We start from the raw sequence: 71,630 nt of genomic DNA on the forward strand, positions 1-71,630 counted from the left end.
TCAAGATCCAGCTTGATCAGAGATCCTCTTAATAAATTCCAACATGTTAGCTGATCTACCAGCTTCAGTAGCTCAGTCCATGCCAAAGCTTCTGTCCTGCTGGTCCATTCTTCATGACCTTCACCCTGGGCTCGACCATTATGTAACTGGGAAGAGACGTTATCTCCGTTTTCCATAGTTGGTGTATCTCTCTGCATTGACTGGTTTTTGTTTGTTTGTTTGTTTTTTTGGATAGTGTAGACTATTGATACAGCTATTGATACAGCTCTCGGATGGATGCTATCTGTTCTTGCATGTGGCTGGAGATGTGGCAGGAGGTGGTTTGGGCAGGAGCCAATCAAGCCCATGGCCAATGTCAAAGAGGCAGCTGAAGAGAGTTCTAAGAAGAGCCCTGCTGTGCTGTTATCTTGAGGCCAGCATCAGCAGAAAGCTGTGACCCTCAAACTCTGGGGCAACAGGGAGGGTTCTGGAAGGCCTCCCTTAAGAGCTGTAGTGGTTGGAGAAGGTCCTTGAAGGAATGCTGTTGTCAGCACAGGAAGGAAATGCCTCTGGCAGCAGGAAAAACAAGCAGAGAAACCAAGTAACTCAGCATTGCTTTGTTTTCCTGCCTGTGCTCATTGTTGACTAATGGCTGAGCACAACCAGAACCTTGCCTTCCAGGGATCTGGCTGATGTTCTCCACTGGAGTGACTCTGGGGCCCAGGGAGGGATGAAGGGCAGATAGAGTGTGTGGGGCGTTAGAACATAGCAACAGGGGGAGCTACAATTTTGAAAGCAAGAACAGAGAGAAAAGAAAAGAAAAGAAAGGAAAGGAAAAAAGGAAAGGAAAGAAAAGAAAAAAGGAAAGAAAAGGAAAGGAAAGGAAAGGAAAGGAAAGGAAAGGAAAGGAAAGAAAAGAAAAGAAAAGAAAAGAAAAGAAAAGAAAAGAAGGAAAGAAAGAAACTCCCTTGTTCCACAGTGCTTCTAGAACAGCAGGGTGGCTAGCTTAGAATTCTAGGTTGGCAACTCTTTCTCTCAGAATCTTGAAGGCACCATTTCATGGTCTCCTGGCTTCCCCTGCTGTTGTTGAGAACTCTGTGCCATTCTCCTTCCTGTTCCTTCTACATGTGACTGGTTTTTCCTTTCTGGAAACTTCTGATCTCCTCCCCAACCCTCCGATGTTTTGCTTTTTACAGTTTATATGCTGTGGTGTGAGGTGATTTCCTTTCATTACACTTCAGTGTCTCTCCCAGGAAGCCTTGGTCAGGTGTGTTTACCCAATCCCTTATAAGACCCTGAAAATGCAGGAGCTATTGATACAGCTCTCGGATGGATGCTATCTGTTCTTGCATGTGGCTGGAGATCATGCTAGCACAATCACCCTGGCATGGTGGTAGCAGTGAGTTGCTGAGCTATAGTCAATACACAGCTGGTCCAGCCTCCTCTCCCAGGACCCATATCACTGAATAGTTATAGGGCAGAGAAAGGAAGACAAAGAGGCTTGATAGAGCTGGGGGCACAAGTTGTCCTAAGGAAAATGGCAGACTTGCATAGCATGAAATCCTGGCATTGGAACTGGGTTTCCACATCAACAGGGAAAGGATCAAAGGCCAGCCAACAGGCTCACAGGAAAGACTTCATGAGACTGCCTCCAAACAGGTTTGGAGTCCAGAGTACAATGTGTAAACAGATGAGGAGAAGCCATTCTCTGTCTGGAAGGAAAGGGTGACTGCTGATCTTCTGGAATCTCAAGTAGTGTGGACATCAGGACATAGCGCCACTAAGTAAAGCACCGACTCTGTCCTTGTGGGCACTTCCAGCAGTGGCAAGCAGAGGCACTTCTGAGAGTCAGGTTGTGGAAGTGGACATGTGGGAATTCTAGCAGGAGAGAAGGGACAGGCAAGCAAGGCTGGCTCACAGCTGGCTGCTTCTGTACAGCCAAGTTCTCAAGGCTGACAGTGAAGTCACAGCACATTGTCACATCTAAAAAAAAAAAGCAAGAGTTAGCTGAATAGGCTCTGAGATCCACAGTGAATTTCTGAGATTCACTGGAGATCCACAGTTCATTTACTGTGACAGCTAACGAAGAGATGACAGGAAAATAGAAAATTAGTCCAGCTCGCTTAATGACAAAGCCATTTAATTGGTATTACCCTAAATTGGTACCCTGACTAACCAGTGGGTTGGAAACTATTTTAGTTCAATGTATGACTCAAGAGATTTTATCTCCTAGCTAGAAGATGCTGGGATGAAAAGCTCCACGTGGCAGCAGTCCAAACATGTTCCCCACAGCACTACTGGAGTCACGGTCTGGGCATTTTGCTGCAGAACTCACTCTAGCATGGCAGCTCAGGAAAAAACTCATTTCTGAGCCAGGCGGTGCAAGGTACTCTGCTAAAAAAATAAACAAGAAAGGGAACAGATAAGTAAATATGCCTCAAGTATTATGAATTTTTTCTTTATTGCTCTTTTGTTTGTTTGTTTGCTTGCTTGCTTTAAAACAGGATCTCTTATAACCTAGGATAGCCTAATGTCCACTATGTAGCTGAGGCTAGCTTTAAACTCCTGTGCTACCTGCCTCCATCTACCAAGTGCTGGGGTCACCTATGTGCCACCATATCTGGCTTTGATGAATCCTTTTTATGTAGGATCAGCTAAGTTACAATTTGGTGAGAAAACAACTTAATAACTTAAAGCAAGACCTTTTGTTGTTGTTGTTGTTGTTACTCATTACTTCTGATCTTTTTCTGATGAGTGTCGAGCTCTTGCTAAATTCAGGCTTTGGTTACGAAGCCTAACCTGGAACCTCTAGGGCTGCCCTTGCAGGGACCAGCAGCAAGGGCATGATCTCTACAGTCGGTGCTTCAGTCTGTCTTGACTGTCCTTTGTGGATAGTGTGTTCCAGTCAAAACAGCAAATTAAGGCTTCAGACATAAAGCGACATGTTTCTGCTTGGCCCATTGACTATGTCTGACTACAAACAGATCAGGAAATAAACCCTATCATGGACTGATAAGGACAAAAGCCAGACATATTTAACAACAAGTGTTGATTGTCTACCACTTGTTATGTGCTGAGCGTTGTTCTAAATGCGTTGCAGGTATCAGCCCTGAGAAGCTTTGCATCAATCCCAGGAAACAGGTAGTTAGCACCATTATCATTCCTACTGCATACATGAAATACCAAGGCAAGAAGTTAAGCAACCTGCCAAAGCCACACAAACAGAATTCACATTTTGGATCTCAGCCCAGGTGATCTGACCTCATGGTATGTGTGCCTCGTCTCCATACTGTGCAGTCAGTCTCAAGCCAAGTAGAAGAAAATGAGAAGCTATCAAAGGTGTTTTCAATGGGTGAGCATGGTTAAGTGAGATCCTCGTACAAGAGGAGTCAGGTGGAGCAAAGCCACCTGTGAATGACTCCAGCGTCAGAAAATTGGATGCCCTTTTCCTGGACTCCAAAGGGCACCTGAACTGGTATGTGCAGACCCACATATAGACACACATACACATAGTTAAAAATGAAAACTAAATCTTAAGGCCAGCATGTTGCAAAGCCTCTAATCCTAGCACTCAGGAGGCAGAGGCAAGCAGAACTTTGTGAGGTCAAGGCCAACCTGGACTACCTAGTGAATTCAGGCCATCCAGGGCTATATAGGGAGGCCCTGTCTCAATAAAATCAAATAAAAATTTAAAAACAACTAAGAGAATATCAAATCTGATGGACCTGTCTTAGGAAAATACTATATGAACTTGGACATTTATGAAAGTGAGTTCTTTGAGACTTCACTAGAATAAAAAGGTTTTGAACAGGAATAAATTATTCTGATTAATAATGTAACAAATATTTTAAATTTCCCTTTACAATGTATAAATATTATATATTACGATATATAATAAATATATAATATAAACATTTTGAGGGGAGTCTGGTCTTGGGAGAAAGTAGAGATGAACAAGAGTGCTGTCTTAGAGGTAAATAAACACTTTGCCTTGCTGGCCTCCCTGGTCTATTACTCTAGCCTTCAGAAGAATCCCTTAAGAGCACAAATCAGGAAGTAGCCCTCTCTTCCCCTTTAGCACATCCTGTTTTCTGTCAGCCTCTTGTAAGAATTTGATGAGTGAAGGGGGGGTGGGGGGGAATGCATACACAGGAAGATGGCTGCGGGTTCAAGACAGCTACCAGACACTATTTGTAACAAGAGAGGCTTTGGAAAATAATATCTAATAACCATTTTTAAGTAGCTGCTTATTCCATGTTACCCTATAACTGGCTCTCCCCCAAACAACCTGAGAGATGGCTCAGCAGGTAAGAGAGTTTGGTAATCTCTCATAGGACCCTGGTTTCTTCCCCAACACCCACATCACGCATCATCCATCAGCTCTTAACATTGAAACTGCAGCTTTAGGTACTGCAATGCCCTCTTCTGGCCTCCTTGGGCACCTACACACACACACACACACACACACACACACACACTTCTGGCCTCCTTGGCCACCTACACACACACACACACACACACACACACTTCTGGCCTCCTTGGCCACCTACACACACACACTTCTGGCCTCCTTGGGCACCTACACACACACACACATACGCACGCACTCACACACGCACGCATGCACGCACACGCAAGTAAAGGAGGCTAGGTATGGTGGCACATACCTTTAATCCCAGCACTTTGGAGGCAGTTCTCTGTGAGTTCGAGGCTATCCTGATCTACAATATAAAGTTCCAGGCCACCAAGGGCTACTTAGGAAGAACCTGTTCAAAAATATTTTTTTTTTAAAGGAAAGAAAAGTTCTGCCTAGACACTAGTCAGAACAATGCTCAATACAGGCAGTAGTCACAGAGAAGCCTAATGTATATCAGCAGCAGGAGGCATTCCAAGTTAGAAGTGATCATGAGGGAGGGTGTAATGTCTCTTTAACTCGGGTCAGAGGGTGAGTCCTTTTGTCTCTTGAAGGAAAGACTAACCTGAAGGCGTCTGGGATAGCCACAACCCTTGTATTATATAAGGATAATAAATACGCATCTCATAAAGGTTGCTGTGAAGAGCATACTGTGATAATTGATAGAAAGCGCTTAAAGCAGTACCTGGCACACAGTATGAGCTCAGTAAATGTTGGTCGTTCCCCTCACTTTATTCTCTTCACTCTCCTCCCTTTCCACCGGGCTTCATTCATTCTTTTCCAAGGACATGCAGGGGGCGTGTCCTCCCTCCCGCCGCTTCCACCTAAGCCCCGCCCCCGGCTCTTCCCGGATTGGCTCCTAGGAGGCGGAGCCAAGGGAAGAGCCCAGTGCGGCGCGGTGGGCGGGGCGCATGCGCGGGTTGGGCTGGGTGGAGGAGGAGAGGAAGAGCTGCCGGAAGTAGGCGGTGGAGGTGGCGGCTGAGCTGGTCGCAGCTGCCAGGGAAACCGAGGCGGGAAGCGCAGCGGGCAGACCCTCAACACTCGGGGTCAAGTGTGCGTCCCGCACGCCTGAAGCCGGGAGCTCGCTCCACCTAGGCCACTTCTGGGGTCCCGCAGCCTCCGCGAGTCCCTGCCTTGCCCGAAGCCCGCCAGGGGGCGCCGCGTTGAGGGGCTGCGGGGCGGGGGGGGCTGTGGGCTCTGACCCCCGGGTTGCTCAGGGCCGGGCGAGAAGACCGCCTGGGCGGGGACCCCGAGGCCTCAGCCCCGGACAGAGGCAGGGGTTCTTGGGGGGTGCAGGGGGCGCGTCGCCCTCTGCCCCCGCCGGCACCCTGGCCATGACAGGCAAGTCGGTGAAGGACGTGGATCGGTACCAGGCGGTCCTGGCCAACCTGCTGCTGGAGGAAGATAACAAGTTCTGTGCTGACTGCCAGTCCAAAGGTAACGCATCCGGGGCGCCGGCGTGGGGCCAGCTGCGGGGCGGCGGCGTGGCGATGAGCTGCGATGGCCTGAGTGGGGAGGGGGTTCTGGAGCTCAGGGCGAGTCCTCTTCGTATGACCACGCGAGCCACCCTCGCTCATGAGCCTGCTGGGTTTCCTCGGGCTTGGGGCTTGGGGTTTGGTGTGGGCGAGTGTGTGTGTGTGTGTGTGTGTGTGTGTGAGCGTCAGCGAAGTGGGGATGATATAGTGGGGGGTGGGTTGCCCGGTATATTCAGGTGAGACTGTCTATGTTGCAGACTCTGAATGGCTTCTGGGCTCGCTGTCATGCAGAGCTGGCAGCCTTTGACTTGGCAAAGCTGTGGGTGAGCTGCAGTGTGGTGGGGGTGGCGGTGGGGGTGGCGAGGAGGAAGGTGAGATGACGAAGAGAAAAACTGTCGAAATGATATTTAAAGGTGGCATTCCTTGCTGTCTGCTATGTCGTTAGCGGCTCTTGTCATTTTACCACCTTGTTGAGCTCAGACAGAGTGCCTAGATGGCTTTCTTCACCTAGGTCGTGTGCACTGAGAAGCAGCTACCTTATGCAGTGACACAGTGCAGATTTCTAGATAGTCTAGCCTGGGCTGTGGAGGCCTCATGCGTGTGTGGTGAGCGAAACTAGCAGACCTGTAGTGCAGGACCCGTTCAAGCAGGGAGAAAAGGAAGCAAGGAATTCCCCCAATTCGTTATTTCCCTGGTGATTACACCTTTAGAGAGGAAATAGAAATTGGCCACAACCACTTAGCCTTTGTTTTCTGTGTCTGTAAAGGTTCATGCTGTGTTACAATTAAAGGTCAATATGGTAGAAAATTTACTAGTGAATTCTGTACAGCTTTGTAGGTAGGAGCAGCTATAATTGGGAGGGGTATTCACTTTAGTTCATTTCCTGAATTTGCCATGTAGCATATGGGTATAAAGTAGTATAAAGCATTCAGATGTGTGTGTGTATTAATGTTGAGAAAAGCAATAGATACTTAGCCCATACTTCATGTGATTATGGTTTATTTTAGAGTAAGGTTATGTAAGGAGGGTGCAAGAATGATGATGCATTGATTTAGACTCCTAGTTATAAATTTTAGTGACCTCTATCAGTAGGCAAATGCAGTGAACTGTCAGCAAAGCAGGTCCCCAGACTTCTCTCTCGAATTTTTGTGTTAACAGGAGTTCAATTTTTGTTGAGGAGTCTAAATTTCTTGTAGCTTGATTCTTGTTAGATCTACTGGAAGGTTTGGTTTACAGTGTAGGAGCACCTTTGGTCTACTCAAATCTTCTGATGTCCTCATTGACAATTTTAAGTCGCAGCAAGGCATCCACTGAGCAGACGCCATTGTTGATGATTTTTAGAACCGCCCCCTCCCCTGTACTCATGTTGTTCGTATGCTTACTCATCCCAGTAACATATACCATGGGGAAGAGACACGTTAATTTACCAGGTCTTCCTCCAAATCTCCCATTGCTCTTTATTAATAGCCTTACTGGATATAATCAGACATAGAACTTCGTTAATTCCTGATGAGAACTAGTAACTGGGGCCTGCGATAGGGCTCAGTGAATAAAGGTGCTTGCCACTAAGACTGACAACCTGAGTTTGATCCCCAGGACTCACAGGGTAAGAGGAGAGAACCAGCTCCCATAAATTGTCTCCAGACCTCCACGTGGACTCTAGTACATACATGTACAATCTCCACAAAGTTAATAATAAAGATGTAAAAAACAGACGACATCAACAACAAAGCCTAGTAGCTGTCTGCCACTGATACTAAAACCTTGGATCCTGATGTTCTGAAGTAAGAAATTCTCTTCAACGTGTTTGCCACTATTAAAAAAGAGATGCCCATGTGTCCATTATCTTTCAGTTCTGTCAAACAGGATTTTGCAGAGGCCTGTTTATCTAGCTGCGGAATGCTCAGCCCTGTCTGCCGGTTAACCGCTCCTTCATTCTCTTCCTCTTTTCCACTTTCAGGTTTTGTGATGAAGGCTTAGGCAGTTCTCAGAGGGTAGGAAAGAGTGACATTTGCTTTAGTAGATCATGACCTGCTCAGCCCTGATAAAAAGGACCAGCAGTTGGTGGAAGAGTTAGAAGACTGTTCACTGAAATAAGATTTGAGTTTGAGTTTACTTTTTCTGTTTTCCTCTTGTCCTTTTCAGAAAATTGAGAGCTCACCAGAAGAGGTCTGGAGAGTGTTCATCGATTAGTATTTAGTGTATGGATGTTGCCTGGACTACAGACCTCTAAGTGTATACTTTTGTAATGTTCCAAAATAGCTCTTTGGCAATGAATTCTCTTTTTTAAAATTTAATATTATGTTTTAATTTATTTATTTGTGTGTGTGTGTCAGAGAAAAACTTCCACCATGTGGGGAATGAACTCAAATGGTCAGGCCTGCTGGCAAGCATCTTTCCTTACTCACCGAGCCATCTTGTCACCCGATGTTTCTATTTATTTATTTTCAGGAAAAATTACGTTTCCTAAACATTTTATTTTTATTTTAAATCATATGTATATGTGAGTGCAGTGTCCATGAATGCCAGGAGAGGGTGTTGATCCCTTGGAACTGGACTCACAGGTGGTTAGGATTCACCTGGGGTGGGTGCTGGGAACTGAACTCAGGCCTTTTATGAACACTATGAACACTATGAACTCTGATCCACAGAGTGACTTTTGTAGCCCCCTGACTCTTCTTTTGAACATCATGTTTAGGAGCAATACTTGTTAGTTGATCCTTAAAATAATGTCATTAAGCACTGGGATAGAGACTAAGCAGGCTCCTTTCTCTTTATTCAGTAGAAGGCCTGTTGAACCAGGCTTCCGAATGCCCTGGACTGCTTTGACACTGCTTTGTTTAAAAAAAAAAAAAGATGCCAACGCTCAGTGGTTGTGGTGCATGTCATTAGTCCCAACTTGAGAGGGGAAGGCAGGGGGATCTCTGTGAATTGGAGGCCAGTTGGTCTCTAAAGTGAGTTCCAGGACAGCTAAGGCTGTTACATAGAGAAATCCCGTGTCAAAGACAAACAAAAAACAAAAAAGTCACAATTTAAACCATCTGAGGTGGCTACCCCTGTAATCCCAGCACTCAGGAGCTGGAGGCAAGGAAGGAAGATAAAGAAGTCAAGTTTGAGGCTAGTCTGGGCTATGTGAGACCCTGCCTCAAACAGTTCCCTTTCCCAAATGCTATGACTATTATTCTTAGCACAAAGTGCGGTTTCCTTGTCATGACAGCTTGCAAAGTAATACCTACATGGACTGATCTCAGCAATGATAAAGTTAGAGGGTGTACCAATGTTGATAAATGATTGATAAATGAGGAAAAACTAGTGTAAGAGCCAGGTATGTCTCTGGTAACTGGCTGCTTGAGACCTGGCTCCATCATACTTCCATTGTACTTGGGGTCACAGTAGCCCAAGGCTGGGTGGGCCTTTAGCTCTGCAGTTCCAGATGTTTATGAATGTGTTGGCATTAACCCATTCAGAGACTGGTGTTGGAGGGTCCACCTTTCTGATGACCTGTGTACTCCTGTGCACCATTGAGACGTTACCAGTGTCAAGGTTTTTTGAGAAGCAGAGAGCCGTTTAATGAGCAGAGAGTGGACATGGGAGACATAACAGGGTCAGGGAACATATGAGTGACACTGAAGCGCCTCGTGCAGCTCTGCTGTCTTGAGAGCTTTGTTAGTTTTTCCTGGTCCCCTTCCATTACATCTTGTCTATGAAATGTTTCCCCTCTAATTACCTAACCACTGCCTCTGTTTCATCTTCTCTATATATTTTCACTTAAGTAGATTTCATGTGGTTTGAAATTCAAAAAAATAGAAAAGACAACAGAATGAAAAGTCATTGTCCTAAGGTGACCCATAGCCACCTTTGTTCTCTTCCAGGGTATAACCACTGATGGCCATTTCTTACCTGCCCTTGTACTATGTTTGAAACAGGCTGGCCTTGCCTGTAGCTGATTAAATGAACTCCTGATCTTCCTTCTTGAATTCCTTCTGTTCTGCCTCCCCAAAGCTTGCACTGCCGGCATGCACCCTTGTCCCCGATTTCTTAACCTGTATATCTGAGATGAGTTTACATAGTTTTGGCTTGCCTGGGACTTGCTGTGTAGACCAGACTAGATGCAAACTTGCTGTGATCTTCCTGTCTCTTCCTCCCAAGTGTTTTGCCTCACCTGCCTTTCATTTTAAATATATGTGTGCAAGGATGTACATGTCTCACATATGTACCTATGCATGTGCACTTTGTGTAGAAGCTTGATGTCGACATTGGGTGTCTTCCTCAGTCAGTCTCCAGTTTTTATTGGGGAAAATCTGTTACTGATTCTGGCTAACCTAGCCACCTTGTTCTGATGATGCCCTGTGTCTGCCTCCTGTACACTGGGGTTTTAGGCAGGCTACCATGCCCACCTGGCCTTCAGGTGAGTTATGGGGATCTGAACCCCAGTGCTCACACTTGCAGGCTGAGCCTTCTCCTCAGCCTCCCTCACCTGATCTTTGAGAGGTGATAATATGCAAGGACAAACACCATCATTTTCTTTATTTTGTATATGTGTGTATGTGGATATTAAACAATGACATTAAACGTATAGGTTTTCAGCACTTTTGTGCCTTGGAATTTTCAATCAACAGTATAATATAGACACCATAAAAATTCTCTGTCCATGTGCACAGAATGGAAGTTCTGTAAGAAAGAGCTTCCACAGTATTTCAAGGCCATACACAGGCTGTTTTTCTATTAAGTTGGTGGATATTCTTGAGTGATTTAGAAGACAGCTAGCTTCTCTCGTGGAAGTTATCTTTGAAAAGTGTGCACAAGGGCTCAGTGTTAAGAGCACTTTTATAGAGGGCCCAAGATTGATTCCCAGGACCTACATGGTGGCTCACAACTATTTGGAACTCCAGTTCCAGGGATCTAATATCCTCCTCTGGCTTCCATGGCTTCCATGGGCACCAGACATGTGCATATTGGGCATAGACATCTATGCAAGTAAAACATTCTTACACATAAAATAAGAATAAATACATTTTTTTTCAGAGATAGGGTTTCTTTGTGTAGCCCTGGCTGTTCTGAAACTCCTCTGTAGACCAGGCTGGCCTCAAATTCAGAGAGATCCACTTGCCTTTGCCTCCCAAGTGCTAGGATTAAAGGTGTGCACCACCAGTGTCTGGCTATTTTTACCATTCTTGATTTTATTTATTTTATCTTAATTTTATTCATTGCATTTTTTATTTTATATCCTTAAAATACTCTGGTTACTGGAAGCCATGGTTAGAGTGACTCACAGTAATCCCCTGGTCCTTAAGCCAAAACCATTTCCTATATATGGGAGTTCTGGCATTTTTGCAAATGTGCTCTACAGGACCCTTGAGGATAGTCTGGGTGTTTCCTGCTTCTTCAAACACGTATGGAAGATTAGACCAAGGAATTTCTTTGTGTGAAGGTTTTCTAATAGCTTTAAATTTTAACCTTTTAAAATTAGAAATGCAAAACATTTTAATTGTGTGTGTGTGTTCACCTGCACATGCTACACCACGTGTGTGAAGGTCAGAGGACACCGTAGGAATCAGTTCTCTGTTTCTGCTGTGGATCCTGAGATGGAACTCAGATGGGCAGATATGGCAGGAAGCAGCTTTAGCTGTTGAGTTATCTCACCAGCCCGGTGTTAACGTTTGAACATTAATCTTTAGCTTTCCTTCTATTAGCTTTATATCAATGGCTATACCATTGTTTCTTAATGTCATTCCTTAGAACATAAACTTTCCTGTCAATTTTAAGTATTTCAGCTATATGTCTGTGGCATATGATAATGCAGACGCTTTTTTTAACCTTCTTGAGGTTAAAATCCACCAGATGTAGACAGAATTTCTGCTTCCCATTTCCAGCTCTCTTGCTGTCATATCCTCCTCTACCTAAGGTCAAATATCTTTATGAGCTTTTATAGTTGATATATCTTAATTCTCACAGTCATGATTATATTGACAACGTTTACTGGAAGTGATTTATCAAAGCTACCATTAAATCATTTCAGAGTATCAATATGAAAGCTGTTCCCTGGTGGGGAATGGGGCACTTCCTTGTTTATTCTGCTTTCCTTGTAAATTGCACCCTATGGCAAAGTGGAAAAGAGCTCACTGTAGACTGGAGATTCAGCGTTCTGCACGTTGTGTGTGTGTGTGTGTGTGAGTGTGTGTGTGTGTGTGTGCACATATTCAGTAATGTATCCTGAAGTGGAATGATCACGAATTCAAGATCATCCTGAGCCAGCCTAGTTTACATGAAGCCCTGTCTTAAGAGACCAAAATAAACAACAAGAAAACACCCCAATAAAACTAAAGTTTTGCCGGGCGTGGTGGCGCACGCCTTTAATCCCAGCACTTGGGAGGCAGAGGCAGGCGGATTTCTGAGTTCGAGGCCAGCCTGGTCTACAGAGTGAGTTCCAGGACAGCCAGGGCTATACAGAGAACCGCTGTCTCGAAAAACCAAAAAAAAAAAAAAAAAATTAATCATTTTGTGCCCAACACTGTGCAAGGGACATATGATAGGATTCAAAGATGAAGTCTTTGATCTCAAAGGTTTTATATTCTAATGGGAAATAGATGTATAAATCAGATAGCCATGGCATTATGTCCAGGAACAGCAAAAGCACTGAATAAGGCAAAAATGGCTTCCTCAGGAAGTCACAGCTTTAAAGAGGCAATTAAGCTGTGTCTGAAAGGGTACACAGGCTGTTGCCACGTGAACTTAGGGAGCTGCACTGTAGGAAGGGGAGGCAGTTATGTACAGAGCCTCTGCAGGGTGTGCATTTGTGTGTGTGTGTGTGTGTGTATTATTTAGGGTGATTTGACTACATATTGTATAGTGTAAGGGTTAGAATTTGGTAGCTAGTCATTTCTCCAGGTGACTTTTTTATGGCTTTGAGATTATGAATATGCATTATGCTTTAGACCCTTTTGTTCGCATCTAGCACTGTAGGTCCATCTGCTTCTCTAGTGGGATTTTAAGTCTTATAGGCATGAAATGCTTGGTGGTTGCCAAGTAGTCCAAGAGACTTGAGCATTGAGCCTGTATCATCTGTATGGCAGAGTACGTTCATGGATACACAAAGTTCTCTTAGGAGAGCCTAATGAAATGCCAGCAGTCGTGCTGTCACCTCCACAGCCAGTGCTGCTGTTTATGAAGCTGGACATGCCCATACTCAAGCAGGCCATGTGTGGAATATTTGCAATGTCCTCTTGATTGTGTAAGGTGCTTCCTTGGTAGCAAATCTCATTTCCAGATAAATTAGAAAACTACCCCCTTTCTGCCATTGTCATCTGATGTCATTATGGGATGTAGGTGGCAGCTTTCTTGGGTACTGTTGTCTATATAACTGTTCATCCCATGAGTCATTGTCTGTTTCTGTTCTTCTGCCTGCGAATTCCAACCTGAAAATAATCTCCATTGTGGCTGTGACACAGTGTTCATTGCGTACACTGCATCTGTGTTTGCTGACTCTGTGATAGTGCCATGGAGAAAGGGTTAGTGACATATTAAGCAGTTGACTCTTCAGTTATATTCCCATTAAAAAGATGCACAGCAAGAGTGTTACATTAACACGCTGGACATTCAAAAGCACGTGGGGTCTCCTGTTTGAGCAAGTAGCTAGTTTAAATAGATAGAATAGTAGAACTTTAAGGAAGTCCTGTACAGCTCCTGGAGGGAGGCAGCTTGGTATACCACATTTAGAAGGTAAGGGAGAATCTCTGTAGAGTAAAACACTTTAAAACTCATTTATTTACCACATCCCTCTCTTGTTAAGACAGTGATCCTGCATTGGCCAACTAATTAGTTTTGTGGTGTTAGGGGTTTGGCTTGTCACATGCCAGGCAAACACCCTGTCACTAAGCTATATCCTCAGCCACCCCAACTGCCCGTTTTGTAGATAGGGTTTTTCTATGTACTCCTGGCTAGCTTGAAATTCACTATATAAGTTGAAGCTTCAAACTTGTGGAGATTCTTCTGCTGTCTCCTGAGTGCTAGGATACAAGCCTATGCCATTATACCCAGCCCACGCTCTGAGACAGAGCCTCTCCAAGTTGTCCAGGTTGGTTTGAACTTTTGAACTTCCTGTCTCAGTCTCTTAAATTACGGGGATTATAGCCCTGTGCCCCTAGACCCACACCCAGCTCAGATCACTTTTTCTTTTCCTTCTTTTTCCTTTTTTCTCTTCTTCTCTTTTTCTTTTTCTTCTTTCTCTCTCTCTCTTTCTTCCTTTCTTCCTTTCTTTCTTTCCTTCTTTCCTTCTTTCTCTCTCTCTCTCTCTCTTTCTTTCTTTCTTTCTATCTTTCTTTCACAGAATCTGGTATTTTCTAGGGTGACCTTAAATTTAATATGTAGCTGAGGGTGACCTTTAACTTCTGATCTTCTTATCTCCACTTCCCCAGTGCTAGGATTATAGGCAGGCAGCCACCACACCTGACTCACATGATGCTAAAAGTCGAACTCAAAGTTTTATTCATTTTAGGCAAGAAGTTAGTAACTGCACTAAAATATCTCCAGTACATAATTAACTTCTTAAATTGTGATTTGCCATGCTTCAAGTATCCACTAGGATGTAAGCCCACAAGGAGAAAGACTTGGGACCATGTTCACTTATCTTCCAAGCAATGATAGGGTTTGGTAAGGTCAGACTAAGTATATCATTAAATGAATGAATGCATGAATTTTTTCATCTGTACATATTTTCTTCTTTACTAGAAGAAAATTTTTATGGGACATTTGGATAAAAGAAAATTATTTTCTAAAAAATAATTTAAAAAATACATTTGACATACCTACTAGAGAGTCTTCTCAGTCAAGGACCAGTTAGGGAAACAAACCTGTAGTCAGGGAACTGGGTTCAGCTAAGGGGCTGCTGAGATCCCAGGCCTTTGTGGTATCCAGGAGCTACTGTGTGGCTAAGGAAGCTAGTAACTGCCATGTGGTGTGATCCAGAGCACGGAAAGAGGAATTGTTGGTGGCAGTTGGAACCCAGGCCAAATAAGAGAACTCAACTTCTTCCCCTCTTTTTCCTTTTATCCTTACTAGGACTTCTCATTGAGGGAAATTGTGCAGAAACTTGGGTTAGGTTAGTCAGTACTAGGTGAAAAAGGCTCTCTGTGAGTTTGAGGCCAGCCTGGTCTACAGAGCAAGTTCCAGGACAGCCAAAGCTACACAGGGAAACCCTGTCTAGGAAAAAAAAAAGTGACATCACTAAACTAAATCTACTTCCTTCTGTATTAAACCTGAAAAGTATATAGTCTTGCAAGGCACGTCACTGCTCCATATAAAGGCAAAGCTTGCCAAGTTATGGCTGCTAATTCTCTTCCTGACTATAAGAGCATTTGCGTAGGCGATCCTGGTTCAGCACTTTCTACAAGTGCTTTTTCTGTGAATCAGGTCACCTGCATTTGGGCTTTGATCACGTTAATGGCTTTGGTGGAACTAGGCCAGCAAAAGGTTTCGGTGCAGTGTGAGTATGTTTGTTTTGGGGCTGTTACTTTCCACAGATTAAGGGAATGTCATTGTCACCAACTATGAGAATCACCCAAGTTTCATTTCTTTTTTACTTTTATTGATTTCTTTTTGACAGGCATTCTTGTAGTTCACAGACACAATTAATGCCATTTGGGTTCTATTTATTTACTTTTGAGACCATGGTCTTGCTATGCTAACTCCGACCGTCCTGAACTCACTGAGTAGCCCAGGCTGGCCTTTAACTTGGGGCGTCCTCTTCCCAAAGACTCCTAAGTGCTAAGATCACCGGAGTGATCCTATGCCTGGCTTAGGTTTTATATTTTAAATAAGTAAGTAAATACTTTTGAGGAGGCTGAGACAGAGCCTCACATAGGTCAGGCTGGTCTCAGATTACCAACATAGCTGAGGATACCTTGACCTCCTGACCATGCTGTAACCACCTCTGAAGCACCGGTGCTATAGGCATGCACTGCTGCAGCTAGCTGTGAAGTGTTCCCCAGAATACCAGTTCTTTTTAGGCAGACTTTAAAGGCACATCCATGCCGTTGTAAAGCTTCATGTTTTATAGTGATAATTATTTCTTCCTGTTTGACTCTTCTCTTTCTCAACTTTCTCCTTCCCCACCCCACTTTTTCTGAATCCTGTATTTCCCCACAGGCTTTATGGATGCTGGTCCACTGATGGCTGAACGACAGGTCCTTCCCCAGTGGAAAGCCCTAGAGATGAGCCAAATTCACGTGTGGCCATCCAGCAATGTAAGGTTGCTGTGGGGGTTGTATTCAGTTGTCAACTCTCCACCTTCCCCACACTCCTGCTTGTGTGGCTGTAACCTGCCCTGGAATCCCACTCCCCCAACGTGTGGCTTGTGGAGGAATAGGATTTTCTTTTGTTCCTTCTTTTCATTGACAGTGAACATAGACGTTGGGCAGTTTTTGCATCATCTCAGGTTAGTTTTAGGTGCATAGAGAATACAGTTTTGAAATATACTAGGTTTTACAAGTCCATGCATAAAGATTTTGTTCTGTCCTTCCATCCTTCCTCTCTCTCTCTCTCTCTCTCTCTCTCTCTCCCTCCCTCCCTCCCTCCCTCCCTCCCTCCCTCTCCCTTCCTTCCTTCCTTCCTTCCTTCCTTCCTTCCTTCCTTCCTTCCTTTGTCTCTCTCTTTCTTTCTTTTACATCCACTCAGCTTTTACAGGAAATGTATTAGTCCTAAACTGGATCTTTGTGGCTTCCCGTCATTGTTTTTCTCTCCCCCAGCTGAATGAATGGGTATGGTCCCATTTTGTGGTGTATAGAGGATAGTAAAGGACTCAGGAGGGAGGAAGACTGCTCTGCCTGAGTATAATTGTGTCCCAGCATAGTGACTGTAGTGAGTAAAGTATCTTTCTTTTCCTTTCTTTCTTCAGAGACCTGTTTCTCTTAGTGTGCTTTCTATTGCTGTGATAAACAACAAACCAAAAGCAACTTGAGAAGGAAAAGGTGAATATGGTTTACATGTTGCACAGCCCATCATTGAGGAAGTTGGCAGGACTCAAGCGGGAGCAGTGGCAGGGCATGAGGAAGGCTGCTTACTGACTTGCTTCCAGGCTCACAGTCAGCCAGTTACCTTTCTTATACGGCCCTGGAGCACCTGCCCAGAGGTGGCACTGCCCACTTGGAACATCAATCCACAATCAAGAAAATACCTCAATAGACAGGCCCACAGACCAGTCTGCTGAGGCATTTCCTCAGTTGAGGTTCCTTCCTGCCACATGATTCTACTTTGTGTCAAGTTGACAAAACCCAACTCGCACGCTATCTTTTGCAGCAGTTGTTACTGAAGGCTCGACTGTAAATCCCCAGCCTCTCTCCAAAGTATCTGTCGGTAGCTGTGGACTCATGTGCTTCACCTTGTTTGCCCCAAGCGCACACAACTTGATGTTGTTTTTAACTTCTTCCTCTTTTCTTACCTGACTGGAAGTCCCCGAATGTGTAGATTTAGAAATTAGTTCTCTTGTATTTTTGGTTTTGACTTGAAAGAATTTGCTTTAATATCCCTTTGACGGTTGTTTCAGTTCTTATGCTGTTTCTGTTTTTGCTTTGTTGTTGTTATTGTTGTTGTTTTGTTTTTTGCTTGTTTGTTTGTCTGTTTGTTTGAGATAGGGTTTCTCTATGTAGTCTTGGCTATTCTGGAATTCACTTTGTAGACCAGGTTAGCTTCAGACAAAGAGATTTGCCTGCCTTTGCCTCCTCCAAGAGCTAGGAATAAAGATATGTGTCACCATGCCTGGCACATCTTAAGCTTTTGAAAAATCATTTCTTATAGAACTTTCTATGTGAGTGTGAGGTCTTAGTCTGCAATCTACAGCCTCCGGGTCTTTCTATTGCTGTTGATACTTTAGTTCATGTGCTAACTGACACAGCCTTTAAAGCTAGCAGGACCCTTGTCCTTGTCAGGTTACAAACTGCAGAGCTGTTGGAAACGAATTATAGTGTCAGAGCAGACTTGAGCAAATAAACTTTCAACCCATCGGGAGAGCCTGATTGAATCTTTTTTAATTCTTTTTATCAAGTCTGCTTGATTAAGAAGATCAAGAATTAAAAAGATTCAGTCAGGCTCTCACACCAGGTTGAAAGTGTATTTACTCAGAATAGCTGTTTGGCACAGAGCTTGGCTTTGTCACTCTGAAAGTGGGCATGGGGAATTTGGCAAGAGGAATTACTGCAGACAGGGGAAATCTAAGAAAAGACTTTCCTTGTCGTGGGGCTGCTGTGTGTTCCCAGCTCTACAAGAAAGCAAGGGCCATCTTTAAGGGAAGCTTGGGACCAGGGGTGCAGTTAGCTGCCCTGAGGATCAGCCTGGGGTCGGAGCCTTGTCTGAGCAGAAGCCGCTCAGCACAAGGAACTCGAATTGAGGGTCTGCATTGTGGCAGAGTGAAAATAGATCCTCATTTCATTAGACTGCTCATGTATTTAAGGGGGAGGGGAAGACTTGTTGCCATAGGAACAGACTCCTAGAGCAGGGTTTTTGCTTTTTTTTTTAATCTTATGAGATTTATGGAGTGGGGAGGTGCGCTTATTTTCTGAGCATTAGAAGCTGTTGCCTTTAAAAGCAGAGCTAAGAGCCGCCATTTTTTCTGACTATAGTACTTACTCATATTCATAATAAAATAATTGGAAAGTATGAAAAACCAGAATCATGCAAATGATAGCTCCTAAAATTCTCACTCTTCATTATTTATTTGAGTTTGTACTTCATCAATTTTTATGACATTATTATTTTATTTAACATTTATCATAGGTATTCTGATGACATTAAAAATATGTAAAAATATTTATTTATTTATTTATTTGCTCATTTCTTCATTTATCTATTTATAAAAGCTTCCTCCATCATGGGAGCATGTCATCATTTATGTAACAGTAAATGTTGGGCATTTGTGTTTTCAGTTTTCATCATTATCGGTAATACTGCAATGTAAATTTCTGTGCTACTACTAGACTGATAAGTTATTTATGCTTTAGTCTAAGTAATTATGGGTCCCTCTAATTTAAAGAAGTTGGGTGGCATCTCCTGGGTTGGAACCATTTGGAGATGATTTTGCTGTAGGGGTTGCCATTCTGAAATGCTTCACTGCCGTTAGACATCTGTTGAGGCAAGGAGTAGAGAACTGGGGAGTCCTGGTGGCACAGGGCAGCTTTATGTGTCACATCACAGCGGGATGGGTCAGCACACCATACCCTGCCTATTGAGAAAGTGTTGTCACACCATGATTAGCCCCTTAGGTATTCACACACACTTCCTTCACTCAAACCCATCCACTGGAAAGGCGGGTTAGAGTCCCTACTGTGCTAAAAAAGGAGTAATGATTGCTACAATTTTTTGGTTTTTAAGCAAGGCTTTTCTTAGATTGTAAACAAAGACAATGGACTATGTCTCTTGTGTGCACAGCTGATGCACACTGGCTGGCAGTGTCTCTGTGCCTACCACAGATGGTGCTTTTCTGCTGCTGTGTGTTCAGATCTTATTCTTCTGATTTGTAACAGTCCCCTTCACACTATTCACTCGGCTGCTTGGAGACCTGTGACATTCTAGGAAGCTGAGAGGTGAATCTCGTGGCTGCTTTGTGGTAATTGCTTCTTTGCAGCATTTCATTTGTGTGCTTCTGGCATCTGCACCACATGAAAGCTGGAGGCTGTCACGAAGCTGATCCCTTGCCCTCTGTAGGAGGTTTCAGTGTGACACATCATCTGGGGGAAAGTGTAGCCAGGGGGTGAAACTGGAGGCTGAAATAGCAGTGCTTTAGCCCTTTTGTGGATGGGAGTAAATATTTAGACACTGTTCTGGTGGAATTAATAGTATCCTTCAGCAGTCCTAGAAGCTCTCTTTGTGCCCACTGAAACAGGTTTGTTTAACTGAAGAACCTTGCCTTGACTCCTTGGAAGCTGTGATTAGTTTCTTAACCTCTTCTCTGGATACAGATCTGTCTCTGTTGGGCTGGCATCTTTGCCCTAGCCCATGCCAAATCTTTCCATATGTAAATCTCATACTTGCTTCTGATGTTCCCAGCTTTGAAATGCCATGATGGGTCTTCTGTGTGAAAGGGCTAACCTTTTGATCTCCTCCCTTTTAGTCAGGGCTGTTTTAGTGACTAACATTCAGCATGCCACTGGGTAGCCATTTGTGCTTTCATCTCAGAATTAATTTCTATGCTGCTGTTTGTTTAGAAATTAAAGCTGTCTAACTTGTTCAGATATGGATGTGATTTGGGCAGATGACATTGTTTTTCTTTGTGTTTGCCATTGGTTGGATCTACTCTGCTGTGTGGGGAAAGCTGCTCCTTTTGGACCACAAAGTTCATCTGTTGGCTCAGAAGGTTTGGTATAGAGCTGCTACCTGGGTGGAAAGCCTGTGCTTTGCTGGGAACAAGTGAGAAACCTCTCTTGCCTGGCTTCTTGGTCCTGGGATCCAGGACACTTGTCCTTCTAGATTTCCTTTTGAAAGTGGAGGAGAGTGGATGGAAAGATATGATTATGTCTTCACCTTTAGTCTCAGATGCTACATTTCCTAGCTGCACAAAGAATGAGGTATTACTTTAGTAACTATTATTGAGCACCTCCCATTTTAGGGATAAGTAAAAACAATCTAATTCCAGTTCAACTGATGATTATTTCTTTAATGAACTTGAACTCTTGGAGGCTGTTTCTCTATCTGTGCTTGAACTAGAGAGTCTGTAAGGTTCTTTACAATTTTAGAGTTGTACATTTGTATTAGTCAGCCTTCTGTCACTATATCAAGAAATCCTGGCAGTTATCTTACAAAGAGAAAAGGTTTGGGGGGAGCAGTTGCTATTAACAGGACTGTCTGTTTTTGCAAAGGTCTCAGGTTCAGTTCTTAGAATCCAAATGATAGCTTACACCCAACAACCCTAACTCTAGTTCTAGGGGATCTGATGCCCTCTTCTGGCCTTCACGGGCACCAGACTGTGCATATGTTGCACATGCGTGCCTGCAGGCAAAACCCACATACACATACATAAATTAATCTAATTTTTTTTTTAAAGAAGAAAGGTTTGTTTTGGTTCATAGTTCTGGAGGGTCCATCCGTGACAAAGACAGTACATCATGACTGCAGCATGTGGTTTGGCAAAACCAGGAAACAATGAGGAGGATGAGACCAGTGTCTCACAACATCCTCTGACGGCAGACACCAGTGATTTGAAGACTTCTCATGAAGCCCCACTTCTCATATGCTACACCATCTCCTGATGGAGCGCTACTCGGGGACCAAGCTTTTGACACATAAGCCATCAAGCTATAACTTGACTCTAAGTGCCTACCTGTCACAGGACAAGAGAAAATTTTTTGCAGAATTGGCATATTTTCCTATCTTGCCTGTTTCGATCTAAAGGCTTAAGATTGATTGCTCTAGAGCAGTATTTCTTGACCCCAGCACTATTGACATTTTGGTAATTCCTTGTGGGGATTGCCCTGTGTATTTTGGGCATTTATCAGCACTCCTTGGCCTCTAGATGCCTAGCACATTTCCACCTCCTTCCTGTCAGTTGTGACCGCCAATAATTTCCAGAGACATCAGGGTTCTCCCTTAAAGGAGAAAGCACTTTGGTTGGGAACTCTAGGTCCAGAGGGACAAGGGTTGGACCCTTTCCTTTGGATGTGGGTGGGTTTTACTGTCAGTTTTCATGTTGTTCTTCTATGGCTTTTCACTTGTTTTATCAGCAGGTTTGTATTCAGTGCTTCTCTGGGCAGGAAATGCTAGCACTTGATTATGAGGGACTTAGATGATAATACCAAGTTTTGAAATATCAGGTGCAGCTGGCTGGCTTTGAAGTGGCTATATAGCTATTAGCTCAGCTGTCCGTGCCTACTCATCTTACCTCAGGCTGCTGTTAGTGACTGGCTGAGGTACTGACTGACATGTAGGAAAGCAGTTCTGTGCAGAGACTATCAAGTCAGCAATGTGAATCATGGGTCAGGACTGGGTCTTGTGTGAAAATCCAGTGCTATGTATGACAGCCTTTCAGCTGCACATGAAGAAGTTTAACTTGTCATCCTTGTGTAGAGGGAGAGGAATTGGTCCTACGGATAGAGAATAAAAAGCCCCTCATTAGTTTCCATGTCATCTTTCTCTAGTGTCCCCCTCCCAGTGGGCATGCTCTCTCTGGATTTTTCAGGGTTTTTTCCCCTTACTTTTCAAGATTATAATGACATTTCTTCCTTCCCTTCAAACTTCCCCTATAGCCCTCCCTCCAAACTTCCCCTATAGCCCTCCCTGCTCCCTTTCAAATTCATGGCCTACTTTTTTCATTGTCATTACATATATGTGTATGTGTTCTCATCCTCTCTCTCTCCTAAATACAACTTGCTTAGTTTATATAATGTTGCTTATATGTATATTTTCGGGACTGATCTGTCTATCTTTCTTTCTTTCTATCTATCTATCTATCTATCTATCTATCTATCTATCTATCTATCTATCTATCTATCTGAGACAGGGTTTCTCTGTAACCTGGCTGTCCTGAAACTTACCCCGTAGACCAAGCTGGCCTTGAACTCAGAGGTTCACCTGCCTCTGCCTCCCAAGTACTGGGATTGAAAGCATGCACCTTCACCACTGGCTAGGTTAAACTTTTCTACCTGTGAACTTTTTGCTATAAAATAGAAGTTTTGGAATAACTTTGAATTTTCTCCCACTGACTCTCTTTAAATTCACTTTTCACTGGGTCAGATACAGAATGGTGCATAGTAAAGTAGGCTGTGTTTTGGGGCATCGTTGCAGGGATGCGCTGGGATCCCGGCACCATGACTCTGACACTTGAGCCTGTGTTATGTGTTAGTCCCTGCCCTGGGGTTCTGGCAGGCTTTGCTTCTAGTCCAGCTGAGCCTTTGCTGGAGTAATTGCCCACACGTTGTCTTCAAGCCAAACAATGGTTTGTACTGAGGTAGTCTTGCTGTTTGGCACTTCATGAAATAACCTCCTTCCTGCTCCCAGTGAAAGCAGCTATTTTTTATTTTCCCCTTCCCCTTTGCAGAGAAGCACGTCTCAGCCACCACTCTTCTAGCTTATTCATAAATGCTTTAATCAGGATCGTTGTACAGAGGGAATTAGCTAAAGTCAAACTATCAAGGGCTACCCAGGGGACACAAAACATTATAGACATCTACTACTCTGACATTCTATGTGGTATGTTTAATTGTACCATTCCTCTATAAAAGTCATTTTCACAAAAATTTTCCTACTAGTTTTCATTTATTTAGATTTTTTTTTACTATTTTATATCAGTTTTAAAAAATATTTTTAAGGTGACAGTCTATAGACAGAATTCTTTCAAAAGAACTCTTAAAAATTGTTATAAGGATGCTGAAGTATAGCTCTCCACAATTGATGGCTTTGGTGGGGTGCAGGTGGGGAAGGACTCAGTTTTTTCTAAGGGGCTGGCCGCTGGGAGTTTGACCATGTTCCAGTGAGTATATGGATAACACAAATTGGATTTTTTTTCTTCTTATTGTTCTTTTTTTGGGGACAGGGGTCACAAAGGTTGAGGGGCAGATTTGAGAGGACTTGGAAATGAGTATGTTCTGCGTTCATGATGTGAAATCCCAAAATAATAAAAAATATTATTCAAAAAGTACATTTTTAAGTGTCTATGAGTATTTTGCCTGCATGTTTCTAAGTGTACTGCATGCCTACCTGGGACCCACAGAGACCAGAAGAAAGTGCCGAATCCCTCAGCACTGAGCCAGGTCCTCTGCAAGGGGTCTTAACACCTAGCCAGCTCTCCAGCCCTGTTCTGTGAGCTTTTCTTTTTCCTCCCTTCTTCAAGGTTTCATGTAGCCCAAGCTGACCTCAAATTCTTGATCCTCCTGTTTCTGCCCCACAAATGCTAGAATTACGGTCATCTGCTGCCTTATCTGTCTTAGGTTTTATTTATTTATTTTCTGTGTAAGATTGGGGGAGGGGGAAGGAGAGGGAGAGATTGAGAAGGCACAGACATATCGATGTGCACAAGCCATGGCATGCTTCTGTAAGTCAGAGGTCAACCTCAGCAGTTGGTCCTTGCCTTCACCTTGTTTGAGGAAGTGCATCTTTGTTTACCTTGCATACACCAAACTAACCAGGATGTGAACTTTCAGGAATTCTCCTGTCTCCACCTCCCATCTTGCTGTAGGAATAGTGGGATTACCAATGTGCTACTACATCCCACTTTACATAGGTTCTGGAGATTCGAACTCATGTCATCACCACACCTACACAGCAAATATTTAACTCTCAATCTAGCCATTTTCCTAGCCCCAGCTTAAGTTTTTGTTTTGTTGGTTTTTTGAGACAGGGTTTCTCTGTGTAGCCTTGGCTGTCCTGGAACTCAGCTCTGTGGATCAGACTGGTCTCTAACTCACAGAGATCCACCTGTCTCTGCTTCCCAAGAACTGAGATTAAAGGCATGTGCCACCCCACCCAGCTGATGGCTTAGGTTTTTAAGAGTTATCTAAATAGACAGTTTTGTAACCTAAAGGAACAGACAGTCAGACAGATAGACAGACAGACAGATTTAAAAACAAAAAACCAACATTGGAACAGCTGTAGATGAGTGCCCAGGAGAGGCTGAGAGAGTAACATCAGAAAGAAGGCTTCTGTGGAAAGCAGCCTGGAGCATGGGCTTCACACATGGCTTTCCCAGTAGAGAGAATGGCTTCCTAAAGGCTCTGGGAGAAATTTTCAGCCAATCTAGAAAGGGCAAGAAGTTCTGACAGCCTTTCCGTGTCCGCATCAGAGAGTGTCTGGATTGACTTCAGGCCAGGTGCTTTTCCTCCTGATTCACCCTTTTTCTAGTCCCAAATTTCCAGCATCCACTTAGTCAACTCCAAGAACAGTAGGTATATTTTACTTCCCAGAACACATTCGGTCAAGGCCTGTTTCCTTTTTTATTTACAACCTAGTTGGCTCCTGTGCTGGGATTCTTTCCACTTGCTTAGTAGTTGTTGCTTAGTTCCCATGCTCTGTGCTTCTTTCTTGAGGCTTCTCCGGTTTCAAGCTCACCATCCATTAGTTCCCTTGAAAGGTCTTCATTCCTGTGCCACTTGTCTGTCGGTGTTCTGGCTGTTAGACTCTGGGGATTGAAGGGCTTTTGAGGAATCTTTAAGTGACTGGGTCCCTTCAAAGGTGAGCCACTCTCCTGCCACTGCCTAAGGGAAAAGGTTAGGGGTTCACTTCTGTTTGTCTGTTTTTGAGACAAGATCTATTCTATCTGGCTTGGACCAAGCCTGGCCTTGAACATGTTATGATCCTTTTTGCTGTGTGCCTCTTTTAAAAGAAAGTGTGCCTAAGTGAAGAGGTTGGCCTGTTTAAAGTTTTCCCTCTTTTGCCTTTTTTTAGACAAGGTCTTGTTGTTTGGTCCAACCTGACCCAAAGCTCACAGTCCTTCTGCCTCGGCCCCTTCAGAAGTGAGATTTCAAAAATGGAAATACATGTCTAGCCTTTTCATTCAATTTTACTATGATCGCTGGACTTGTGCCCACCTTTGATCCCAGCACTGAAGAGGCAAAGGCAGAAAGATCTCTGTGAGCTCCAAGACAGCCAGTACTACACAGAACCTATCTCAAAACAACAAAAGCAAAAATCCAATTTTACCATACTCAGTGGTTTCTAAGTTTAGAGGGCTGTGTGTCTACTGAAGCATCTTCAGGGTCTCCTTGGTTAGACAGTCCATCCAGTATCATTGAGTTCATACGATTCTTCAACACAGGCAGGCAATCTTTTGGCCAACTTTTTGTTCTTTCCTTAAAATATGTCTTCTCTTTATTTAAAAAAGAAAATCATAGCAGCACATACCAGAATTTCCCTAGGAAATGCCAAGACTGTTTTTTCCTTTGTTGCTGGGGGTTAAGCCCAAGGCCTCATGCATTTTTTTTTAAATTAAGGCATTACTGACATGAAAATTGCATACACATATATGAGTTAAAACATGGTGTTTCCATGTGAATAGCTATAGATTTTTGTGGCAGATAAAAAGCTCTTGTGGAATCAGTAACTCACCACATCCAGGCTCTTCTGTCTGATGCGTTCTGTCACAGAATCAGAATAATACCTTAGGTGTGTGTGAGTAGGAATTACGCTCTCAGGCTCCTCTGGGTCACAGGAGCATGACTGCTGTCACAGTCTTAGGAGAAAGTGATGCCACTGTTGGAATATAGAAACAAGAAGAGGGGGTAATGAGCATTGGCTCTAGAAAGACCCAGACCATGGAAGAATTTATGCCATACTTAGTTGACAGTGGGGTTCCAGGTATATGGTCTCTGGATAAAATGACCACCAGAACATTCCTTGTAGGATATCTTTTTCAGACCAACAAAAATAAGAACTAGGACCTTGCCCTTTCCTTCGTGAAGTCTGAAGACTACATTTCAGTAAAAATGGTACTGACTGGTTAGTTCCACAGTTAGTTATCACCAGAAGCATCAGTAGGTATATATACTAATTACTATTCCATCATACAACCTAACCTACTTACCTAACCCTACTTACCTAGCAATAATAAGCCAGGGAAATAAGGCTGATTTGGAGCTAAATTCTTTCCTTTCCTTTCCTTTCCTTTCCTTTCCTTTCCTTTCCTTTCCTTTCCTTTCCTTTCCTTTCTCTCTCTCTCTCTCTCTCTCTCTCTCTCTCTCTCTCTCTCTCTCTCTCTCTCTTTTTTTTTTCCTGAGATAGGCTTTCACTGTGTAGCCTTGCCTGCCCTGGAATTCTTTCTGTAGACTAGGCTAGCTTCAAACTCACAAAGCTCCTCCTGCCCTGCCTTTCAAATGCTGGGGATTAAAGGTGTGCACCACCACTGCCTGGTTTAGAACTTTAATGTTTCTTGGTGTTGCATTTTAGGATTTTATTGGGTGTGTATGCTAGAGGTTCATCTCCCGACATCAAACATTCTAGGCAAGCACTCAACCAGTGTTCCCTCTCCCTTAAAATTTATTATTAATATTAGATTAAAATTTATTATTATTAATATTAGATTTATTCTTTACTTTAAGACACTGTCAAACTAACCTACTCAGATAGGCCTTGAATTTGTAATCTTTCCATCTCAGTGACTGGGACTACAGGATTGCAAGTAGCTGGTATTTTAGGACCACACCACCAGCCCTAGCAGCTTAATGAATTAGAGGCATTATAACTATCTTTCACAAGAGCTAGATTTTAGAGATAATCTAATCTAGGCAAGGAAATTGACTCTCAAAGAATTGAACTGACTTAAAGTTAGGTAGCATAGTTCAGATAACACTTATCTTTAGCTCTGTGGATTGCAAGAATCGGGCAGATAAACCCAGATATGTACAAACATGTTACTGGGCTAGTTTAGAGCAAGTATTAGGTTTCCTAGGGTTAGCAGAAAATTCCTGGTGATACTTCCTGGAACGTTGGTTATTAGATTGCTTTGGACTTGTATTCCTTTCTGAAATCCTTGTATGTTTTTCAGTGGTATTTTCTTTTGTGGCCCTCCCTGGCCTAGAGCTGAGGAAAGCCAAGGGATTGTCGCAGTTTGTAAGCAAGGCTACCACTTTTGAGAAAGACTAAGAATCCTTCTTTTCTTCTCCAAGACCTCAGTTGATTGCTTGATGTTAAGAGTTTTCAGGTGTTTTGAGAAAAGCCCTGTTGGCTGCTGAAATAGATATAGGTCTACATTGACTATCATTTCGTCAGTGAGTGCTCAGCGGTGTTCTGTTTCATTAACCTGCTTTTCCTAGTTACCTGGGAGATGTGAGGTTGCTTTGCACCTGCACTGAAGTCACAGCAGTCAACTGCTGCATCTGTTCCCCTTGATTGATCGCCTTGATTAAGTTGACTCAGCTGGCTTGTATTTTGGTCAAATATAAGAAATGGAGCTCTCCTCTGCTAGAATCTCTAGCCTCCACCATTGTCTTGCATATTTCATGTAAAACTAAGAGAAGTGAAGAGCAAGCTCTGGGAAATGGAAGTGGTTCAGGTAGATGAATAGAACCCACCCAGAGCAAGCCCTCTCTCTGTAAGAGTCTGTGCCATCTAACAATAGAACCAGCTATCTTTTGAGATGGTCCCTAATTTACTTGTCACTTCAGAGCCAGGTGATCACCTGAAGCAGTGGTCCCCAACCTTCCTAAAGCTGAGGCCCTTTAATACAGTTCCTTATGCTGTAGCGACCCCCCAACCCCAAATTACATTGCTACTGTAATTTTGCTACTGTTATATATTGTAATGTAAATACCTGATGGTATGCAGGATATATGCTATGAAAGGGTCATGAAACCCCTGTGAAAGAGGGACAAAAAGGGGGACTGACAAGTTGAAAACTACTGACCTGAAGGGTCCCCTATAGCCAGTGGAATGACTGGGCTTAGTGACATCCAAGGTTCTTTGTAATTCTGAACCTTTTTTTCTTTTTAATGATTTATTTTTTTTTTACTATACATATGCATGTATGCATGTATGAGGGTATCATGCATGCCTTCATGTATACGTGTATGAGGGTGTCAATTCCCCCGGAGCTGGAGTTAAGAGACAATTGTGAGCTGCCATGTAGGCATTGGGACTTTATCCTGTGTTTTCTAGAAGAACAACCAGTGCTCTTAACTGCTGAGCCATCTCTGCAGCCCTGTACCTCTGACTTTTTAACTTCTTAGTGTAGTGTCTCCCTCATCCTTAAGTGACATGAGAAATGTTTCCGTTTTCTTTGTCTTAGACATTTAAGAAGCTTTACTTCTACTCTTTTCTTGACTTTGTGCATGTGGACCATGTGCCTCTCTGACAGACAGAAACATTCTTGCAAGATGGCCCAGAGGGAACAGGGCTTCTCTTGTAGAACATTCTGAGAGCAGAGCTTGATTGAGCAAGCCCAATTTCAGTCTCATGGTTCCTTAAACTGGTATTTACAGAAGTTACTGCTTACTGTTTATTTTGGAATAGGGAACTGGATGGATACTTTTTTGAAAAAATAAAGCAGGCTGGGAAATATGCCTCTTGTATTTAATTTCCCACATGAACCATTAATCAGGAAAATGTCTCATAAACTTACTTACAGGTCAGTCTTATTGGGGCATTTTCTCAATTAAGATGCTCTCTTCCCAGATATGTCTAGATTTGTGTCAAGGTGACAAAACCCAACCAGGTCATTATCACATTTAAATTAGTTTTCAGTGCTAGTTCCAGGCTCATGAACTGAATTTGACTGTTTTAGTTTCATTAATAATTAATATGTCTATAATTTGATAATTTTGCTTGCATTTATAATCTTGTTCACACACACATTCACAATGTACATGCATGTGCATACAAGCCATGGCACACATATGAAGATAGACGACAACTAGAAGAAGTTAGCTCTCCTTCCACTATGTGGGTTTCTCGTCAGACTTAGCAACAAGTGCCTTTACCTGCTGAGCCATTTTACAGCCACATCTGGCATTTTTAAAAGCCATTGAATGATAGTCAAGAAGCATGAAGTTAATCTTCTCAGTCTGAATGGAGTAGCTAGGGTATTAGTAAAGCTTAGAGAAGATTAACTAAAGAAGGGAGACGCTGCATGTGTGTAACACTGTCCCAGAGGCTGTGGGCCCAGATAGAATGGAGGCTGTCTAGTGCAAGCATTCCCTCTATCCTTCCTAACCATCGTGGTGAAGTGTGCTGTTTTCTTTTCACCATGGTGGCTAAAATCTGAACCTGTGAGTCAGAATAAATCATTCCTCCCTAAATTGTTACGTTCTTGACAAACAATGACAATGTCATAGTGACAAGAAAGGGACTAACATAGGAAAGGAGCCCTTCACCTCCACCCCTCCCCAAATTCACCTACAGTGTGGGGAGGGCAGCTCAGTGGTAGAGCCCTGGCCTAGCATGTGTGAGGCTCAAAAGAGATCACCTCCAAATTATCTGCTAGAGTTTTAACGGTGGACAGGATGGAAGCTTCACTGTTCGCCTGTTCACTGACTTTACCACACAGGCTCATTCTCTGCCATTCCCGAGAGCTGATCCTAGCCTCTGCCCCTGGTGGGACTTAACCGTTTCTGAATACGCTGCATTTGTTTTCATACAACTTGATTGTTAGAAAGTTCTTTCCAGAGCGTGCTACAACCACCATCTCCTCACGGGTGCAATTCTCTGATGCCTCATCAGAGTTAGCTCACCCATCTCCTGTGACTGCTCTGCTGTTGAAAGCTACTGTGTCCTTTTTACTGATAGGCTAAGTTAAAAGAAAACATTTTAATCCCACTTCTCAGAGCTATTTAGTGTGTACTTTGGATACTTTTCCTGGATAGCAATATTAGAATAGATTCTTTTTTTTTTTTTTTTTTTTTTTTTTGGTTTTTCGAGACAGGGTTTCTCTGTGTAGCCCTGGCTGTCCTGGAACTCACTTTGTAGAGCAGGCTGGCCTCGAACTCAGAAATCCACCTGCCTCTGCCTCCCGAGTGCTGGGATTAAAGGCGTGCGCCACCACGCCCGGCTAGAATAGATTCTTACATGGTTTTAATACTGAATTTTAACAGTCAATGTATCATAGAAGTAGTTCTCATCTTTATTTTTTCTTTCCTTTTTGTTTTTTGAGATAAAGTCAAATGTAGCTCTGATCTTGAACTAAGTAGAGCAGGCTGGCCTTGAACTTCCAGAAATCCACATACCCCTGCCTCAACACTGTGATTAAAAGTGTGCACTATCACACTCAACAGAACTATTTCTGTATCAAACAGAGAGCTAAAAATTTCATAGTTCCTTTATGTAGTCTACCAATATAATTTTTAGTTTTTAGAAAGCAAGACTAAGTCAGGTAAAGTGACTCATACTCATAGTGTTAGTACTTGAGGGGCCGAAACAGTAGTGCCCCTCCCTGTGAGTTCTAGGCCAATTGGGCTAAAGTTTGAGACCCTAGTTTTTTGTTTTAGAATATTTTTTATTTTATATATTTATAGAATATTATTTATTTTAGAATATTTTAGAATATGAGTATTCTATCTGCATGTATACCTGCATACCAGAAGAGGACATCAGGTCACATTATATTACACATGGTTGTGAGCCACCATGTGGATGCTGGGAATTGAACTCAGGACCTCTGGAAGAGCAGCCAGTGACCTTAACCACTGAACTATCTCTTCAGCCCTGGATTTATTTACCTTTAAATGTGCTTTTAAAAAATTCTGCTTCTATACTATGTGCACGGAGCTATGCTATGCCCTAAGGATGACAGTGAGTGACTTCAACTCTTGTGACACTTATAGTTTGGCAGGAAGAAATGTGGAACAATCACAATCATAAGTACATAACAATCAAGCACAGTATAAGTTAGAAAACACAAAGGATCAAGCTCATAGCACTTTAAAAAAAAAAAAAAAGCCCAAGCCAGGTGTGGTGTCGCACGCCTTTAATCCCAGCACTCGGGAGGCAGAGGCAGGCGGATTTCTGAGTTCGAGGCCAGCCTGGTCTACAGAGTGAGTGCCAGGACAGCCAGGGCTACACAGAGAAACCCTGTCTCGAAAAACCAAAAAAAAAAAAAAAAAAAAAAAAGCCCAGAATACTACTGTTTTAAAGATGTAGGCTGAGATATGCTCAGGTAGAAAGGTGTTGGGATTTATATATGAGGTTTGTGGATGGAGATGTGGGCTGGAATCGCTGAAGCTGGTGGTTAATTATGCTCTGCTTTTGTGTAGTTGACATTTCCTATAATAAGATGTAAGATGAAAAAGAAGAGACAGGAGGACTATGAACTAGTGCAGATTCATAACCAAGGAACCCGGGCCTCCCAGCTCTGAGGCAGACACTGCTGCTGAGCTGTACCCAGCACAACAGGCAGAAAACATGTTATGTGACCAGTGGTGACTGGTGGTCAGGGAAAGCCTTTAGGCTTTGGCAACAGCAGGTACAAAGACTTCAGACAGGACAGACTGGTGCCTTGAGGGCATGAGAGAAAGCTGGGTTGAGTCTAGGTATGGGAAGATACATAGGACCTTGGAGGATAGGTAGTTGGTACACACCTCTAATCTCAGGACTCAAGAAGCCAAGGCAAGAGGAATGCTAGCTTGTGTTACACAGCAAGTACCAGTCCACAAAGGGCTATATAACAAGATCTGTCTCAAAAATAACAAAACAATAAAAGAGTAATAATAAATTAAAAGGCCCTTGGAGACATGTACAACACATATGCGTGACATTCACACCAGTTTACATTTTTACCTCAATGTAGGAAGCTCCATGGAAGACGGTAGTCAGAAGTCTGACCTGTACAGATTTGGATTTTAGAGATTATTCTGGTGGGAGTCTGGGGGCCAATTCGTTATTGGTCTGGTGGTGTAGCTTAGAGATAGAATACTTACTTGTCCAGCCTGTCTGAGGTGCTAGGTTCAATGCCCAGGACTGCATAGAAACTCTGCCTTTGTATCCCTAGTACCTAGGCCTACCTAGGTAGTCCATAATATTGCTAGGAGAATGAGTGCTTGCAGGTGAGAGATGAGACGGTCTAGGTAGAAGTAGCTTCTGGAGCAGAGGGTAGTTCATTTGATGGAGTGCTTGCCTAGCAGTCACAGAGGCCTGGGTGTAGTGCATACCACCACATAAAACCTAGGTGGTAGTATACACATGTAATACCAGCACTTGGGAAGCATCGTTAACTACACAGTGAATTTAAAGCTATTTGGGGTGACAAAGACACCCTGTCTTTAAAAAGCAGAGGGGGACTGGAGAGATGACTTAATGGTTAGGAGCACTTACTGCTTTTGTAGAGGACTGAGGTTTAGTTCCCAGCACCCACATGGTAGATTACAACCATCCCTAAGATGGGTCCCAGGGAAAAGGGCACCCTCTTCTGGCCTTCACAGGTACCAGGCACACACACACTATCCCTAAATACATACAGGCAAAACGCTCATACACATAAAATGAAAATAAATAAATCTGTTTGTTTGGTTGGTTGGTTTTTGGTTTTTTCGAGACAGGGTTTCTCTGTGTAGCTCTGGCTGTCCTGGAACTCACTCTGTAGACCAGGCTGGCCTCGAACTCAGAAATCCACCTGCCTCTGTCTCCCAAGTGCTGGGATTAAAGGCGTGCACCACCACCGCCCGGCTAAATAAATCTTTTTTTTTTTTTTTTAAGGAAATGGATAGATTCAGGAAGTTTCTGGGTACACCAAATAGGGCTAGACAAAAAATGAAGAGATTCTTGCTTCTCACGTCCCTGTTAACCCTGGTAGCTCTGGTGGGCATGGGGTTAGTAACAAGCTGTAGTGGGGCTGCAGCAGGCATTCAGGATTTAGTGCTGTCCAGAGTGGAATACAAGCTGGACATTGCTTGCATGCTTTCCACCAGCTCTCAGGCATCAGAGTGTGTGCAGTGTGTACAAGCCCAGATTTTTCCTTACTAGGTGGATATATTTTACACTTGATTTTTTTAAAGATGGATCAACCAAATCTACCTGCTTTCTTTGTTTTCATGAGTTCTTCATTGCAGAACGACTCCATGTCACTGTGAAGTAGTCAATACCTCCAGCTGTAGCTCCTGTGGAGTATGCTCCGCAGACTCCTTTTGCTTCCAAAACTGTTGAGAACATGACTTCGCATCACCTCTTTCCAGGCTTAGTGTCAGGATGATGTCTCTGTGGAGAGTTGCAGGGTCACCTGATGCTGCAAGGCCTTGCAGCAGTGATGTCAAGCACTGTGGAATCTGAGCATCCCCCATCCAAGCTGGCAGCTTGGACCATCTGTGTATGAGTGCTGGCACATGCTGGCATAAGGACAAGGATTGCGTGCAGAGGATTGCAGCCAGGGCGGCTAAGTGATACACTTTAGACTATTTTGGAGGAAATAAAGTTGTTTAAAATTTTGTGTTTCTTGCATCACTGAATGAGTCCATTCTACTGTAGTAACCATTTTTGTGTATTTTACAGTATCATGCATCTCATAAAACACATATAATAAATTTTATTTTAAAATAAAGGGAGTGGAGAAAGTCAGGCCTTGGTACAGGCCTATAATTCCACACTGCAGAAGCAGAGGAGGAAGGATTGCTACAGGTTTGAGGTTAACCAGGGCTGCATAGTGAAATCTTGTCTCAAAATGGGAAAAAGCACAACAAACAGAACTCCCAACATTCTGTTGTATTGGACAGTTTTGGGGTGACATGTGTGGGTCTGTTTACTGGTCCTTCGGTGGGAAGTATGTCCTAGAATCCTCCTGTATCGTGTTCTTATGTGCAGTTGCTACTTATTGTTGTTCTCTCTGTTTAGGCAATTTGAAGTAGGTGTTATAAAACACATTTTATAGGTGGAGAAACTGAAGCCTGGGAAGTACAAGTTTCTCAAGGCCATATTGGTAATCACTGATGGAGTTGCAGTCTTTTCTGACTTCACAGATTATACTTTTAATAACTATACCATTTCCCCACATTTTCAGCCATATAAACTAGGGGAACGTGTTGAAGCTTGAGGCCCAAAGTCTAGCGTATTAGGCAAGTGCTTTACTACTGAGCTCCACTCCTAGCCCATAAGTAATTTTTTTTCTTCCTTAGTTTCACTGACTCTTATGGGTTATGCAGTTGGTGACTGATAAGTCTAGTTGCTCAAAACTGAAAGAGAACTCAGGTTGAAGGGCTGTGGTTGAGCTTTAGCCTGGAATGCATGAGGTCATTGGTTTAGACTCAGATTCAGGGAGGTCAGGAGAGGGAGAGAGACTGAGTAAGGTAGAAATGAGAAGTGTCACCATCTCACTGATGAAGTGTGGGAGGGATGCTAGGAGGGAAGACTGTGGGTGGAGAGGCAGGGAGGCTGTCACCTGGCTGCTTATGAGAAGGTAGTTGCCTGTATTTCTACTCTGGGGTCTTTGCAAGTGGGTAGACTCAGGGGCAGGAACACTTTTAAGACTGCAAGTGTCTGGAGATACCACAGTGATGCTGGTATCTTAGGTGACTGTAGACCGCTTTCTCCTGACTTAGACCCAGAATGCAGAGAGCCTAATCTTCCATAGCTAACTTCTTTCCAAAAATTTTATTAAGTTTGTTTGTTTGCTTATTTATATTTATTCATTGTGTGTGTGTTGTGTTGTTTGTGTGGTGGGGTCCTATTGCACGTGTGGAGACCAGAGGGCAGCTTGTGAGAATTCATTCTGTCCTTCTGTGTAGATTCTAAAGATTGTATTCAGGTCACCAGCCTCGGTGGCAAGTGCCTGGACCTGTGGAGCTATCTCACTGGCCCCATCTTAGCTATCTTGATTTCAAGACTTTCGAATCTAGAACACAGAAAAATGCCAAAGAAGTATGAAATAATTGATATTTATTTGGTTGATCCCATTAAAAAATGTAAAGATCATAGGGTAGAAACAAAACCAGAAATTCACACCATGACAAACCTCCTTCACGCTGCTTTGGCTCTTTCTTTTTGCAGCTGTATGACACCCCACTACCAGGAACAAGTATATGAGGCATTGTGTGTCTCGGAGTCTGTGGGAGACTGTGCAGTCAGCTAGGGACTAGAGAGATTGAAGATAAAAACCTGAACCAGTGAAAATAGCAATAAACTTCCAAGCAGAGAGCACCCTCTGGTGGTGACAAGGAAGACTTGCACCTCCTGTGCTTCTGTATTTTGCCATAATGGACTTTACCTGAATCAAAATAGTATCTTTCTAATAATAATTATGGATTCAGATTTCTAAGAGTTCCCACAAGACTCTAGCATTTGTTTATCAATACTGCTGTCAAATATCTCAGGCTGGGCAACTTTATTATTCCAAGCACAGGCCTGCTAATCTCTGTAGAAAGCCAGCAGCACTGACATCACTTCAACCTCTAATTTTGACACTGTGCTGAATCCATGTCATTAGTTTCTGAGGAATGGTGGGAAAGGAACCATGTCAGATTTTTCAGTCAGTCTTTGGTAACTGTCATATAAGTCTTTTTTCCCCCCATATAAAATTATGAGAAACAGTTTGGAGATTTTGCGGAGATATTATTATGGTGAAGAGAACTGTCAGGGGATAGGAGATTCTATAACTTTTTTTAACTCATGTGTGAGATTTCTCTTTGTACTAATAAGCTTTCAGGTAACTACATTATCTGGCAATTCTGAATCTAGATAATTCTGTAGTTGGGTAAAGTAGGGACATCAGCCCAGCTTAGGGATCTTGTTAGGTTAATGTGGATGCATATTTTATAGGCCTGAGGAAGGAGAGGATAACAGCGTTTTCAATTTCAGCATGAGCCTGGCTGGCCTGCAATGCATGTATCCTTTTTCCTAGGAAGAAAGCTGAATCCAGGCCCCTCACCTTTACAGCATCTTCCACTGTTGGTGTAAGGTGCTAGGCTAGAGAGACTTAGATGTGGCTTTCCACCACTCTCCTGGGAGTTTTCTTCATTCAAGTGACAAAGTACTATGACATGTATTTTAGCACTGATTAGACACTAATAGCATGTCTTGTGCCTGCACATTACATAGTTCCATGTATATTAGATGTCTGAAACTGGCAAGTCCTAGGCAGAAAATAGACCCGTGATTGCCAGGGCCTGGGAGCTAAGGGCCGGTGGGGAGCACGGATACAGAGTACCTGCACCTGCTAGTGGGTTTGGGATTTGAGTGATCAAACTTTTCTGGATTTAGAGTGGTGATCACCGCACAGCGGTGTGACTGCCCTGGGAACCTCTGTACTGCATACTCAGAGTTTAAGCTGAAACAAATGTTGATCTACAGGAATGTAAGTCAGTAAAAAGGTGATTGCAGCAAAATCTCACTTGGTTTTAGTGGAAATGTTGCTTGATAATCTAAGTAGCACAGACGAGCTGGGGCATTCTCATAATCTGTACTTAACTGTCCTGTCTTGATCTTCACAGGGCCGAGATGGGCCTCCTGGAACATCGGTGTGTTCATCTGCATTCGGTGTGCTGGAATCCACAGGAATTTGGGGGTGCATATATCCAGGGTAAAGTCAGTGAACCTCGACCAGTGGACTCAAGAACAGATTCAGGTACCAGCACAGCCTTTAGCCAGCTTCTCTTGTACCCATGTAAGAGCAGTTTCAGGTTGAATGCTAAATTGATCATGAAGGTGAAGAAAAAAGAGAAGGAAAACTTATAGTTGTCAAACACGTTTGTCAAATTCTAATTTTTATTGTATTTATTTACTTATTTGGGACAGGGTCTCACTGGGTGGCCTGGAACTCATAGAGATCTCCTTGCTTTACCCTCTGAGTGCTAGAATTAAGAGCATGTGCCACTATACCCAGTAAAATTTTATTTTTCTTGTTGTTTTGTGACAAGCAAGCCTCCCAAGCCTCTTTCTGTACTTAGCTTAGCCTCCCAAGAACTGAGATTATAGGTGTGTTTTTCTATTAGTAAAATTATTATTCTTTTAAGATGGTGGGACCTTTGGCAGTTACAGATACAACACTTGTAGTTTTAGATGTATGTAGGCAACCATTTAAAACAAAGGAACAAAACCACAAAAAACACTTTCTGCACTGAGGGTATAGCTCAGTGAGGGAGCGTTCACCTAGCATGTAGGAAGCTTGCTGGTTTTGATCCCCAGTATTAAAAAGAACAAACCAACTTCCAAACCATAAACTACTCATTTTCTTCCTTGTTTTAGAGATTGAGCGAGGGCCTCACATACATTAGGCAGATACGCTAAGCTGTGCCTCTGAGCTATGATTCCAGCTTTAGCATAATGTCATGTTGCTAAAATGCATGTATAAATCTAGCTTCCTGTCAGCTTGGTGGCCTGGTGGTGATACATAAACTAATGCTACCCAAGAGCCTTTTAGTGTAACTCATTGTTCTTTATTTTCTTTCCTATGTTGAAACCCTTTTTTTGAAGGTTTTTTTTTCCTCCCTTTTTTTTGGTGTGTGTATGGAGGAGGGGGGAATATTAAGGAAAGAGGATATAAAGAAAACCACTTGCTAAAGTTAATGGTAGGAATAGGAGGTTTTGTTTCATTTATGTTGGAAGAGGTTTCATTGTGTTAGAAATGACCTCAGACTGCTTACAGACCATTGTAGCTCTAAAATGGTGAGTGACATATTTTTTTCCTAGTTTCATTTCTATTGCTGTGATAAAATACCTTGACCAAAAGCAACACAAATGAGGAAGAAAGGCTCTAGGTTAAAGCCACTATTCTGGGTGAGTCCAGGCAGGAATCTGAGTAGTTTGTCCCATCACACAACATGCAGAGCAGGGAGAAGCAAATCCATGCTGCTCTCAGCTGGCTTTCGCCTATCTTAGTGCTGTTCAGAGACTTCTGCCTAGGGAATGGTACTGCCCACCACGGGCTGGGTCTTCCTACATCAACTAACAATCAAGACACTTCTCCAGTCATGCCCTCAGGTCAGTCAGGTCTACGTAACTCCTCAGCTGCCACCCCTTTCCCAGGTGATTCTGCGTCGTATCAAGCTGATAACTAAAACTAACCAGCATGGAGGTCTATTTAAACGCTACATGGAAAATCCATTTATTCATAACACAGCTAAGTAAGTTAGATAAAAGTATAAGTGTAGAGGGCTGAGGGTGTAGCTTAGTGCTATAACAGTTGTTTACCAGGTACAAGGCCCCGAGTTCTAGTATCAGCACTGCCAAAAGAAAAAACTTGTATTAACTTAGAATCTATACTACCTGTTAGTGCTAGTCTTGTAGAAATCTGATGGATAGCAATGTAGCTTGGGTTTTCAAATGAATTATTCCTGAATTATTTGTGTCTTTTAGACACAACTTTCAATTAGAAACAAAACAAAACCAAACCTGAGGGAATCAGAGGCTATCAAGTCCCAGGGAATTAGATGTCCTTTTCTGGCTGCACAGACCTGTGGAGAGGAAAAAGCTGTGGGGACCAAATGTTGGGAAACAGAACCCACAAGTTTAAGCCTTGCTTGTGCCACTCTCTGAAGCTGACTCTTCATCTGCACAGTGGGAGGACTGGGCTGGATGAAGGCACTTCCTGGACTCACCTCCTGTCTCTTCCTTGTCTTTCATTGCAGTGCATGCAAGAGATGGGGAATGGAAAAGCAAACCGACTCTATGAAGCCTACCTTCCCGAGACCTTTCGGCGACCTCAGATAGACCCGTATCTTTTTGGAGTGATAGCTGAGTGCAGTTTTGATGTTTGGGAAGAGCCAGGAGACCTTCAAGGCCTGAGATAAGACTGTGCCGTCTCTGTATGGATTAGCCAAAGACTTTGGTTTTTCTCTCTACTGCAACCAAAACAAAAACGTGCTTATGTGCTGACATTGGGACTAGCATCTAGCATCAAGTAGGAAAAGCTAGGGAATTAGGGCTGCAGTGACTTTACTGTGAGTCCTCCCATAGAGTGACAGCTCCAATAGTTTGAATCTCTGACACTATTGTTTGACAAGAAGAATGGCTTACTGTGCTCTATTGAACCCTGGCAATTGGCAAAAGTGGCACTGCTTTGTAAATATCTCGTATAAAAGTATTGACTTTGACTGGTTTATCAATATTGCTCTTCCTCCATTCCCTCAGCCCGGGCTGACAGACACAGAGCAAGCCCATTTGAAGGTGGTGTTTCTCAAGGAACTTTGCAGACTACCTTTTTAGGGTTTGATGTTGGTGGGACCTGTTATGAGAAAGAGATCTGTCAGTCAGAGTCTGGCAGCAGAGCCTAAGCTTATTTTTGAGAGGCTTTTAGGTGCCTTTGAAGTCTGTTGATCAAGGGCCTTAAAACAGATCATTGATTTCTTTCCCTGCATCAGCCACAGAGGTTAATCCCACTTGCTGTTGTCATTACTCTAAAGGGAAACCAGGAAGTGGTGATTGCCTGCAGTAAGCTTGAAGGAGTGATTTCAAGGTTTTGGTCAGGTAAACTGTATACGAAGAAGCAGGCGTCCTGTGGGGGGAAACCAGGCAGAAAGGAAAGGGGAGAGCATTGGCATGGGGGACAAATTGATCTTTTACATTTCTAGTGATGGAGACACGGTTTTTGATTCATCCTTAATAAGTGTTTGTAGAGCTGTTGAAGGATTTATTCGAGATAAATATGAGAAGAAGAAATATATGGACCGAAGTCTGGACATCAATGTCCTTAGGGTTGGTTGTAAATCTTTCAAGTTTTGTTTATTACTAATAATTTACTTTTTAATCAGGCCAGAGAATAATTTGAAAGACTTCCACTTAATAAACAAAACACAAATGGAAGTAGCAAAATGGTCCCAAATGGCCAGTTAATAAATGTGAAAGTAGCCTGTCATGGCAGTGCACATTTTAATCACATCCAAGACAGGCAAGCTCTGTGAATCTGAGACCAGCCTGGTCTACATAGCAATTTCAGGCCAGCCAAGGTTACATAGTCAGGCCCTGTCTTAAATAAATAAGCAAACTAAAGCTTACAACAAAAAAACAAACAAACACATATATACATACATGCATACATACATACATGTAAAAGTAGGAAAAAGCCAGGTGTTGAGTCAAGCCTATGATGTGGAACATGCTTTGAGCCTTGATCTACATTGAGAAGTGCTACTATTTCTCGGTTCCAAATTCTTTCTTCCCTTCCTCCTCCTTTTTTGAGTTTTTAGGACAGGGTCTAACCATACCTGGTCTCAAACTCCTGCCTCTACTTTCCAAGTCCTGGGAATATAGGTCTCTCCCACATCTGACTCCACATTCCTTCCTTAAAAAAAAAAACAAACTATTTAGTTGTATCTGTGTGTCTGTGTGTGCACGCACCAACGCACACATACGTGTGCATGAATGTCATGCTTTACATGTGGAAGTCAGAGGATAACTTACTGGAGTCACGTCTCTCCTTCTACTATGTGGATTCCAGAAAGCGTGCTCAGATCATCAGCCAGGTTCTTACCCACTGAGTTATCTAGCTGGTCCCAAATTATTTCTCAAGATGGACATTTTGAATATAATAGGTCAAGTAGAATGATATCATATGTATGTATATGTATGCTTTAATACATACGCACATATACTTTTTGTTTATAAATGATGCTAAAAGGAGCAGGTCTGTCTAGTTAAATCATCACTGTTTCCTTCAGTCTGACCAGCATATCCTTCCACTGTGATATGCTGATGGCCTGTCATTGGACTAATTGACAGTGGGACATTTCCTTTTTCCTGGGAAGAGTTTCAGAGGTATATGAGTCGCAGTTGCCAAGTGTATAGCTGGGATAATTATACCACACAGTGGGGAATGCAACATAGTTTTAGATAAGTATGCCCACTAATGATGACAGGAAAAAGCAGCAGAGATGGCGCTAGCCCTAATGCACTTCGAATCCACCTGCCATCCGTCTTCTAGTTTTTATTCTACTGTTATTTTAGTCACTTTCTGGTTTGCCCTGTGAGGATTGAACCCAGGCTCATGCATGCTAGGCAAGCACTCTACCACTGAGCTATATTCCCTTTAGGTGTTTATTCTAATGGATGAGACAGCCAGTGAAATCACTGTATTTGCATGGGGCTCCCTAAGGTATTTCATGTAAAAAGCCTTCCCAGGCCAGGTGGCATGGGCCTTTGATCTCAGAACTCAGGAGGTAGAGGCAGGCAGATCTTCATAAGTTCAAGGCCAACCTTGTCTACAGAGCAAGTTCCAGGACAGCTGGGCATAAGGAAACTGTGTCCCAAAAAACCAGAAAAGCCTTCCTAGACAATGCAAAGTTAAGCTAACTGGAACCATCTATAGATGGATATTCATTCGGCAGGGAATGAGAAGCACGTTAGTTACCTGGTGAGTCTCTAGAGGCAAGGCAGTACATGTAGTTAGGGAGAAGGAATTCCTTGCCAACTTAATATGAACAACTCACCATTGTCTGGGGGGGAAAAGGCTTGTCAGTTAGCATAAGTGTTCCGAGAAAGAATTAGCCCCTTATACACCCCAGAGAGCACCATCCAAACGAATTTTGCAGGCCTGGAGAGAGAGCTCAGCAGTCAGTAGCATGTGCTCTGTAGAGGAGGATGAGAGCTCAGTTTCTAACATCCACGAGACAGCACTCGGCTGCCTGTGACAATCTCTGCTTCCCTGGAATCCAACACCTAAGTTTTAGCCTTTCTAGGCACTTCGCACTCACATGCACAATGTAACCCCTCCACACACACACACACACACACACACACACACACTACACATCATTCTAAAATAAAATAAATCTTTTAAAAAGAGTTTAGAGCCAAAGTGCGCACACATTTCACTTTATTTGTGGAAAAGTAAAAGCTGTGTTCACTGTGCTGAAGTATATGAAGTATAAGATCAAATGAGGTCAGAGGGTATGTGGAGAGACCCAGAAAGTAGATATGGGGAGGCTGTGGCAGGAGGACACTCCAGCGATGGTCTTGGCATTGCTGTAGCCCCGCCCACAAGTGTTCAGGTGGGAAAGAAAGACTGAGACTTTTAGTTTTTTTGCTATGCTTAGATGTTCTTTCATTCTTGTTATAACAAGAATTGATAGTTATTTAAGTCTCCAGCACCATAAATAAAAAGAATATTTTTAGCAGTCAGGATGATAGCACATACCTACAATACCAGCCTCTGGAGACTGAAGCAGGAGAATTGCCACAAGTTTGAGATCTATATAGTCTCTCTCTCTCTCTCTCTCTCTCTCTCTCTCTCTCTCTCTCACACCTCCTCTCATCCTCTCTTACCCCCACACACATAGAAAGAAAAAAACAAAGAAGGAAAGAACATTCATTAAATAAAAACAACTAGTTGTTTCTTTTTTAAAAAAGATTTATTTATTATATGTAACTACACTGTAGCTATCTTCAGACACACCAGAAGGGGGCATCAGATCTCATTACAGATGGTTGTGAGCCACCATATGGTTGCTGGGATTTTAACTCAGGACCTATCGGAAGAGCAGTTAGTGCTCTTACCCGCTGAGCCATCTCTCCAGCCCAAAGACAACTAGTTTTAAACAAAAAGTAACTGGCTTTGCTAAAGAGATCACGTGGTTACTGTGCAGTGGGAGAGATGTAACTTAAAGTGTTGTTTGCATTGGTCGCGTTCTGCTGAGGTATTGCCCCCCCATCCAATCGTCTGCTTTTCATTTTTATTTGTTTGGGTTTTGTTTTGTTTGCTTTGTTGTTGATTTGAGACAGGGTCTCACTATGTAGCCCTGGCTAGCCTGTTACTATGTAGACCAGGCTAACCCCAAGCTCACAGAGCTCCTCCTGCCTCTGCTTTCCCAGAGCTGGGATTACAGGTGCACAGTGCTCCCTTCAAAGGTCAGGTTTTTTTTTTTTGTTTTGTTTTTTTAAAAAGACAAACTTTTTTAAACATCAGTATGTAAATAGTGGTCTGCTGGGCATAATGGTGCCTGCCCATCTATCATCCTAGCGGCTTTGGGTATAAATGCAGAAGAATCAGGAGTTTAAGGTCAACCTCGGCTACTAGTACATTTGAAGTCAGCCTTGACTACATTCGTCTTTATTTCCAAAATCAGAGACAAAAAGGAAATAGTGTTCTGTATTCCGGTGCCAATTATACACAAAAAGACAGAGTATTATGATAAAGTTATTTTTACAGGAAATATGAAAATTAGGAGGAAGAACCCATGCTTGTTCTCGTTGTCCCCTAATGACTCATCTGGGTGTGTGCCTTCCTCAGAGGCATAATCAGAATCTAGTTATAAAGGATGTCTCCTCGCAAACATCTCACATGTTGTACATGCTCCATCTATATTTCTGTGATCATTGTTGCATCTCCTAGTGCGCAGATGAAACAGTTTCTTTCCCCTCCAGTAGCAGGACTGTTGCCATTTAAGGTTTTTGTTAGCATTTCTGAGATGGACAGCTTGGTGGTACATTTGACTTTTTACTATAGAGTCTTTTGGGAGGCTTGAGATAGGGTCTTGCTGAATATCCCAGACTGGTCTGGAACTCACTCTGTAGCCCAGGTTGCCCTTGAACTGGAGATCCCCTGCCTGCCTTTCTTTCTTTCTTTCTTTCTTTCTTTCTTTCTTTCTTTCTTTCTTTCTTTCTTTCTTTCTTTCTTTCTTTCTTTCTTTCTCCCTTTCTTTCTCTCTTTCTCTCTTTCTTTCTTTCTTTCTCTTTCTTTCTTTCTTTTTCTTTCTTCCTTCCTTCCTTCCTTCCTTCCTTTTTCTTTCTTTGTTTCTTTCTTTTTTAAATATATATTTTCTTATTTTTATGTATATGAGTGATCTGTCTTCACATATACCAGGAGAGGTATTATAGACCCAATTACAGATGGTTGTGAGCCACCATGTGGTTGCTGGAAATTGAACTCAGGCCCTCGGGAAGAGCAGCCAGTGTTCTTAACCTCTGAGCCATCTCTCCAGCCTGCCTGTGAACTTTTTAAGTGCAGGCAAGTTTGTGTCACTATGCCCAGCCTCTAGCTTTGTTTCCTAATTTTAAAAATAGAGGTGAAAAGGCTGGAGACGTGGCCCAGCAGTTAAGGAAAGGCTGGAGACGTGGCCCAGCGGTTAAGAAAAGGCTGGAGACGTGGCCCAGTGGTTAAGAGCACTTGATGCTTTTACAGAGGACCAGAGTTCAAAAGAGCAACAAAAACTGAGAGAGATTTTCTTGTATGGGGAATGTTGTTTTGAGTGTCTTTGTTGTATATCCTAAACTGGTCTCAAACTCAAAATTCTCCTGCCTCAGTCTTCCAAATGATGAGATTACAAGCATTCACCACCTTGCCTGCCTTTAGTATTTATTTCTTGAGATCTTTTTGGCTGTTTATAGTTATGTATAACACATAGGAGATAAAGGGCACAAATGTGTGGCAACTTTTAAACTTCCATAGATTGTCTGTCTGTATTACAGATTTCAAAAAGGGTTGAGTCCTTAAAATGTGGGGTGTGCCTCATTCAGTAAGGAGGCTAATGAGGAAGATCAGTACTCACACCCCACACCAAATTGGTTACATTTCTGCATCAGAATCTTTAGTGAACTTTGATGCCCTGCCTGCATTTGGATTGTAGCTCTGAAACACTAATTGTGTTAATGCTAAGCTATCATTGTCCTGTTACATCACTTTAGAAAGAGAAGGATGATAAGTGGAAACGAGGGAATGAACCCGCTCCAGAGAAAAAGATGGAACCTGTTGTTTTTGAGAAAGTAAAAATGGTAAGTGGGGAGCTTCTCACCGTGTGGGTGGTCCCATGTCCACACACGTACCTGGAGGAGGAGAGTGGTGGGAGGCTCGGTGGTGAGTGGGTTTGAAACCATACTGCACTGTTGCACTGGGACTAAAGGCCCATAGAGAGCACCTGCTCCTTGCCCAATGCCAGTTGCTGTCTAATGTGCTCTATAGCTTTTCTTGCTCTCTTATTCTCTAGCACTCCCTGCTCCCTTCTCTTTCCCTCCCTACCCCATCTCTCCTCTCCTTCTATCCTTTTTTAAAATTATTTCTTTCTTTCTTTCTCTTTTTTTATAATGAGAGAAGATTTCACTATGTAGCCCTGGAACTCATTCTATAGGTCATGCTAGCCTTGAGCTCGCAGAGACCTTCCCACGTACTGAGGTTAATAAGGTGCCACACTACACCTAGCTTATAGCTCTTCTCTATGACAGGAAGCCAGATGGACGCTTAGGGACTCTCTTTCCCTTCTGAGCATGATGCCTGCTCCCTGCCAGTGTGCAGGGTTAATGTGATACCTTCGAAGCAGATGTTCATTCCCTCTGTGTTAGTCCTTGTCAGACTTCTTACCTCATCTCCCTGTTGCCCCTTGGAGTAGTGCAGAAGTCAGGTCATGCTCCCGTCTTTCCCTGGCACACACTATGGCTGTGTAGTAGATTCTCTAGGGGCTTATAATCATAAGAGAAAAGATTTTCAATTTTTTTCTAAAGGCTTGTTTATCTTTGTCTGATGTATGTGAATGTTTACCTGTGTGTGTATATATGTGCACCACATGTGTGCCTAGTGCCTGCAGAGGCCAGAAGAAGGTATTGTGTCCCCCTAGACACTAGAGTCTAGTCTAGAGTCAACATGTGGGTGTTGGAAAGTAAACGTGGGTCCTCTTCAAGATCAGCCTGTGTTTAAACATTGAGATCCACCATCTGTTCATCCTCAAGAGTTTTATATTATTGCTTAAGGAAAAATCCTTTACTATCACTATGGATCTCATCTGTGGAATCAGTCTATTTTGATTATGGCAGAGTAGATCTGAACTCTTTAAAGTGATCTTTAGAATAAACTAAAAGGTTTTGTGTTCCCACATACTGAGGTTAAGCCTCTCTAACAGGCCAATCAGGGCACTGTTTACCAGGGCTCTGTCTCTCACTTCGAGTTCCGTTCATGCACTCATGCTTCCTGGCACTTCCTGAGCCTTCTTTCTTTGGTAACTGTCTTTGACAAACACCCATACCACAAGAATACCTGTGGCTTCACAGTGATGGGGGTACGTGTGTGTCAAAAACAACTGCTTGCTCTTTTTTATAACATTATTTTCATCTTAGCCACAGAAAAAAGAAGACTCACAGCTACCTCGGAAAAGCTCCCCGAAATCCGCAGCCCCTGTCATGGACTTGTTGGGCCTTGGTAAGAACTGGGCTTTCCAGCTGTTATATTCTTGCAGATTCAGTGACTTCTCAGCCTCTCTAGGGAGACTAGGAGTCAGGCTCGTGTTTGTGTTTCCTTTACGAAAGGTGCTTTCTCTTGTTCTTCCTGTTTACTTCTGGAGAGTTATTCAAAGTGTTTGCTGGGCCTTTTTCACAGCAACAGCTCAGTGTGTTGGCTGAGAGAGCAGAGTCCCCGCAGTGCCGTTTACAGTCAGGGGTCCCATACAGTCTACTTAACCTTTGAATGTTCTGTGCCTAACCACGTGCTGTGCTTAGTCAGTGTCTGCTGGAGGTACTGCTGGAAAGGTCACCTCTGCCGTTTCTGGCCTTGTTTCACACCAAACCCTCAGTAGAAGTTGGCAATTTCATGAAACAACACCTCTGAGTCTTTTGCCGCTTTCCTCTGCTCAGCTGCCAGCCGAGGCTCCTGTGTAGCCATTTTCTGAGGTGGCCTGTTACTATGCAGTTCCATTTTGGCAGTTCTGATTTTGCCTCTTTTAAAGAGAAAGCCGTTCTGTCTCACAGCACCGGTGAGGTTGTACCATCTGGTCTCTGCTGCTGATTCAGGTTGTTGACTCCCACGGCTCCAGTTTCCACACCATTTCTCTCTGCAAATGAGTCCTGCACACCTTGCCCTTCCAGTAGCCGGGATGAAACAGCCACTCAGCTGAGGCACTGATGTGACCCTCAAGCCTGAGTTTCTGCTGCCCTTGACAGCAATCTGTAACCTACGCCAAAGCTCTAGTGGGAATGTGAGTGAGGCTTCTTTTGAAACACCCTGCCCAGGCTCCCTGGGTCTTTAGCAGATAGAGCCTGTGGTCTTCTTCTCTCACATAGAGGACAGGTCTGTGCTGTCTGTAATTCTGTTTTTCTTCCTAGATGCTCCTGTGGCCTGCTCAATTGCAAACAGTAAGACCAGCAATGCCCTAGAAAAGGATCTAGATCTTTTGGCCTCTGTTCCATCCCCTTCTTCAGTTTCCAGAAAGGTGAGTCTTCTGCGTGTCTCAGGATGAAAGAGCATTCCAGAAAAATTGATAGCTCAATCATGGAACCAGGTCATGCTTCCTTGGTAGGGCTGAACTCTCATTTCTCTTGATTTTCTCTTTGGCATTGTGTTATCTTCTTCTAGCCCAAGATTACTGCTTCATACCATTTTGTCTTTTGCCCTCAAAGAGTGACTATTTGAATGGGCCTGTGTCACAGGGGTGTCATATTATAAAGGCTGACACTTGAGGTGAATTGCTTGGTCTGAACCCCTACCAAATTGTTGTGGGTATGGAAGACTTGAATATCACTTGCTTTTATTTGTGGAATGTCCCAGAAATAGTGTCTGTGTCATTTTGTATATTTTGTTCATACTTTCATATTTCCATAAGAATTCTCCCAAATGGATATTTTGCAAATGAGGAACACTTAGCTATGGAAGTTGTTTCTGGTTGTACTATGATAAATAGCTACTCTGAGATCTTTGTATGTATGAGAGAGAGAGAGACAGACAGACAGACAGACTGGGAATTATATAACCGGGACCATATTTATCTTAGGCAAATACTTTGCCGGTGAGCTATCTCCAGTCTGTACACTGACTAAACTCAGTTTTCTGTGTTGCATCATTTTGGGGTTATTTTTATTTTTTTCTTATTAAGTCACATTGTTTCATTGTTTTGTTAAAGAACAAAGGCTTGTACCAGAGCTTAATTCTCAAGGCTTATCAGCTATTTTTCAGAAGATGATGACTTAACATAAGCCTTAAATTCTTTTCTTTCTTTCTCTACTCCCCTATCCATCAGTGTTTCACACTTTACCAGTGTTGTCCAGGCTGACCTAGAACTCACTTGTATAGCCCAGATAGCTCAGCCTCTCAGCTGGCCTCTTGCCTCAGCCTCCTAGGTTCTGAGCTACCACACCTGGCTTGTGAGCCGTGAATTCTTATCAGAAGTGTTAAACGCAGCAGAACGTGTAAGGGTTCCTCCACAGAGGACCAGTCTGGTTGTCCTGCTGCCCTTTGTGAGCTAGGCTGTGGGTTCTGTGCTGACTGGTTCTCCCGTTGCCCTCTGTGCAGTAGGCTGTGGGTTCCATGCTGACTGACTTTCTCACTGTCCTCTGCACTAGGCTGTAGGTTCCATGCCAGCTGCAGGGAGTGCTGGTTCTGTCCCTGAAAACCTGAACCTATTTCCAGAGCCAGGGAGCAAGTCAGAAGAAACAGGCAAGAAACAGCTCTCCAAGGACTCCATCCTATCACTGTATGGATCCCAGACACCTCAAATGCCTGCCCAAGGTAGAGTCTATAAGGTCTCAGATGTGCTCTGGGGAAAGACTGAGAACAAACGTGCAAGAATTATTTATTGTGTTAGAATTTTACTCAGCCATACAGAAAAATGAAATTTGAAAACAATGGATAGAAGTGGAAAATATTATGTTGAGTGAGATAACCCAGGCTAAGAAATATACATACCACATATATAATTTTACTCTCACATAAGTAAACTTGTACAAAAAATTATGTGTTAGAATCCACATATAAGAGTACTCGTGGCTAGAGCCCAGTAAAATAGAAAGGGGCCCAGGAGAGAGGGAAAGAGGCTTTAAGAGAAAAAGATGGGAAGGCTGTTAGCACGTGTAATATGGAAGGAGGAGTAATGGAGGCACAGAGTAAAGCAGGAATCCAGGGGTCCAGGGAGATCCAGGGGTCTGGGGATAGGAGTGTATGGGTTGGGGGAAATCATCCAAAAGTAAGTGTGTATAAAAAATTGCCATAAAGAAACATGTTCCATTGTATAGTAATTTATAAAAGGAATTGTTTTGTTATGACGAGGACTAGTTAACTCTGAGGCCAGTGACATTACATATAAAACAAACTTGAATGTGGCATTGCAGAGGAGGCTTCAGAGTGAGTATCTGCAGATAGATATAATGTCACCAGAGCTATACTTCTATAGGGTCTAGTGTCACTCTTCTGTGCAGTCTGACTCAAGGTCAGGGTCTGCCTCCGAAAGGGAATGACTAGATCAGAGCGTGGCCGGATGAGAACCATAGAAAGACTTGTACAGGATTCATCCTGCTGCTTTCTGTGGAGACCTTCTTCCTGGAAAGGAACGGCCGGTGAGTATGTGGGCCAACTGTGTCTTCTCCTCTGACAGACCCATATGTGTGTTTTCTTGGCAGCAATGTTCATGGCTCCTGCTCAGATGGCATACCCCACAGCTTACCCCAGTTTCCCTGGGGTTACACCACCTAACAACATCATGGGGGGCATGGTGCCCCCACCAGTAGGCATGGTAGCTCAACCGGGAGCCTCTGGAATGCTGACCCCTATGGCCATGCCTGCAGGCTATATGGGGGGCATGCAGGCGTCCATGATGGGTGTGCCGAATGGGATGATGACCACTCAGCAGGCCGGCTACATGGCAAGCATGGCAGCTATGCCCCAGACTGTGTATGGAGTTCAGCCAGCTCAGCAACTGCAATGGAACCTTACTCAGGTAAGCAGCCTCACTGTGCCTGGGATGAGACTTCAGAGCCTTCCTCAGTGTCTGACCTGGTGCCATTTCTGTATCCCCCAAATCTTCTTTATATAGACAAGCTAATGCCAAAGATATACCTTGTTTTTATTTCCCTGGAAGGCCTGGCAGAAGTTAGAGATTCCTGAGTTTCTATAGGAACTAAGTCTGAGTCTCTCCACAACTTCTCCAAAACGAAATCAAACCTCTACAGACAAGCAAGGAGTACAAATAAAACCACTGTTGCGGACTTCAGTGACATGATACTTGGCACAAGAGCATCCTATCTCACTGAGCCAGCACCACAGAGGAAACTGTGCAAAAAGAAGAGAGGGGGTAAAGGCCTAGAGGTGACTGGGCCAGGAAGAGAAAGTCCCATCCTGGTGTAGGCCTACCTGGGGCAGACTGAAGGCATGGAGAGTAAACCTCTCATTAACTGGGGCTTTGCAGTTAACAAGAGACACACAGGTGTCTAGGTTGGTTACTTGGGAAGGCATTGTGTAACGGGAGGCCAGCAGGAGGTAGGAGGAGGAAAGTCTTACTGCTCTCTTTTCTTTCTTTCTTTCTTTCTTTTTTTTTTTTCAAAACAGGGTTTCTCTGTGTAGCCCTAGCTGTCCAGGCTGGCCTCAAAGTCACAGAGATCTGTCTGCCTCTGCCTCCCCAGTGGTGGGATTCAAGACATGCTCTATCCCCGCCCAACAGGAAGATCCATCTTATTATATTTGGAGAAACTTATGCACAGCAGTCAACTAACTTCCTTCCTTCCTTCCTTCCTTCCTTCCTTCCTTCCTTCCTTCCTTCCTTCCTTCCTTTCTCTTTCTCTCTCTCTCTCTTTCCTTCTTTCTTTCTAAGATTTTACTTATTTTATGTATATGAGTACACTGTAGCTGTCTTCATACACACCAGAAGAGGGCATTGGATCCCATTACAGGTGGTTGTGAGCCACCATGTGATTACAGGGATTTGAACTCAGGATCTCTGGAAGAGGAGTCAGGGCTCTTAACCGTTGAGCCATCTCTCCAGCCCAGCAGTCAACTTTCAAATATCAGGAAGCTTTTATGACTTAAAGAACAAGAAAATTCCATGGACTGAGGCCACCTCTGTACATGTTTCTCTACACAAGTCTATCAGCCTTACATTAAACAAGGAGTCAACACCCAGGCTGACGATAGGCTTTAGATCAGAGGAAAGGGCTGAAACAGTGACGTGTGGACTGTTGTGGCACCGTGACATTCCTTGGGTGTGCTACAGTGTGATTCTGGGAGCGTGTTCATCCCCATGAGGTACCTCCTGACCTCCAAGAGGTGAATGGTATGATGCCTGCAGCTTGTGGTTTCCCTCAAAATTATTTTAAAGGTTTTGTATACATATATATGTATGGATGATTCACACACACACACACACACAGGGAAAATTTTTAACAGCTAGTAAATTTAAAGATGGAACATGGATTTTTGTTATATTATTTTTCCAGTTTTTACCTAATTTTCAATTTTAAGGAAAACTGAAATTTTTTTTGAAAAGTTCATGGAAGAAGAAGAGTTTATTTCTACAGCAAACTGGGCTCAGGGGACTTAGGATTATTTATCTAACAGATTGTCAGTCTGTGTTTCAATCTAATTACAAGGAAGTCCCTACTGGCCAGCATAGTAGCACAAGTCCCTAATCCTAGTGGACTCATGTGCCACTCCTAGTGCCACTTATGTGGCAGAGGCTAGATAATCACTGCAAGTCTGAGCCCAGCCTGATCTACAAGGTGAGTTCCAGGCTAGTCAGCGATACACAGTGAGACCCTGTCTTAACCAAACAGCAAAAAGGAGACTCTGTCCCACCCATCTGCACTCTCCTGGTTGGAGACGGAAGACTTGCAGGTTGTTTCCCATTCTTCCTTTGTTTATTCAGTAGGAGGCCCCATCACCCCACATTCCCAGGCAAGCATGCTTAAGCACTGACACTGGCAGTGATGCCCTCTGCTGGTGATGAGGTGGAGCACTAGCAGGAGTCTGTCTCTGGACTCTTCAGGGCAGGCTGTGGCCAGCTGACAATAGTCCCTTCAGTGAGGATATGAGGAGAGTCCTGGAAAAGAAGAGACGTTCACTGGAGGCGTTTCTGCTGACCAGACTCAGGAGTCCTTCTTACCTCCCACAACAGAAGGACTCTTCCCCTGCTCTGTGCAGTGCCCATGGCCTGATCTGAAAAATCTCTGTCCTTTTCAGATGACCCAGCAAATGGCTGGGATGAACTTCTACGGAGCCAACGGCATGATGAACTATGGACAGTCAATGGGCGGTGGAAATGGCCAGGCAGCCAATCAGACTCTCAGTCCTCAGATGTGGAAATAAAAGCAAAGCACCTGTATGGCTGCCACTCTTTTTGACCCTTGCTTTCCTCCCTCTTCTTCTTCCCCCTGCCCTCCCCTTCCTTTTTCCTACCTCTCTCTGTCTGGTGTAGAAACTGATCACATGTCGTTTGGCATTCTGCCTAACCCAGTCCCTTCCCAGATTCATGGGCCTCTCTGTTGCTTTATGTTGGTCATGTCCCTAACTATCCAGATTTCCTCCCCCCAACCCCCCACCCCCGCCCTCTCCCAGCACCAGCACCTTAGAAACTATTGGCAGAAGAGGGCACATGAGCTGCAGGGGAATGCATACACTGATCAGTGCCTCCCTTGAGGCTGAGCCTCCTCGCAGACCCACAGAAAGGTCTATAAAGGACGAGTGCTTGGCAGAGGGGAAAGTAGAAAGTATTGGCTATAAGCTGTTTCTAAGTGCTGAGAGTTTTGCTTGAAGAGGGAGCGAGCCATCAAGTTCCCAGCTTTTTGGGAATGAAAGAAGTTCTGCAATCAGATAATCCTTGGGTCAGTTTGGCCCTGGCCCTAGAGTGAGGCAAGCCCTTCCTATGAAGATGAGCAAAAATATTATTCCACTTCACTCTGAGTGCTTTCAGGATCTGGGGCTTCAAGACTTGCTGCTTCAGTCAGCCTTCATTAGCACCAAAGACTCCATGAAGGTCCCCCACACAAACATACCCCTTGCGCACCTTCTATCTACCTTGAGCCGGATCTGGCCTGTGACTAGAAGACCAACCCCTACAAGGAAATTCGGAGCTCAACGTGTGCACTGCTTGTATGCGTGTGGATGTGTGGATCCCACCTGCCGCCTCCCCATCTGCTCTGGGTGTATTTTTGTTTTTTATAGTTGTAGGTTTACAACAGAGAGGAGTTAATTTATCAACAGCCTAAAACTGTTGCCAGGTTATCTTACAGTTTAAAACATGCCATCTCATCAGTAGTCCCTTCTCTTTTCCCTCTCCCATCTGCCAGTCTCTCTGTGCCCTCGTGTCTGAGTGCTGTTTGCCCACCTTTTCCAGGTGTAAGAGGCAGAGAGCCTGGACAGCTTTCTCTCTCAGCCATTGTTCACCCCACTTGAAAATTCAAACAAGAAAACTTTGCTTCAAAGATCTCATGTGTGGGAACCACAGCGCCTGGTTGCCTTTCTCCTGTGTATGTGTAAATTCCTTAATAAATATTGCAGGGAAAGACCATTTTTGCTCGGCTGTCACTGTGTTACTCTTGGAAGACAGTGAGACACACACTGGATTTCTGCTTTCCAAGAGCAGCTGCTGCCTTCACTTTTGCATCTTAAAGAATTCTGTTTTTAGTACCAAGGGCAGGCCAGTCCAGAACACAGAAAGACCTTTCTTCAGTGATAGTGGGGCCTGCAGCTCTGCACTGTAAGCGTCATGGAACATTAGGATCTGGAGTGCTTTCCCTATAGATGTAAAAGCTGAGGCCCAGAGAAAGAACACAGTTACCAAGCATACACCCTTCCTTGGCAGAGACAATAGTAGACTCCAAGACTGATCTGAGAGCACTTTGTGCTTTCCCTGTACCCAGAGCAAATAGTTTAAACTCCTCACTAACAAGGTCACAGTAGCTCCCTTTGATTAAGGGTCACCAGCCCTCTCTAAGCAGTGAACCCTAGGAAGAGGTGGACTTCTCCATCAGGAAGCAGGGATGGTGATCTGCTTGGCTGGGTGGGGAGGGTAAATGCAAAGGACAAGGTCTGCAGTGCATTCCTTCCTCCAGTTGACCACCCTCCTGCTCTCCCAGAGGGTACTGTGCTCCCTCCCTTCCCCATCGTCCACCTTCACTGTCCTTTCATTAGAGCACGCGGCTGAGTATACGGTGTAAATGGAAGGATAGTACAGTAGCCACTCACAGCAAGGCCACTGGTACCCATATCCTTGTTAACTGGGATTCCGACAAATTATGATCCCTAGAGGTCTCAGTATAAAACAGAACCAATTGTAGTCTTAAGACAAAGTAATTCCTGTGGCACATTTAAAACAATATAGGGCAATTAGCAAGCATTCAAATGTCAGTAAGAATTATGTGCCAGACTGTGTTAGACATTATTTCATCCAGCACATATTTAATGTTGTAAACATTATCCCAGAAACTGTCTGAGGCGGCAGAGACAGCACAGTAAGTAACTACTTTAGTTGTGTGGGCTAATTTGGTAGGAAAGAGGGACAATTAACAAATTAATTTCAGAGAGTATTAAGGTAAGATAGTGGGCATGGGGATCTGGGGGAAGTCTATCAGAGGCGGTTATATTTTAACAGGCCTGAATAAGCAGCCAGTGTGGCAGAGATGTGGAAATAGAGTAAAGCAATTGTAATTGTGTACTGGAAATGAGCTGGCCGGAGTCATGAGGTTGGGAGGTGTCATTATGGATGGGTTCATCCTGGGGTGGCATCAAGAGAGGAGAGCTGAGTCTTGGGACCCACTAGATTTTAGGACTTGGTGTGTGTGTGTGTGTGGGTGATATTGGCCCCAATCTTAAGCTTTGGATAACACATAATTGCTGATACAATGGATTATGAGCTGGCATCAGGGTGCCATCAGGAATTCCTCCAAAGAATAGTGGCATCCGAGCTGAGTCTTAGAGAGGTAGCAGTTAGCCTGTAGTAGAGGAAAGGGGAGGAATTTCCCAGATAGCACTGTGTAAACAGATCATTTGGAGAAGTGAGAGCAAGTGGAGAGTCCTAAGGTATAAGTGGGCCTATGGTGTGAAATGAGACAGCTGGGATTGGCCAGGTCACAGGAGAGCTCCCCAAATCCCAGGAAGGAGTTTACCCTAAAGTGTGAACAAGAGATTTCATGTTCCTATTTGAGTTCTAGATAACTTGCTCTTGTACCACTGTGAATAACATGTCTAAGGAAGCAAGATGAAAGCCACGGGGCCAGAAAGACGGTCATGGAATAGGACTAGGGAAGAATGGGCTGGTTCTAGTTAGCAGTTTTATGCCTGATGAGGCACTTGAGATGCTATTCGGTGTCCCTTAGAAATCCTAAAATAAGCTTGGGAAAGATTGCGTGCTGTATCACCTCATGTGTATCTAGAATCTAATAGCAACAGAGTAGCTCCAGAAAGCCCTGTAGAAGAAATTTTCCATGGCTTTCTAGCACTTAACAGCCTAACTTTATAGAAGAATCCATCTTTTAAAAATACATAATATCCATGGAATACCATTTGGGAAACTCAACTAGAAAAATACGCCAGGAGATAGAGCTGGGAGGTCAGCAATGTCTAGGGTGGGATGGAGGGTGAGAAAGAAATGAAAGAAATCTGAGTCTAGGGCATGCCAAAGAGCCGAGAGTTAGCCTCATGGAAGGAGTGGATTGGATCGGAAACGGTGTAATGGTAAAATGAAAAGTATGAGCTACGAAAGGAACTTTGAGGGAATAATTCATTCTGATTAGGTTGAAGAAGAGATACCCAAGAAGGAGAGCAGATTGAGTGGAGATGAAGATGCATAGTCAGCATCCTTAAGGACAAGCCTATTGAGATGGAGAGATCACAAGTGTCAAGTCAGGAGGGAAGCTCAGGGGACAGGATGAGAAGGGACAGTCAGACTCCGCATTTGACAGCGTGCACCGCGTGTTCATGGGATGGCAGGGCTGGAAACCTACCAGTGTGGGCTGATGACTACACCGAAATAGATTTAAAAGTAGAGAAACAGGCTATGTTATACTATATGTACAGAGTGAATTTCTAGTGTTGTTTGTAAGAAATGGGGTATATGTTTCAAACCAATGAAGAAAAAAGCCAATAACAACTGTCTGCCTCACTCTCAGGGACAAACAAGGTAAGAATATATTTCTTCCTTCCTTCCTTCCTTCCTTCCTTCCTTCCTTCCTTCCTTCCTTCCTTCCTTCCTTCCTTTCTTTCTTTCTTTCTTTCTTTCTTTCTTTCTTTCTTTCTTTCTTTCTTTCTTTCTTTCTTTCTTTCTTTCTTTCTTTCTTTCTTTCTTTCCCCAGACAGGGTTTCTCTGTATAGCCCTGGCTGTCCTGGAACTCACTTTGTAGACCAGGCTGGCCTCGAACTCAGAAATCTGCCTGCCTCTGCCTCCCGAGTGCTGGGATTAAAGGCGTGCGCCACCACTGCCCAGCTTGTAAGAATATATTGATTTGCTTTTTTAGTTATGACTTTAAATTTTCATGAAGAAGCAGAAGGACCCTGTTGTCCTTAACATGAAGAAGCTGAACCTCAACAGTGGTTGCCGTTAAGTTTCCAGGTTTCTCAGCCTTGCTGGCAATTTAGCTAGGGTGTACCGTGCTCCTTCCTACAGGTGGCTAAGGAGTGATTTCTCTCAGTAAATAAACAATGAGGAAATGTATATTTATATATATTTATATCTGTGTAAATACACATCTGTATGTATGCATGCATGCAGGTATGAATGGCTTGTCACAACATAATAAAAGATGCTCTAAACATGTGATAAAGGCACTGTATATATGAAGAAATCATTCCAAATAGGGAAAAGACAAGAAAATCTTGTGGCTGTAGGCCTGTAATCGAAGCCTCTCCAGAAACAGAGGCTGGGGAATTTTGTGGTCAGCAGAGTGAGTTCAAGCCCAGAGTGTTGGGGATATAGCTTAGTGCTTACTTAGCAGAGATGAGGCCCTGGGTTCCATCCCAGCATCCCAGTACCAGAAATGAGGAGAGAGAAAGATATACACACATACACGCTCACGCGCGTGCACCCCTATTCTTGTGAACACTTTAAGGGATAACCAAATTTACTAGCATATCCATATGAAGAAATGTCCAGCCTTACTAAAAGTTGGGGAATTAGAAAGGAAAGCCACATCAAGGTATCTCTAAGTGAGGCACAAGCCTCCACTCCCTGGAGAAAGGCAGGAAAATATCTGTAATTTCAAGGCCAGCCCTGCCCACGTAGTTCCACAGGAGCCTGTCTCTGTCTCTCTCAGTCTCTGTCTTATGTGTGTGTGTGTGTGTTTATGTATGTATGGTGGGTGTGTTCCAGAATAACTAAAAAACAAAACAGAACAAAACAATTCCAAGTGTTAGAATGTGAAGCAACTATAGTAGATGGGGATATAAACTGATCCAAGTTCTTGGGAGAATGTTTTAGTGTTAGCTGTTCAGATTATTAATAGGTAACAAATCTGCCCCTTGGTGTATACCAAACAGAAATGCCTGTGTTTGAACATTAGAAGCATAAAAATGTTCAGGAAAGCATTAGTCATAATCTCCCAAGCTAGAAACAATCTAAAAGTCCATTAACAGAAAAATGGGTAACCAAATCATGGTATATTCATGCAATAGATTAGTGGTGAGAATGGAAATTATCTTATTGCAGCATAGTTATATGTAATTAAATGCAGGGAGCTCACAAAATGCTAAGTGCATTTTTTACTGTGTCATCTGAAAGAGTGTTACACTCCTAGATATTTGAGTATATGCCTCCTAAGTATGATATTGTGTGCAATTTAACAGTAATTTCAGGCCACCTAAGGTCAGTGTTGCTTTGAGTTATTCCAGGAATATCTCACCTTGTTTTGAGACCAGACCTTGCTGAGAAGCCCAGACTGGCCTTGATCTTGAAATCCGCCTGCTTCAGCTTCCCGAATACTCTGATTACAAGGGTGTGCCAGCACAGCACACAGCTACTTTTCCTTTTAAACCAAGACCCAACCCTAAATTTATGAACTGCATTTTGTTATCATACCTGTTTTTTTTTTTTTTTTTTTTCGGTGTCTAACTTTTCAGAACATTGACTGTTTGAAGAGTAGAGCCAATTTTTGGTAGGAATTTTCCTTCCTTCCTTCCTTCCTTCCTTCCTTCCTTCCTTCCTTCCTTCCTCCCTCCCTCCCTCCCTCCCTCCCTCCCTTCCTTCCTTCCTTTCAATTTCAGAAACTTGAAATTGGGCTAGTGAAATGATTCAGTGAGTTAAGGCTATTGCTGCCAAGACTGACAACCGAGTTCAAACCACAGACCTACATGGTGGAAGGAGAGAATCTACTACAATTTGTCCTCTGATCTCCATATTCATGCTCCTGGCCTGTGTGCACCAACACACAAACACATGAGCACACTGACACACACAAAACAAAATCTTTTTAAAGGGAAAAAAGAAACAAGAAGTTAAGTCTTGAGATTTGAAGGAGGCTTGTTTTGCCATTAGGAAAATGGTAGCTTACATATAGTACTGAGACTACTTACTCTATAGTCTACAAGAGGAGAAACATCTCCACAGTCTGGTGATATCTATTCACATGGACACAACTACTGCAGATTTGGGGTTTAAGGTACTAAACCTAGTAGCTGGGCCTATTTTAAAAAAGAAATTGTACTTATTTTGTTGTATGGGTAGTTTGTCTGCATGTATGTCTGTGGATCATATGTGGTGCCATGGAGGCCAAAAGGGGGCATTGAATCTCCTGGAACTGGAGTTAAAAACAGTAGTTAAAGGGATAAGATAGGTGCTGGGAATCCAGTCTGGGTCCTGTGGAAGACCAGGAATCTCTCCAAGCCCCAGCCAGGCATTTTAAAAAATACTATAGTATCTAATTACAGCATCTCTGCATTCCCTTCCATCCCTCCAGATAGGCATATTTTTAATATACAAATCTCAACATGTATTGGCTCAATCTGAAACTGGGATGACAGACATGCTCTTTATATACAGGAATAGATATCAAAAACATGGGATCAATTACTAAACATATCATTTCTTTCTGTCACCCTGCCACTGGTAGGAGCCCAAAGACATTTTGTTTACTAAAGTCTTGAATACCACTTAGTTGTAATAGTGCTAGCAAGGCCTTAGCCCTGGGTTTTATCTAGCTACTAGCACTTTCGGGCAAAGAATGACATGACCAAAAGTTCATCTTCCTGACAGGCATGGTAGTAAAGGCCTGTAACCCCAGCAGGGAGACTGGGAGTTTGGGGACAACTTAGGCTGCATAGTAAAATGGTTTCAAAGAAAGAAAACAGAAAAGGAAGGAGAGCTCAGTTATTAGAGTGCTTGGCTAGCAGGCCTGAAACGCTGGGTTCAATCCCCAGCACTGCATAAATTGGGCTGTGTATACACCTGTAATCCCAGAACTCAAGGGATGGGGCAGGAGAATCTGAAGCTCAGTTTATTGTTGGCCATATATTGTGTGAGGCTATTCTAGGCTGTGTGAGATCATGTCCAAAAATCAGGTGCTAGAACCTTTAAACATCATTTAGTAGCCATTCCCTATAGACCAAGAATGCTGATGAAGTGTGGAGAGGTGGCTCGGTGCTTAAGAGCTCTTGCTGCTCTTGTAGAGGACCCAGGTTCAATTCCCCCGCACCCACGACATGGTGACTTACAGCTTCTGTAACTCTGGTTCCAGAAGATTCAACCTCTCTTCTGACTTCTGCATGCATGTGGTACACAGGCATACATGCATACACATTAAATTAAAACTATGCTGAATAAAATTTATTTCCTATTTTCAGTGGGGTTGTGTAATTCTCAGTAGATGCCTTTAGCAATGATTCATCCTCCTGAAACCCAGTGGTCAAGATGGATTCCAAGATCTTTGGAGATGGATAATTGAGATTAGGATGCAAAATAAATGGCAGATTACTAAAGTCCTACTTCATGTAGCTAAAGTTTCCCCAGCTTTAGAGACAGATATTACTGAGATAGAAATGAAGCCTTGCATCCTGCTGCTGGACCTGAGCTAGAGGATGGATTCTGAGCCTACTCAGCAGAGGCTGCCATCCTGAAGAGGGAACTTCAAGTACTGCTGGTACGTATGTGTATCTCATTCCTGGCCTTCTCCAAAGGAGTCCCATTGCCATCTGACCCAGTAACTATACGAGGTGGATACTAGCAGTTAGCTGTTGCCAAGGCCAGGGTGTATATAATGTCCTTGTCCAGTTATCAGATGAGATAGTATGGAGCTAAGGCTTGCTGTAAGAAGCCTCACCCAACAGAACCTTTGGCCTCTCTGTCAGTGGATCCTCAAGTTCCTGAGTGGTGTCTAGTCAGCATCCTTAGATCTCTTCCCTCAGGCAGACTGGATTCACTGGAGAAGATTTTCCAAGTATATGTAGAGAGTATTGACCAGATGGAACATTCTGAAAACAAGGCTAGGAGCTTCAAGTTCTTGATATATGTTTTCAAAGGTCCTTACCCATTCCAGTGTCCATATTCAGCACAGAGCTGGTCCTCTTCTATGCCCCAGTGCCCATTAGTTTTAAGTCTCCTCTGAGATGACTTCTCCAGGCTCCTGGAGAGAGATACAAAGAGGACTGCTGTCTGACTACAGAGCTCAGGGATGCTGGGAATCAACACTGCCTCCACAGACGTCTCATTTTGACTCCCGTTCAATGTACCCCAGGCAATCTCTATTGGGGAATTGTAACATTCATTTTTGTCAAACTTTCTTTTTAATGATGGTTCTTAAACAGCTCCCTTTTTAGCCCTCAACCCAGCAGAGGTAGTGGAAAAGATACGGGGGAAGTAGATCTGTTTAGGAGTGGTTCTTTGGGGCAACTCCCATCTGTGCTGTCTGAAAATTGACAGTTCAGTTCACAGGTCAGTATTGGCAGCTCGATCCACTTTACAGATACACCAGCAGTCCAGTTCAGTAAAGTCAGGAGAGCAAGCACGAATCAGCAGCAGTGGTGCTACCTAGCAGAGACAGCCAGGCCTCAGCCTCCACACCAGTCAGCAGCAGGAGGGACCGGGAGGAAGGCCAGGAGTTCTCTGTGTATCTCTCAGCAAAGCAAAGATCAGTGAAGACTCGAGACCAACAAGAGTTGCACAGCTATCTCTATAAACAAACCTAGATCAGCACACCCCGACCCCATTCCGGGTCATTGTCGATATTCCTCCAAACATCACGTGTCCTCCACGGGGTCTTGCCTCAGCATGTGCATGTGTCTTAACTGACGTCACTCTGCCAATCAGCCGAGTCTGCAGAAGCAGCAAGAAACTGCAGCACACCACCAGTCCTGTTTTGGTGTGTTTCTCTCATGGAGTCCCAACAAATGCAACTACAACTACACAGTGTGAGGCAGACCAAGCGAAGAGTTCTTTATCACGTGTCCTTTCACGTGCTTGCTTTAGCAGAACATCCTTTCTCCTGTGTCTGCCCCAGCAAAACACCATTCAAACGACTTTCCAAAGAGCCCTTAAGTTTCTACTTCATGGGATCCTGCAAGGACAGACAGGGTCCTTCTAGCTCATCTTGATGCTTGCTTAGGACTTGCACCTTTTCAGAACTCTGTTTAGCACCCATCTCTATCATCCAGTTTCCAAAATGTTACTTTTCTCCCTTCCCATTCAACTTGTCCTGTGGATTTATAAGACCCTGTCCAGAGAGAACAGGGAGGAATAATCCTCTGTGTGTCCTTGTGTGCTGGTACATTGTTCCTTGGAGGAGAAAAAGCTCCCATAAAAACTGGGTTTTTCAAGTGGGGTGGGAAGATGATCTATAAGATGAATAGAAACTAGGCATGCCTGAAATCTCAGCACTTACAAATTGAGGCAGGCGGGTTGCTGTTAGTTTGAGGTCAGTATGGGATGGCAAGCTCTTGTCTCAAAAATAAGTAAGAACTGATCAGATTCACTGGAGGCAGAAGCTCAGAGTAGAGTATTTGTGACTCTGAAGGAAGATTTTAACCACAATGAACTTATCTTTTTAAATGTTAACTGAAATTAAACGGGGCTGAGTCCCATGTCTAGGAAAATACACGTTGCTACATGGGCAGCTTGGTGGACTGTCTTTCCAAGACTTGTTGCAGAAACTATAACACGTACACTAATTACGAGATGTCAAGGACACTAGTTTTTGGTGGAGGGTAGTGAGGCTGGTTAGACACAATAGTTCATTTCATAGGAGAGCCTGGCTTCCAAGCATGTTGCTCACACATTCGGGGACTAATCTGGGTCATCTCAAAAGCAGACCCTGAGACAAAGAAGGGCATATAAGTCATATATTTGTGAAACTCAGGAAACAGCAGTGGGAAGCAGAGGAAACAAGACAAGGAAAGGCAGACAGTAAAGTGTGGGTTATTCTTAGGTTGTGTGTGGGTGCCGTGCATGCAAGTGTGTGTGTGTGTGTGTGTGTGTGAGAGAGAGAGAGAGAGAGATCAAGCCAGATGCTTTCATCCCTCCTTTCTTTTTTCTTCCTTTCTTTGAAACCTTTTTACTATGTAGCCCAGGCTGTCCTTAAACTCCCAGTCTCCTTGCTGGTGTTACAGGCTTTGCTACCGTGCCTGGCAAGAAGATGAACTTTTCGTCACATCATTCTTTGCCCTCTGGTACTGGTGGCTAGTTGTCCAAGAGCCAAGGCCTTGCTAAGAAGGGACTCTACACTCCACCCACAACTTCACCACAGGCTTCCCTTTTTCCTTTTCTTTCTTTCCAATAAAAAAAAACTTAATGAATTACCAATTTTATTTTTTATTTTAAATTTTTTTTTGTGTGCCTGGGGATTTTTGCTTGCATGTTTTGTCTGCTAAACCACTGGGAAAGCTCTTTAGCCCCTGAATTGCAAAATTTAAAATGGATCACTTACCTTAAAAGTGGGACCATCTTAACTTTATTAATTTTAGGGTTTTTAAAAATGTACTTTTTAACATCAAAAATTAAAAATAACATTTTAACACAATAGAAATCCTTAATATAGAATCTAAATCTTCTTTCCTTTATTATGTCAAAACAATATGCAGTTAAGAAATAGGGAGAAGAGATGGGGGGTTGCACACCTTTAATCCCAGCACTGAGAATGCACAAGCAGTCAGATCTCTGAGTTCCAGACCAGCCAGGGCTACACAGAGAAACCCTGTCTACCTCCAAAAGAGAGAGAGAAAGAGAGAAATAGGGATAGGAGACAAAGGGAGAGTGTGAAGTGCATACAGGGGCCATTATTACATTATTACACAGGACGAAGTCAGAGTGCTAACTTGTATCTCAAAACATCTATGGAAAACAGTTTCGTTCACCAGCAGATAACCCCTTCCAAACCGAGGAGCAATTCCAGTCTCCTCGCTGAGCAATGTTTATGGTAGGCATGTCACTTGGTTAGATTTACTGTTAATTGTATTAAAAAGCTGAATTTCTTAGCTATAATGCTTTTATTGTTTTATGGTATGTAATGCTTCCCTACATATATGAGATAAATTGTTCTCTTTTGAATACATTTATTTAAACGAAAGAGGGAGCTAAACATTTCATTTTAGTTCCTAGATGAAACAACACTGCAAAGTCATAGCTTCAGAGAATGTTATATTTGTTTTGTTTAATTTGTTCATATTAGCAACCTAATATGTATTTTTCTTTAATATGTATGTTTTGATGTTTTGTATAAACATGAGTGTGTATATGTGTTCCTGACATGTACGTATGTGTGCATGTGTGTCCATATGCATTTTCTCTGACATGTATATTTGTGTGTATAGTTTGGTAACTTTAGGCTAAATCATATAAAGTTACCCTTTTATATGTCAAAACTGATAAATATCAGGAAGGTTATATGGTTTAATTTAATACTTTTTTTTTTTTGGCCCAAATTGATCCCAAACTTGCAATCTTCCTGCCTCAGCCTCCTGAATGCTGGGATTACAGGTATATGTCACTAAGCATGCTGGGATTGCAGGTATATGTCACTAAGCATTCTGGGATTACAGGTATATGTCACTAAGCATGCTGGGATTACAGGTATATGCCACTAAGCATACTGGGATTACAGGTATATGCCAGTAAGCATGCTAGGATTACAGGTATATGTCATTAAGCATGGCTCAAAAAACCATATTTTTCTACAGTTCATGTTTTTATTTTTCATTTATTTTGTTTCCTTTTTTTGAGAAAGTTTTTTAGCCCAGGCTGGCCTCAAACTTGCAGTGTTGCCAGGTCTTCCTGCCTCCACTTTCCAAGCACTATAAGATCAGTTGTATTACTAAAAGGTCTCAGGACACCTACTTTAAAAATTTCACGATGTCGTCAGATATGTGACACTTGCCTGTAATCCCAGCAACAGGAGGCTGAGGCTGGGGAGGGGGTGGGCAGGGAGGGGGAGGGGGAGATTATAAACTGCTTTCCAGAACAGTTGGTGCACACTTTTAGGGATATGCAGGGAGTTCTCTAATTCCCACTTGTGACAACCAGTTTGGGTAAACGTGGTACCTCATTCTTATTTCCAGTCTGTCTGTCTGTCATTTTTTTTTTGCTTGCTGTCCTTTTGTCTTTCCCTCCTTGCAGCATCTACTCATATCTTTTGCCCATTTTCCCCCATTGACTTTTTTCCTTTCCCTCCAACGCTTTACACAGGTGAAGCTGATCTGAGATTAGTAGACACTGACTGTGGGTTTAATTCCCAGAACCCTTGTCAAAAATCTAGATACAGTGGCATGTGCCTGTAATTCTAGAGGTTGGAAGGCAGGAGACAGGAGAATCCTATGGACTCAGTGGCCAAATTGTCCAACCTAATAAGAGAACTGCAAGATAGTGAGAGTCCCAGTCTCAAACCTCCACCCCAGTGCTCTACAGGCTTCTTACTAAGTCTTCCAGCGGCTGGGCTTTCATTGGTGAACTCTGAGGCAACAGCTCCATTTTATAGAGCTGCAGACTCTTCTGATATAAACTGACTTCACTTCTGGGGTAAAAGGGGCTGCAAACCCAAGTGAAAATGACCACATAGTTTTTTGGGTTTTGGTATTTGGTGGTTCTTTTGTTTGGTTGGTTTTTTTGTTTTGTTTTTCTTTCTTTCTTTCTTTCTTTCTTTCTTTTTTTTTTTGGATACAGGGTCTCACTATGTAGCTCTGTCTGTCTTGAAACTCACTCTGTAGACCATGCTGACCTGGAACTCAGAGATCTGCCTGCTTCTGGGCTTTTATTCAGTGATTTGCAGGAGGGTGGGTGCCTCCCAAGTGCTGGGATTAAAGGCCTACTTCTTGCCCAGCCAACCACATGGATCTTTACACACACACACACACACACACACACACACACACACGTAGATGAAAATAAATCTAACATTGTTTCAAATGAACCTGAACCAGGGCCTCCAAGACGAGTCAGCAGGTAACACACCTGCCAGCCTAGCTGGATATCCTGACTCAGCCCGAGGACTCAGATCAATGGAAGGAGAACTGACTCTACAAAATCACCCTCTGACCCCCACACATGTGCCATGGCATGTGCACCCACCCTCCCGCAGATCACTGAATAAAAGCCCAGCCACTGATTACCTTGTTTCAAAAGACCATTTCGATTTAAAACAAACAAACAAACAAACAAATAAAAAACATAGTACAAGCAGAGGAATCTAAATTCAGAATGCCAGAATCTAAATAAAAAACTGGGTGTACTGATATATCTGTAACCCCAAATGCTGAATAGGATGTATACAGATAGAACCCAGGGACTCACTGTGCAGGGAGAAGCTATGTCTTAATAAGGTTGGATCAATAGAGGAAGCACTTGGCACTGACTTTGAACTTCCACAAATGCATGCATGGGCAGGAACATCCCCCCCCCACATGTGCTCATCGATTCAGCATGTATACAAAATGTGCACCTGGCTATGGTGCCAAATGCTTGCAATCCCAGCACTTAGAGACAGAGGCTTGAGGGCTGTAGAAGTTCAAGTCTTGCTTGGGCTACATAGTGAGTTTGATGTCAGCTTGGGTCAAGTAGCAAAATTACAACTTAAATAACAACAACAACACTAAAGAACAGTGAGATGCTTCAGTGGAAGGGGCCTGCTGCCAAGCCTGATAACTCGAGTTTGATGCCAGGACCTATATAGAGGGAGGAGAGACCCAGCTTTCAGAAGCCATAGTCTGACCTCCACACATGCACAATCGGCACCACTGTGTCTACATAGCCCTAAAATAAATTTCTGAAAGTGTAATTAAAAAATGTTAACTGAAAATATAAAAAATAGGTAATAATCTTTGTGAAGACTGGCTTTTTATATTGTCCTAAATTAGTTTTATTCCCGTTTTATTTTAGACCAGTAGAAATGTCTATCCAGTCAGGGATCTGAGGGTTAACCTCTCAGGACCACTGTCTTAAATATGTCTTTAATGGATCAAAAGGGAGGACAATACAAGCTTTCTCCCTAGCCCTCCATTTGGATAGAAGAGGTCAAATAAAGATGTTGCTTGGCTCATTTCTAGAAATGATGTTTCAAGTAAATTTGATTTCTCATTGGTATGGTAGAGTCACTACCACTAGCGGATTTCAAAACTTCACAATGAATTCTGGACCATAAATTCCATTACATGTGATCCATTCACAACAATGTGAATATAATTTAATATTAATGAACTGTACATTTACAAGTTATTAAGATAGTGTTTTGATCTGAGGATACGGCTCAGTCACTACAGAGTTTGCTGTATAAGCATGTAGATGTAAGTTAAAGTCCTCAAAATACATGGAGAAAAGTTAGGCACATCCCAGAATGGTAGAACAGGATTTTAATCTCAGCACCTGGGAGGCAGAGACTTGTGGGACTCTGAGTTCAAGGCCAGCCTGGTCCATATACCAAGTTTCAGGCCAGCAAGGTCTCAAACAAATAAAGCAAAATCTAAAAAGCACACCCCATCCTACAGAAACAAAGGTGGTGGCACCTGAGGAATGACATCTCAGGCTGACCTCTGACCTATCTACACCACACATACTAGTCTGGGTTCATGCACATGATAGGGTTTTGGTTTACCTTAAAAATAGACATTTACTCAGTACCACTTCTGCTTTCATCTAAATACGACTCACTGTTATTATTTCTCTCTTGATTTATTGCATCCTTGTATCTACCACAGATCACACTCATATAGGTATGCTGTGGAGAGAGAGAGAGAGAGAGAGACTATATACGCGCACACACTAAAACCATGTAATAAAAATAAAAGTTAGCTGGGCGTGGTGGCGCACGCCTTTAATCCCAGCACTCAGGAGGCAGAGGCAGGCGAATTTCTGAGTTTGAGGCCAGCCTGGTCTACAAAGTGAGTTCCAGGACAGCCAGGGCTATACAGAGAAACCCTGTCTCGAAAAACCAAAAATAGATAGATAGATAGATAGATAGATAGATAGATAGATAGTTGTACCATGCTGATTCTCAGTTCTACACTTTCCACTGGCATCCCATGTCATTCAGACTAGCCTCAATGTGTTCACCATTGTTTGCCTCAAACCATACGGAAATCTGTGCTGGCCATTGCATATTACTACACACACTCCATTTCAGGGACTTTGCTGTCTGCTAAGACAGTCTTTTTATAGATAGCATGTCCTGTCCTGACTTTATTGCAGGTCTCTTCCAACAGAATCACAGCTGTGATGAGGCAGCCCCAGTGCATAGAATTGAATTGAATACAGCTGCACTTGGTTCTCTTTTATTCCTTTCCCTCCTTACTGACTTGAAGTTGAATGTTTCTGTTCTTTCAGGGGTTATCCTGAGTCACAACATGCATTGAAAACCTTTATTAGATTGCTTACATACTCTCTCTCTCTCTCTCTCTCTCTCTCACACACACACACACACACACACACACATCAATGAGCCTGCCTTCAAAAATTGCTTTAGAGATTCCAGGTGTCTGCCAAAATACTCCAAGTCAGGTTCTCCCTCTCTTCTCTCTCCCTCTCTCTCTCCTCTTTCTCTTTCTCTTTCTCTTTCTCTTTCTCTTTCTCTTTCTCTTTCTCTTTCTCTTTCTCTTTCTCTTTCTCTTTCTCTCTTTCTCTTTCTCTTTCTCATTCTCATTCTCTCTTTCTTTCTTTCTTTCTTTCTTTCTTTCTTTCTTTCTTTCTTTCTTTCTTTCTTTCTTTCTTTCTTTCTTTCTTTCTTTCTTTCTTTCCTGCCTCTGCCTTCTGAGTGCTAGGATCAAAGGAGGGTGCCACCACCATCCAGCCACATTTTATTTCTTTAAATTAAGGAAACAGTCATTTTTGCAGGTTGGTGCCACCATGAACTGGGGAGGTTGAATATGAAGAGCCTTAGACAGACTGAGTAGGCACCCTAACACCACATGGGACTATGCCCACAGCTTGCTTATCTGTAAGTCTGCACTCGACATTGTAACTGAAGGGAAGCCGGGTGCTTACAATTATAATGCTGTCTGCTAAAGATGACATTTCCCCCCCCCCCACCTTGTAACATGTAGAGTCAAAAACAAAAACAAAAACAAAACAAACCACCTTCCACATTAACAATCAGAGTGGGACTGTGGGGAACCAATGACTTGTGATGTATTGGAGCCTACTCTGAATGACACCTGGTGTCTGTTCCAATCAAGAGTTAGCTAATTAGTTAGTTAGTTAGTTAGTTCAGTAAGACTAACTGCTTAGCAAGACAGAAGTCAGCGGGTCCCTTAGATGGAGACACTGACAAACAGCTCATGAGATAAACTCAGAACTAGTTCTGCCAGCTCCAAAGATCTTCCACTCCTCTCAGGGGTGCAATCCCTTATCCAGGAGCACCAGATGCAACTGTACAGTAGTGTTTAATAAACTCTCTACTGCCAATTTCTGTCTCTTTTTTTTTGCAAATTAATTTACAGCCCAAGTGCCACTGTCTTCAACTCAATAGATAGAGATGACTTTGAACCAAGATCACAGCCAACGACACGAAATTTTTTGCAGTTCATGAATTTTTCCCATGTTGTTTCACTTATCTTCCCCCACCCCAAAACACACACACACATTAAAGAGAACACCCAGCACTTTGAGGTTCTACTCATGTGAAGAGGATTTCCTATATCAGTCCCAAGTCCGCTCATTTTCCCCCCTCCCAGTCTCTATGTGTAGTATGAAAGGTCTATTCTCCAGATAGCCGGGCAAAAGCCGCTTTCAACTTGGATTAACTTTCTGGATGCTGCTTTTCCAATTTTTGCTCTGGTAAGTGTCTACTCTGTCGTCATCTCTTCTGTATCTTCCAGTGGGCTCAGTTTTATTTTCTCAATGCCATATGTTGACTGAACCTTTAAAGAGATAAGTTAAATTGAGGGACTGAGGAAGGCTAACTCAGACACCAGACACTTCCCCTAGCTACAGGCACACAGGACACACGCCGTGAGAATATGGGAAGAAAGGGGCTCTACCTTCCAGGACCATGGGAAAATAAATTCCTATTGTTTAAGTCACCGGTGTGAAGTGTTTTTCTTTGGGGGTGGGAGGCAGCCTTAAGCAAACTAATACATGTCTTTAGGGACATTAAAAATACATATCCCGGAATTTTTTTTTAAGTTTATTGTTTTCTAGGCCCCTGTTGCCTTTTGGATTGTCTATTTTTCTACTTATCGAATTCACCAGAATTAGGAGATTAGGAGAGAGCAGGAACTGCGTGCTATTTAAGGCTGCATCCTGAAGCCTTAAGAAGAATGAAAGAATGACAGAGAAGCAGCTTCCCCAGGAAGACTGTCCGGGCCACGGGGTACAGAAGACCCTCAGCAGGGGCTGCCGGCTTCGCTGGACACCGCCCCTGGGTCTGTCCGGGCGGCTTCCGGCTTCCGGGATCTGGGTCTCGCAGCACCCGGGTGGGCGGAGCCACGGGCAGGGCGCTGACGCAAGCGGCGTGGGGTGGGCGGGTCCCGGGTGGAGGCGCGGGGAAGCGGACCGGGCTAGAGGGGCGGGGTGAGACGGCGGAGCTCGGGCATCGGAGCCGCAGCCGGCGCCGCAGGTCCTCGGCTGGGACCGAAGGCCGGGCAGGACGCCTGTGCGCGCGGAGCTCAGCTCCGGGGTGCGGCGGGTGAGAAGCGGGAGAGGCCGGTGTCCAGCCCCGAGGCCGACGGTGTCCTGTTTCCCTCGGAAGCCTCGCTGCGCGCTGGGCGCCGCGGTGTGAGCGTGGAAGGCTGGCGGGAACGAATCCGGAGATCCTCCGGTGAGTAGGCGACTCCGCTGCGGAGCTGCGGGCTGCGAAGCTCTGCCGAAGGGTCGTTCAGCAAGCTTCTGTGATTGCCAGCTCCTTCGGAAGGAACAGCACAAAGTTTGCACTTAGTGACGAGACTTTTTATATAGTCGGGGCTATTTGCACCAACTCCGGTCTCTTTGGACAGACAGTCTTTCACCTTTCCTCCTCCCCCCCGCAGACTTCAAAGAGCAGTCCCCTCCCCGGGAGAGAACTGCGTTTGGGGATCTGGTCCCGGTGTCCGCAACTATTCATATGCTGAATGGGCGATTCAGATGATGGATTCCGGTAGTTTCCAAATTTGCTGTTATGGTCAATTCTGCAGTGGTTCTACTTGCACTTGACATACTATATTTCCTCCTCTCCAGCTCTGTGGGAGCACATAACCCTCTCAGTTTTAATTGCATCTGAACCGGGGATTCATTTCACCAGCTGTGCTGGGCATTTGGAGTGTGTGATGACGACTGTTGCTGCTGGCTTATGACAAAGCGCAGCCCTGTGAATTACTGTTTTATCAACTGAGATATTCAAGCTGAGCTTTCTAATTGTTTTCTAAAATAACTCTAAAAAATGATGGCCACTGGGGCCGGTAAAGACTTTGGCAGCCAGGTCTGATGCCCTGGTAAAGGGAGAGAACCAACTCTCAAAAGTTGGCATGGTACCTCCACCCTAAATAAACTCATGTGATTTATTTTATTTTTTATTTAAAAAATTTTTAAGATTTATTTCTTTATTATAAGTACACTGCAGCTGTCTTCTGAAACCCCAGAAGAGGGCGTCAGATCTAATTAGGGATGGTTGTGAGCCACCATGTGGTTGCTGGGATTTGAACTCAGGACCTTTGGAAGAGCAGTCAGTGCTCTTAATCGCTGAGTCATCTCTCCAGCCCGTGATTTTTTTTTTCTTTAGCTTTAAGATAATGTTTATTGTACAGCTTTAAAATAAAAAGGTCTTAATTGTTAACTTAGTAGACCTAACATTGTCTCAACACTGCATCCCTGTGCAGTAGTTAACATTCACATTTTATAGATGAGGAAACTGAAGGTCAGACTTGAAGTGCCTCGGGTCTCAGCTTTACATACAGGTCTGACATCAAAGAGTCTTCCTTGGCACCAGCTCCAAATATGTAAGCAGGCAGAAGGGGCATGCAGCTTACAAGGTGGTCAGGTCAGGGCATGTGGACATTTGTACTTTTTTTTTTTTTTTTTTTTTGGTACTGGTGTCTTTGTATCTATGTGTTTAAAGTTGAGGGTTACTCCTGTATCCTGTATATTATTTCAGTATTGGTGCCAAATCTTCTAGGCCTTTTTGCAGCTATAAAGATAGTTCTGGACTTCTGGCTGTATGATGGGTTCTCTGGGTCTCTCCGTTCATGCCTTTTGCTCTTTAGGCACACAAAGCAGGTTAGTCCGATGGCTTAGTGGGGAAAGGCCCCTGCTGCCAAGTCTTACAACCTGAGTTCAATCCCTCTGACTCACTTGTTGGAAGAAGAGAATGGACTCCCATAAGTTATCTTGTGCCCTCCAGCTGAACACCATGGCACAAACACAGACAGACAGACAGACAGACAGACAGACAGATAAATAAAGTTT

General features: G+C 43.4%; 2 protein-coding genes across 3 annotated transcripts in view; both read left to right on the forward strand.

The window, feature by feature from the left end:
* Positions 1-5,323: 5,323 nt before the first annotated feature.
* Smap2 (small ArfGAP2) lies at positions 5,324-53,366 on the forward strand. The gene is made up of 10 exons (XM_021160272.3): positions 5,324-5,830; positions 36,678-36,811; positions 38,814-38,899; positions 39,801-39,879; positions 44,803-44,889; positions 46,222-46,303; positions 47,203-47,309; positions 48,436-48,601; positions 49,489-49,805; positions 52,040-53,366. Exons 1-10 carry the CDS (start codon positions 5,728-5,730, stop codon positions 52,163-52,165), a joined length of 1,287 nt encoding a protein of 428 aa, XP_021015931.1. The 5' UTR covers positions 5,324-5,727; the 3' UTR covers positions 52,166-53,366.
* Positions 53,367-69,776: 16,410 nt separating this feature from the next.
* LOC110293540 (zinc finger protein 69) overlaps positions 69,777-71,630 on the forward strand; it is a 14,727-nt gene continuing 12,873 nt past the window's right edge. For both annotated transcript variants that reach the window (XM_029475877.2, XM_029475878.2), the window contains exon 1: positions 69,777-70,011. The gene's annotated coding sequence lies outside the window, so the exon portion shown is untranslated. The remainder of the gene's footprint in view (positions 70,012-71,630) is intronic.

This window comes from Mus caroli, unplaced genomic scaffold, assembly GCF_978045245.1.
Source record: "Mus caroli unplaced genomic scaffold, Mus_caroli_1 scaffold_6, whole genome shotgun sequence".
NCBI lineage: Eukaryota > Metazoa > Chordata > Mammalia > Rodentia > Muridae > Mus > Mus caroli.

Excerpts from the sequence above, each read along its gene's own strand:
- Smap2 (XM_021160272.3), top strand. The coding sequence starts at position 5,728 with ATGACAGGCAAGTCGGTGAAGGACGTGGATCGGTACCAGGCGGTCCTG. Across the intron at positions 5,831-36,677 it reads TGCTGACTGCCAGTCCAAAG|GGCCGAGATGGGCCTCCTGG; the intron begins GTAACGCATCCG and ends TGATCTTCACAG. Across the intron at positions 49,806-52,039 it reads TGCAATGGAACCTTACTCAG|ATGACCCAGCAAATGGCTGG; the intron begins GTAAGCAGCCTC and ends TGTCCTTTTCAG.